We start from the raw sequence: 72,089 nt of genomic DNA, 5'->3' as shown, positions 1-72,089 counted from the left end.
TTGCCCTGGCATAATTGAAGTGTTGGCATGTATGCTTAGCACCTAAGTGTCAGATCATATTGACTATGATATGCACTCTCTCTGCTACAGTGTGGTGATAGTCATTTCTCTCTCCTAATGTCTCTTACAGTTCTCATGACCTTACTTGTTGCAGTCTAGTGATGTGGCAAAGCTAGGAGCTGTGTCCATATTGTAAGTCCAAGTCCAATATTGTAAGTCCAACGTTCCAAAGTTCGTAAAAATATCCAACTCAAATCTCTGAGTTACTATGGCAACAGTACTTTACACCATATAGATTAATTCAGTCATTAGATCTTACCGGATGTTCCAGTTTACACAACTTGTTTGGATTAGGGATAAGTTAATGTACCATACCATTATCTGTGTGTCACCTCTTGATTTGGTCTTCCTCCACCTTCTTTCAGTTTCTAGATGTACTAATTTTTCTCTCCCACATTCTGACCATAATTTTCTTTGTTTTACCAACAGTATTTTCCCCTCTTCACAGAACACACCAACCCATCATACATATAGGAATCTACATCCCATTAGCAGCCAGCACCTTTCAGATACACTACAGTCATCACTGCCCCCATCTCTTCATTCTTCTGTCTCAACCTGGCCACCAGTCACTACAATGAAATGGATGAGGTAGATCCTTCATCCACTAGAACCTTGAGACACAGACAGCAGCAACCCTGAGACACACAGCATACACATTTTATTCACCGGTGCTCTAGGTGTGATGAACGTGGAAAAATCATATACTCCAGCAGACTTCCTCCACTTCAAATTTATGCTTAAAACATATAGTTCTGCTCTTTACCTCGCCAAACAAGCCTATTTCACCACTCTCATTTCTATTCTCTCCAATAACCCTAAATAACTGTTCAACACTTTTCACTAGTAATCTCTCCCCTCTACAATCTATTCTGAATGCAGCAGCCAGGCTCATCTATCAGTCTAGAGCAGTGGTTCTCAACCTTTCTAATGCCCAATAAATAACATTTCACTGTATTATATACTCCTCAGTATCACCCCCCCCCCGCTGTATTATATACTCCTCAGTAACCCCCCCACTGTATTATATGTTCCTCAATACCCCACACACACACTGTATTATATACTCCTTAGTACCACCTCCCTCACAGTATTATATGCTCCTCAGTACAACACACATACTCTATCATACTTACCCATGAAGAGCCACCGCCGCACGTCCTCCTCATTCAGACTGCAGGAGCGATGTCGTCATCACACCTGCGTCGAGGCAGAGGTCACTCTTTGTAGTCAGTGTAGGCCATGGTCGCATGGCCTAAACTAACAGCTTTCAATTGTATGTGCATTTGCACATACAACTGAAAGCAGCGATCCGCTCACTAATAGAGAATCAGATTCCCCGTCAGTGAGCGATCCAGGCGACAGCCTGCGGGCCGCATACAGCGGGCCGGATAAATGTCCTTGGCGGGCCGCATGTGGCCCGCAGGCCATAGTTTGAGGACCCCCAGGTTAAAGCCATCGGAAATATGAATTTTCCGATGGTTTTAGGCGACCCCTGTGTTTTGGTCATTCGACCCCCGCTGGGGTCACGACCCCCAGGTTGAGGACTGCTGGTGTAGACATTACAGCGATGCCTCTGGTCTGTGCCAGTCACTACATTGGCTGTCTATTTATTACAGAATACAATATAAACTTATCACCCTCATCCATAAGGCTCTCCATAATAATTTACCTCCCTACATTTGCTCCTTCGTCTCTGTATACCACCCAACATCAGCTCCCATCGCCAGTGTGTACCTGAACATTGTAGAATATTCAATCATCTGAGTGGCAGGGGTCCTGAGTTTGGAGTTAGTCTTGCAGCCTGTGTTAATCTAAAAAAAAATCCTTTTTTTTTGAGGGGGGGGGGGGGCATACTTCTGCTCTTTCTGCCACATGTACCATCACTGGCAACACTCAGCCAGACATTTGTGCCTTGCTCAAGTTTGACAGAGACGTCAGTAAGGTTATCAATAGGGCATTGTACGATTGGCCACTTTGAGATCGAGTCGAGTGTACAGTGCATGTTCCGTGCGCCATCTTTGCATTCTCTGCATGTAGTTCTATGGACTACTAAACATGAAGAGGATAAAGATGGCGCACGGAGTATGCGCTGTGCGCTTGGCTTGAAGTGGCTGAGCATGAGCAAGATTTGGATTGGGCACGCATCAGGTCAGGAGGAGGCATGGTTTTACAAGAAGGGGCATTGATTTATTAGGCATAGGTGCTCAAATTTGGATGAAGCAGCTGTACTCGGAGCACAGGTATAATTCTGTATAACCCTGTGCTCTGTGCATTTAAATATGGATAAAAACTTCATTTATGAAAAAAATGCTGGGAAGATGAACAAAATACAGATATGTCTGGAATAGACTTTATGAAGGCTTTCTGAACCTACACTTATTTAAAAATGGATTTTACCAATAATAGCTTGAATTTTGGGTAAAGGGAAATAAAGGTAATTATGGACACATCCGTAGTCTACTATACGACTCTGTTGCTGCTGTTATGAAGCCAAAGCTATGCACCAGACCTGAACTCTAATGTTCTTTAGAGACTGATAGATATGTTTCATACATAATGCTAACAGGTCATAAACCTCTTCAAAATGTCCCAGTTAACAGATATCAGCCTTTCATGACTAAAATAGAAATAGCTCTGTCTCTGCCTCTCTGAGGTGATCATTAGTTCCGTTAGTCCCATAGACGTAAATAGGAGTGAGGACTCAGTTACACAATCAGAATTTACATGCACAAAGTCTGCATATATACACGCTGAAATCTACATGGAAAATCCATGCGAGCTGGTATGGATTTTCATCCATGTACATGCAGATTATAGTGCTGATTTTTACATGCAGAATTTTAAGCAATTTTTTTTAAAATCCGTTCTGTAAAAAAGAAATAAATGGACACAATGCAGATTTTAAACATCCAGATCTTAAGTTAATTTCCTCTTGGAAAAAAAATCTGCATCATGTGCACGAGCAATAGAATTTCCTATTGACTTTAATGCCAGCGGTAATGGTGTGGCTCTCCAATCTGTTCACATGTAATCCTGATTGCGTACAGAAACAGTGTGGCACAGCTACACTTTTAGTGTAAATCCTGCCCTTTAAACCTCTTCTGCACTCCGCCGCAGATTCCGTCTAAAATCAGCAGAATGAAATGTCCTGCACGGAAGACTTTTCTCTCTGCCGGTCTCCATATAAAGTCTGCAGAGACCTGATGGACACCCAGCGGACCCGAATCTAGTCAATGGGCTCTGCAGGTGCTCACGGGTAAAAGTTTGTTTTTTTAAGCTTCCTATGCCAGTCCATGCCAGAATGTAAATCTACTCCAGTTAGAAACTGGCAGAAATTTCCTATACAACTCTCAGCAGTTTTCTGGCATGAGTTGTAATACTGTAGACATGTTACACTGAGGTAAAACCATCCCGCCTGCCCAGCGCTCCACACTTCTCCACTCACATTCACAGAAAGGGGGATATGGAGCATCTTTGGTGCCACATTAACAACCATGTATGCCAGGAAACTGCGGGTAATAAGGGCCCCTTCACACGGCGTTAGCCAGCTTTACGAGCGCTCCCATTGAAGTGAATGGGAAGTGTTTAGAAGCACTTGCGTGTACGGTTCGGAATGAGCCGAGCGCTTACGCCGTGTGAAGGGGCCCTAAACATCATCAAATTTTGTTGCACTGCATTCCCACTGCTGTTTCCAATAAATACACGTACATGATTCTCATAAATGTGAATGCAGCTAGTGAGAGTGACTTTCTATGCTATCTGTGAAAACTCACTATCAGCAGACGATCTCCAGCTCTATAGCATCACCAAGAATCCTGCCATGCTCCATTAATCACACTGTTCTCTACATGCTTTCCCTGTAATCCATTTAGGCCACCATTCCAGCTTTGTGACTCATTTCACTAACACAGAAAAGCTTAAATCTTCTCTGTCACCCCTATCAGACTTAGCCGGGAATGTGGAGACGGGGAGGAACTTGCTGCTTTATTACAAGTTCTGAATAAATATAGCTCCTACAATTCCTTCCACTTGGTTTAACACCTCCCTTTTACAGCATACAGTCATCTGTCTCTTTACAGATGTATCATTGATGCGTGTTGTACGTTACTGCACTCCACAAGTACAGGCAAATAGTAATTAGTTTTCTATTACAACAATACATGTATAACTATATACAGTACACGGGCATTTGTGCTTGTGTATACACATATCGCTTGACAGTTACAATAACAGCTAATGTCTTCATTGACACTATGAATGGCTGTATTATAATGTATCCAAAATAGCCCAATACCTGTGAAAAACCTATGTGAGAAGGTGACAGGTAAAGTTCTGGAAGGTCGCTACATCTTCCCCTGATTCCTCACTTATGTATGGTGAGTGAGGTCACAACACAGATCTTTAACAAAACCTCAGCTTTAAGAAGGCCTTTCTGGTAACCGCTTCTTGTCCTACAGCAGGAGGGAGCCTTCAAGCACAGGTGAAACTGAGCCTCATTAAATGGCCTATAAAAGGTTGTCAAGACCTCAGTCCTGGGCAATTCCTCTGGGAGTGAGGAGGGTTTTGTCTCAACACTTTGAAAACTGGTGAGAATCCATTGAGTACAGCTGACATCGTTTTCTCACTGTGTGTTGACCGTGTGGCTGAAGCAAGCCACACAAACAGTTAGGGTATTTGCTGTATAGTTAGTAGCTCAGACGAGCAGGATTTCTGTTATTTTTTGCCTAAAGTTAAGGTTTATTTTGCTTTGCCGTTTTTGCAGAATAAACGTACATAGTAAAACCTATTTGTACTTGACTTTTTGTGTTTTTGTGTGTGTTTTGTGTATCTGACTGTCTGGGTCCACTGCTGCTAACATTTAGCCTATCTTCCCACATTTGGTGGTTCGGATTTGCGCAGACCCAGTTTAAAACAAGTCTTAAAGAGACAGACACCTATTGTTTTCAATTTTTCCTCCACAGCCTTATGTCCTGGCAAGGTTAGGAGCCTCTGTTGCTTCCTTCTCTGTATATTGAAGACAAAAAGAAAAAGAATAGACTAATAATTTAAACTTTTAATATTTAGCTATTAAAAATAAGATAAAAAAGTCCTAGTGAAGTTTATTTGGTAATATTTTTTAAGCTATGGACTACTGTTAATAGGTATATCTGCTAATTGCAGCAGTATTTAGTTACCAGTAATACACTCTAGTTAGTTGCCAATAATGCATTCTAGTGGCCACTTTTCTCAGGTTTATGATATGCCTCTGTGCACATTTGGCAACAATATAATGTTTTTCTCCCCAGTTAACATGCCACAGCTAGCTCCTCTAGATGTGGTTTTATAAGTTGTAGTAGACCATTTGAGTCATATCAAACTAACATATCCCAATCTGAGGAAGATATTCAGGGACACAGGTCATTGGAGTCCAATGAGAACATCACTATCAAACCATCAGATAAAGGGGTAAATGTTGTAGTGTAAGACACGGACTGCTACATTAGGACGTATAAAAACATCCTAGAAGATATCATTAGCTACAAACAACTAACAATAGTCTGACGTGGTAAGGATAATTGGCACCATTGATTCAGCGCATACACAAGTTAGACAAATTTTGCAAACGTACTGGAGGATTCTCCAAGCGGACCCAGATGTAGGTAACATGGTGGGGTGACACCCCCTCAAATACATTTCGAAGGGGATCTAACATGAAAGATCAACTAATGTATAGTCATCTAACTCAAGCCAAAAGTCAACCTATTTGGCTTTATTCCAAAGAATTTGATGGGAACATTCAAATGTGGATCTTGTTGTTCATGATATTTTATTAGCACTAGTAAAACCTATATCAACAGACAAACCCATCGCAGTTATTGTTTACGTTCCAAATCTAACTGTGGGACTAAGGTAGCTGTGTACCTTATATCATGTTAATGTGACACAAAATACATAAGAAAGACAATCAGAGAACTAGAAAGATGGTTATTGGAGCTTGTGGAGGACATGAATAGAGAAGACACACCAGTGGCAAAAACACATTATTGACTGCAACCACGGAGATGTCTCCCGCATTATGTTACAAGTGCTGGAGGTAATGACACCACCCCTCAGAGAAGGAGACTTCGATAACAAGGTCTTCCAAAGAGAGGCAAAGAGGTGAAGAACTTGTCTATGATAAACAGCGTAAATATAAGCGGATAATTCCAAGCCATATAATGAGGCCATAAATATGCAAACTTGTCATTATAGTATTTATTCGTCTACTAATACATTGATGTTTGGTACATTAAAACAAGACTCTGCATTCATGCCAGATGATGTCTGCATCTATATTACAATTTAATATTTATAATGTATATCTACAACATCCTGAATGTATAGGTCAACTGCATGTATTGTAGGCCCCTCGGGTAGATGCATCTTGTATGCACTTGTGGATCATCAATATATTTGCATCCAGAGAAGAACCTGTACAGGATGCTAATATATAAATGCACTGTACACCAATAGGGCAGATCCTTTACGGATGCTTCTGTTTATTATCAATACATCCAGGATGGCATCTACATAAAATGTTAATATATCACAGGTCATAGTATAAAGGCAAATTTGTGTCTATTCTTTTACACAGGTGGAAAGATGGTACATCAGCTTTGAATAATTAGATCGGCGGCGCTAGCCACCCTTTATTATTATTTAGAGATGAGCGAACAGTGTTCTATCGAACTCATGTTCGATCGGATATTAGGCTGTTCGGCATGTTCGAATCGAATCGAACACCGCGTGGTAAAGTGCGCCATTACTCGATTCCCCTCCCACCTTCCCTGGCGCCTTTTTTGCTCCAATAACAGCGCAGGGTAGGTGGGACAGGAACTACGACACCGGTGACGTTGAAAAAAGTAGGCAAAACCCATTGGCTGCCGAAAACATGTGACCTCTAATTTAAAAGAACAGCGACGCCCAGCTTTGCGTCATTCTGAGCTTGCAATTCACCGAGGACGGAGGTTTCCGTCCAGCTAGCTAGGGCTTAGATTCTGGGTAGGCAGGGACAGGCTAGGATAGGAAGGAGAAGACAACCAACAGCTCTTATAAGAGCTAAATTCCAGGGAGAAGCTTGTCAGTGTAACGTGGCACTGACGGGCTCAATCGCCGCAACCCAGCTTTCCCAGGATCCTGAATGGAATACACTGTCAGTGTATTCCCGTATACCCGATATATACCCCGATACCCGTTCCAACGGTGTGCCCCCCCACCTTCACCCCAGAAATACCCTGCAAGTCCCCTAGCAATAGAATTGGGGCTATATACACCCACAATTTTTACTACTGGTATACAGTGCCATTGTCTGACTGGGAATTCAAAGAATATATTGGGAATACAAATACCCTCATTTCTTGCTACTGCCATATAGTGCCAGTGTCTGACTGGGAATTCAAAGAATATATTGGGGTTACGTGCACCCACAATTTTTACTACTGGTATACAGTGCCATTGTCTAACTGGGAATTCAAAGAATATATTGGGAATACAAATACCCTCATTTCTTGCTACTGCCATATAGTGCCAGTGTCTGACTGGGAATTCAAAGAATATATTGGGGTTACGTGCACCCACAATTTTTACTACTGGTATACAGTGCCATTGTCTGACTGGGAATTCAAAGAATATATTGGGGTTATAAATACCCTCATTTCTTGCTACTGCCATATAGTGCCAGTTTCTGACTGGTAATTCAAAGAATATATTGGGGTTACGTGCACCCACAATTTTTACTACTGGTATACAGTGCCATTGTCTGACTGGGAATTCAAAGAATATATTGGGGTTATAAATACCCTCATTTCTTGCTACTGCCATATAGTGCCATTGTCTGACTGGGAATTCAAAGAATATATTGGGGTTACGTGCACCCACAATTTTTACTACTGGTATACAGTGCCATTGTCTGACTGGGAATTCAAAGAATATATTGGGAATACAAATACCCTCATTTCTTGCTACTGCCATATAGTGCCAGTTTCTGACTGGTAATTCAAAGAATATATTGGGGTTACGTGCACCCACAATTTTTACTACTGGTATACAGTGCCAATTTCTAACTAGGAATTCAAAATGCGCAAGGCTCCCGGAAAGGGACGTGGACGAGGCCGTGGGCGAGGTCGGGGGAATGGTTCTGGGGAGCAAGGTAGCAGTGAAGCCACAGGGCGTCCCGTGCCTACTCCTGTGGGGCAGCAAGCATTGCGCCACTCCACAGTGCCAGGGTTGCTTGCCACATTAACTAAACTGCAGGGTACAAACCTTAGTAGGCCCGAGAACCAGGAACAGGTCTTGCAATGGCTGTCAGAGAACGCTTACAGCACATTGTCCAGCAGCCAGTCAGACTCTGCCTCCTCTCCTCCTATTACCCAACAGTCTTGTCTTCCTTCCTCCCAAAATTCCGAAGCTTTACAGAACAATAACCCAAACTGTCCCTGCTCCCCAGAGCTGTTCTCCGCTCCTTTCATTGTCCCTCAACCTGCCTCTCCACGTCACGATTCCACGAACCTAACAGAGGAGCATCTGTGTCCAGATGCTCAAACACTAGAGTCTCCTCCATCTCCGTTCGATTTGGTGGTGGATGACCAGCAACCCACCCTCATCGACGATGATGTGACGCAGTTGCCGTCAGGGCATCCAGTTGACCGGCGCATTGTGCGGGAGGAGGAGATGAGACAGGAGTTGGAAGAGGAAGTGGTGGATGATGAGGACACTGACCCGACCTGGACAGGGGGGATGTCAAGCGGGGAAAGTAGTGTGGATGTTGAGGCAGGTGCAGCACCAAAAAGGGTAGCTAGAGGCAGAGGCAGAGGTCAGCAGCTTAGGCGAAGCCAGGCCACACCCGGAATCTCCCAAGATGTTCCAGTTCGTACCCAGCCCCGAAAAACTCCCACCTCGAGGGTACGTTTCTCGAAGGTGTGGAGTTTTTTCAAGGAATGCGCCGAGGACAGATATAGTGTTGTCTGCACAATTTGCCTCTCGAAATTGATTAGGGGCTCTGAGAAGAGCAACCTGTCCACCACTTCAATGCGCCGTCATTTGGAATCCAAGCACTGGAATCAGTGGCAGGCAGCAACGGCAGGACAAAGGCCGCCTGCCGTTCACGCCACTGCCACTGCCTCTGCCACTGCCTCTGCCACTGCCACTGCTGACTGTGCTGGCGATGCACTCCAGAGGACGAGCCAGGACACCACTTCATCTGCCTCCGCCACTTTGTTGACTTCTACCTCATCCTCCCCTGGTCCTGTCTTATCTCCTTCTCCTGCACCATCAAAGGCACCATCAGGCGTTTCTTTACAACAACCCACCATCTCTCAGACATTGGAGCGGCGGCAGAAATACACTGCTAACCACCCACACGCGCAAGCCTTGAACGCCAACATCGCTAAACTGCTGGCCCAGGAGATGTTGGCGTTCCGGCTTGTTGAAACTCCCGCCTTCCTGGACCTGATGGCAACTGCGGCACCTCGCTATGCCGTCCCTAGCCGTCACTACTTCTCCCGGTGTGCCGTCCCCGCCTTGCACCAGCACGTGTCACTCAACATCAGGCGGGCCCTTAGTTCCGCGCTTTGCACAAAGGTCCACTTGACCACCGACGCGTGGACAAGTGCATGCGGACAGGGACGCTACATTTCACTGACGGCACACTGGGTGAATGTAGTTGAGGCTGGGACTGCTTCCCAAACTGGCCCGGTGTACCTCGTCTCCCCGCCTAACATTCCTGGCAGGGACACGAGAAGAACACCCCCCTCCTCCTCCTCCTCTACCGCCTCCTCCTCCGCCACCGCCTCCTCCTCCGCCACCGCCTCCTCCTCCGCTGTTAGATTGACCCCAGCTACGAGTTGGAAACGTTGCAGCACTGGCGTTGGTAGACGTCAGCAGGCTGTGCTGAAGCTGATCAGCTTGGGGGACAGACAGCACACTGCCTCCGAGGTGAGGGATGCCCTCCTCGATGAGACGGCAATATGGTTTGAGCCGCTGCACCTGGGCCCAGGCATGGTCGTTTGTGATAACGGCCGGAACCTGGTAGCAGCTCTGGAGCTTGCCGGACTCCAACATGTTCCATGCCTGGCCCACGTCTTCAACCTAGTGGTGCAACGTTTCCTAAAGAGCTACCCCAATGTTCCAGAGCTACTGGTGAAAGTGCGGCGCATGTGCGCCCACTTTCGCAAGTCGACAGTAGCCGCTGCTAGCTTAAAATCTCTCCAGCAACGCCTGCATGTGCCACAACACCGGCTTTTGTGCGACGTCCCCACACGCTGGAACTCAACGTTTCAGATGTTGAATAGAGTGGTTGAGCAGCAGAGACCTTTGATGGAATACCAGCTACAAAACCCTAGGGTGCCACAAAGTCAGCTGCCTCAGTTTCACATCCATGAGTGGCCATGGATGAGAGACCTTTGTGACATCCTACGGGTCTTTGAGGAGTCCACAAGGAGGGTGAGCTCTGAGGATGCGATGGTGAGCCTTACAATCCCGCTCTTGTGTGTTCTGAGAGAATCCCTGATTGACATCAGGGATAACTCAGATCACACAGAGGAGTTAGGGATAGCATCCGATCCGTCACAGCTGGAGAGTAGGTCCACACATCTGTCCGCTTCACTGCGTTTAATGGAGGAGGAGGAGGAGGAGGAGGAGGAAGAAGAGTTGTCCGATGATGTGATGGTGATACAGGAGGCTTCCGGGCAACTTCGAATCGTCCCATTGTTGCAGCGCGGATGGGTAGACATGGAGGATGAGGAGGAAATGGAGATTGAACTTTCCGGTGGGGCCAGAGGAGTCATGCCAACTAACACTGTGGCAGACATGGCTGAGTTCATGTTGGGGTGCTTTACAACCGACAAGCGTATTGTCAAAATCATGGAGGACAACCAGTACTGGATCTTTGCTATCCTTGACCCCCGGTATAAAAACAACATCTCGTCTTTTATTCCGGTAGAGGGGAGGGCCAATCGCATCAATGCTTGCCACAGGCAATTGGTGCAGAATATGATGGAGATGTTTCCAGCATGTGACGTTGGCGGCAGGGAGGGCAGTTCCTCCAGTAGGCAACCAAGTTCTCACCGGTCCACACAAACGAGGGGCACACTGTCTAAGGTCTGGGACACCTTGATGGCACCCCCTCGCCAAAGTGCCGCCACGGAGGGTCCTAGTGTCACCAGGCGTGAGAAGTATAGGCGCATGTTGCGGGAATACCTTTCCGACCACAGCCCTGTCCTCTCCGACCCCTCTGCGCCCTACACGTATTGGGTGTCGAAGTTGGACCTGTGGCTTGAACTTGCCCTATATGCCTTGGAGGTGCTGTCCTGTCCTGCCGCCAGCGTCCTATCTGAGAGGGTGTTCAGTGCAGCCGGTGGCATCATCACTGACAAGCGCACCCGTCTGTCAGCTGAGAGTGCCGACCGGCTCACTTTGATAAAAATGAACCACCACTGGGTAGAGCCGTCATTTTTGTGCCCACCTGTGTAAAGCACCCCAACATGAAACTCCATGTCTGTACTCAACCTCTCCAATTCCTCCGCATCCTCATACTCATCCACCATAAGCGTTGCACAATTCTGCTAATACTAGGCTCCCTCCACCCTGATTTCCCCCAACTCTGCTGGTTAGAGGCTCCCTCCACCCTGATTTCCACCAACTCTGCTGGTTAGAGGCTCCCTCCACCATGAATTTGCCCAAACTGGGCTGTTTAGAGGCTCCCTCCACCATGAATTTGCCCAAACTGGGCTGTTTAGAGGCTCCCTCCACCATGAATTGGTCCAAACTGGGTTTTTTAGAGGCTCCCTCCACCATGAATTGGTCCAAACTGGGCTGGTTAGAGGCTCCCTCCACCATGAATTTGCCCAAACTGGGCTGTTTAGAGGCTCCCTCCACCATGAATTGGTCCAAACTGGGCTGGTTAGAGGCTCCCTCCACCATTAATTGGTCCAAACTGGGCTGGTTAGAGGCTCCCTCCACCATTAATTGGTCCAAACTGGGCTGGTTAGAGGCTCCCTCCACCATGAATTGGTCCAAACTGGGTTTTTTAGAGGCTCCCTCCACCATGAATTGGTCCAAACTTGGCTGTTTAGAGGCTCCCTCCACCATGAATTGGTCCAAACTGGGCTGGTTAGAGGCTCCCTCCACCATTAATTGGTCCAAACTGGGCTGGTTAGAGGCTCCCTCCACCATGAATTTGCCCAAACTGGGCTGTTTAGAGGCTCCCTCCACCATGAATTTGCCCAAACTGGGCTGGTTAGAGGCTCCCTCCACCATGAATTGGTCCAAACTGGGTTTTTTAGAGGCTCCCTCCACCATGAATTGGTCCAAACTGGGCTGGTTAGAGGCTCCCTCCACCATTAATTGGTCCAAACTGGGGTGGTTAGAGGCTCCCTCCACCATTAATTGGTCCAAACTGGGCTGGTTAGAGGCTCCCTCCACCATGAATTTGCCCAAACTGGGCTGTTTAGAGGCTCCCTCCACCATGAATTTGCCCAAACTGGGCTGTTTAGAGGCTCCCTCCACCATTAATTGGTCCAAACTGGGCTGGTTAGAGGCTCCCTCCACCATGAATTTGCCCAAACTGGGCTGTTTAGAGGCTCCCTCCACCATGAATTGGTCCAAACTGGGTTTTTTAGAGGCTCCCTCCACCATTAATTGGTCCAAACTGGGCTGGTTAGAGGCTCCCTCCACCATGAATTGGTCCAAACTGGGCTGGTTAGAGGCTCCCTCCACCATGAATTTGCCCAAACTGGGCTGTTTAGAGGCTCCCTCCACCATTAATTGGTCCAAACTGGGCTGGTTAGAGGCTCCCTCCACCATGAATTTGCCCAAACTGGGCTGTTTAGAGGCTCCCTCCACCATGAATTGGTCCAAACTGGGTTTTTTAGAGGCTCCCTCCACCATGAATTGGTCCAAACTGGGCTGGTTAGAGGCTCCCTCCACCATGAATTTCCCAAAACTTGGCTGTTTAGAGGCTCCCTCCACCATGAATTGGTCCAAACTGGGCTGGTTAGAGGCTCCCTCCACCATGAATTTCCCAAAACTTGGCTGTTTAGAGGCTCCCTCCACCATGAATTGGTCCAAACTGGGCTGGTTAGAGGCTCCCTCCACCATTAATTGGTCCAAACTGGGCTGGTTAGAGGCTCCCTCCACCATGAATTGGTCCAAACTGGGTTTTTTAGAGGCTCCCTCCACCATGAATTTGCCCAAACTGGGCTGTTTAGAGGCTCCCTCCACCATGAATTGGTCCAAACTGGGCTGGTTAGAGGCTCCCTCCACCATGAATTGGTCCAAACTGGGCTGGTTAGAGGCTCCCTCCACCATGAATTTGCCCAAACTGGGCTGTTTAGAGGCTCCCTCCACCATTAATTGGTCCAAACTGGGCTGGTTAGAGGCTCCCTCCACCATGAATTTGCCCAAACTGGGCTGTTTAGAGGCTCCCTCCACCATGAATTGGTCCAAACTGGGTTTTTTAGAGGCTCCCTCCACCATTAATTGGTCCAAACTGGGCTGGTTAGAGGCTCCCTCCACCATGAATTGGTCCAAACTGGGCTGGTTAGAGGCTCCCTCCACCATGAATTGGTCCAAACTGGGCTGGTTAGAGGCTCCCTCCACCATGAATTTGCCCAAACTGGGTTTTTTAGAGGCTCCCTCCACCATTAATTGGTCCAAACTGGGCTGGTTAGAGGCTCCCTCCACCATGAATTGGTCCAAACTGGGCTGGTTAGAGGCTCCCTCCACCATGAATTTGCCCAAACTGGGCTGTTTAGAGGCTCCCTCCACCATTAATTGGTCCAAACTGGGCTGGTTAGAGGCTCCCTCCACCATGAATTTGCCCAAACTGGGCTGTTTAGAGGCTCCCTCCACCATTAATTGGTCCAAACTGGGCTGGTTAGAGGCTCCCTCCACCATGAATTTGCCCAAACTGGGCTGGTTAGAGGCTCCCTCCACCATGAATTTCCCAAAACTTGGCTGTTTAGAGGCTCCCTCCACCATGAATTGGTCCAAACTGGGCTGGTTAGAGGCTCCCTCCACCATGAATTTCCCAAAACTTGGCTGTTTAGAGGCTCCCTCCACCATGAATTGGTCCAAACTGGGCTGGTTAGAGGCTCCCTCCACCATTAATTGGTCCAAACTGGGCTGGTTAGAGGCTCCCTCCACCATGAATTGGTCCAAACTGGGTTTTTTAGAGGCTCCCTCCACCATGAATTTGCCCAAACTGGGCTGTTTAGAGGCTCCCTCCACCATGAATTGGTCCAAACTGGGCTGGTTAGAGGCTCCCTCCACCATGAATTGGTCCAAACTGGGTTTTTTAGAGGCTCCCTCCACCATTAATTGGTCCAAACTGGGCTGGTTAGAGGCTCCCTCCACCATGAATTGGTCCAAACTGGGCTGGTTAGAGGCTCCCTCCACCATGAATTTGCCCAAACTGGGCTGTTTAGAGGCTCCCTCCACCATTAATTGGTCCAAACTGGGCTGGTTAGAGGCTCCCTCCACCATGAATTTGCCCAAACTGGGCTGTTTAGAGGCTCCCTCCACCATGAATTGGTCCAAACTGGGTTTTTTAGAGGCTCCCTCCACCATGAATTGGTCCAAACTGGGCTGGTTAGAGGCTCCCTCCACCATGAATTTCCCAAAACTTGGCTGTTTAGAGGCTCCCTCCACCATGAATTGGTCCAAACTGGGCTGGTTAGAGGCTCCCTCCACCATGAATTTCCCAAAACTTGGCTGTTTAGAGGCTCCCTCCACCATGAATTGGTCCAAACTGGGCTGGTTAGAGGCTCCCTCCACCATTAATTGGTCCAAACTGGGCTGGTTAGAGGCTCCCTCCACCATGAATTGGTCCAAACTGGGTTTTTTAGAGGCTCCCTCCACCATGAATTTGCCCAAACTGGGCTGTTTAGAGGCTCCCTCCACCATGAATTGGTCCAAACTGGGCTGGTTAGAGGCTCCCTCCACCATGAATTGGTCCAAACTGGGCTGGTTAGAGGCTCCCTCCACCATGAATTTGCCCAAACTGGGCTGTTTAGAGGCTCCCTCCACCATTAATTGGTCCAAACTGGGCTGGTTAGAGGCTCCCTCCACCATGAATTTGCCCAAACTGGGCTGTTTAGAGGCTCCCTCCACCATGAATTGGTCCAAACTGGGTTTTTTAGAGGCTCCCTCCACCATTAATTGGTCCAAACTGGGCTGGTTAGAGGCTCCCTCCACCATGAATTGGTCCAAACTGGGCTGGTTAGAGGCTCCCTCCACCATGAATTGGTCCAAACTGGGCTGGTTAGAGGCTCCCTCCACCATGAATTTGCCCAAACTGGGTTTTTTAGAGGCTCCCTCCACCATTAATTGGTCCAAACTGGGCTGGTTAGAGGCTCCCTCCACCATGAATTGGTCCAAACTGGGCTGGTTAGAGGCTCCCTCCACCATGAATTTGCCCAAACTGGGCTGTTTAGAGGCTCCCTCCACCATTAATTGGTCCAAACTGGGCTGGTTAGAGGCTCCCTCCACCATGAATTTGCCCAAACTGGGCTGTTTAGAGGCTCCCTCCACCATTAATTGGTCCAAACTGGGCTGGTTAGAGGCTCCCTCCACCATGAATTTGCCCAAACTGGGCTGGTTAGAGGCTCCCTCCACCATGAATTTCCCAAAACTTGGCTGTTTAGAGGCTCCCTCCACCATGAATTGGTCCAAACTGGGCTGGTTAGAGGCTCCCTCCACCATGAATTTCCCAAAACTTGGCTGTTTAGAGGCTCCCTCCACCATGAATTGGTCCAAACTGGGCTGGTTAGAGGCTCCCTCCACCATTAATTGGTCCAAACTGGGCTGGTTAGAGGCTCCCTCCACCATGAATTGCTCCAAACTGGGTTTTTTAGAGGCTCCCTCCACCATGAATTTGCCCAAACTGGGCTGTTTAGAGGCTCCCTCCACCATGAATTGGTCCAAACTGGGCTGGTTAGAGGCTCCCTCCACCATGAATTGGTCCAAACTGGGCTGGTTAGAGGCTCCCTCCACCATGAATTTGCCCAAACTGGGCTGTTTAGAGGCTCCCTCCACCATTAATTGGTCCAAACTGGGCTGGTTAGAGGCTCCCTCCACCATGAATTTGCCCAAACTGGGCTGTTTAGAGGCTCCCTCCACCATGAATTGGTCCAAACTGGGTTTTTTAGAGGCTCCCTCCACCATTAATTGGTCCAAACTGGGCTGGTTAGAGGCTCCCTCCACCATGAATTGGTCCAAACTGGGCTGGTTAGAGGCTCCCTCCACCATGAATTGGTCCAAACTGGGCTGGTTAGAGGCTCCCTCCACCATGAATTTGCCCAAACTGGGCTGTTTAGAGGCTCCCTCCACCATTAATTGGTCCAAACTGGGCTGGTTAGAGGCTCCCTCCACCATGAATTTGCCCAAACTGGGCTGTTTAGAGGCTCCCTCCACCATGAATTGGTCCAAACTGGGTTTTTTAGAGGCTCCCTCCACCATGAATTGGTCCAAACTGGGCTGGTTAGAGGCTCCCTCCACCATGAATTTCCCAAAACTTGGCTGTTTAGAGGCTCCCTCCACCATGAATTGGTCCAAACTGGGCTGGTTAGAGGCTCCCTCCACCATGAATTTCCCAAAACTTGGCTGTTTAGAGGCTCCCTCCACCATGAATTGGTCCAAACTGGGCTGGTTAGAGGCTCCCTCCACCATTAATTGGTCCAAACTGGGCTGGTTAGAGGCTCCCTCCACCATGAATTGGTCCAAACTGGGTTTTTTAGAGGCTCCCTCCACCATGAATTTGCCCAAACTGGGCTGTTTAGAGGCTCCCTCCACCATGAATTGGTCCAAACTGGGCTGGTTAGAGGCTCCCTCCACCATTAATTGGTCCAAACTGGGCTGGTTAGAGGCTCCCTCCACCATTAATTGGTCCAAACTGGGCTGGTTAGAGGCTCCCTCCACCATGAATTTGCCCAAACTGGGCTGGTTAGAGGCTCCCTCCACCATGAATTGGTCCAAACTGGGTTTTTTAGAGGCTCCCTCCACCATGAATTTGCCCAAACTGGGCTGGTTAGAGGCTCCCTCCACCATGAATTGGTCCAAACTGGGGTTTTTAGAGGCTCCCTCCACCATGAATTTGCCCAAACTGGGGTGTTTAGAGGCTCCCTCCACCATGAATTTGCCCAAACTCTGCTGGTTAGAGGCTCAATCCACCCTGATTTTCAAAACAAATGTTGGTGCCAACCTCAACTTACTACAAGGGCCAAATTCACTGCTGGTGACAAGCTCTCCTCACTGCAAGTGCCAAATACACATGTTTCAAGGTGTTTTCCTACTGTCAGAGAGGTGGTATTGAGTGTGTAAAGTGTGTAGTTGTTAGGCTGTGATGTTGGGGTAATAGAGGGTCTTTGGTGTGTTAGATGCCCCCAGACATGCTTCCCCTGCTGTCCCAGTGTCATTCCAGAGGTGTTGGCATCATTTCCTGGGGTGTCATAGTGGACTTGGTGACCCTCCAGACACGGATTTGGGTTTCCCCCTTAACGAGTATCTGTTCCCCATAGACTATAATGGGGTTCGAAACCCGTTCGAACACACGAACATTGAGCGGCTGTTCGAATCGAATTTCGAACCTCGAACATTTTAGTGTTCGCTCATCTCTATTATTATTATGATTGTTATTTATATAGCACCATTAATTCCATGGTGCTTTACATTTAGGGGTTTACGTACAGTACACAAAATATACAAACAAGTATAATACTAAGAATGACCGACTGGCACAGTGGGATAGAGGGCCCTGCCCATGAGGGCTAACAATCTAAGAAGGAGGAGGGATAGAGACAGAAGGTGAGGGGAGATATGTTAGCACTCATGATCCCCTGATGAAACATGGCAATCTATGCTGAAACACATAGATTGAGTTTTGCATATGACGAACAGGCAGTACAGTTATTAGTGAATATGTATCATCACTATCTTCTCTGGTAGAGCGGCAGAGTTGTACCGAGGTGTGGTTTAAACATCCTGGCCAGTGTATACTCATTAGCATAAGACTGGATGGGTTTCGAAATCCACCCACCGAATAACAGAAGAAGGAGGAGAAGGAGAAGAAGAACTTTTAGGGAACCTGTAACGAAATGAGTAAATGGAAATTGGGTGAGTATACCTAGTATGCAGATACTGCGCTGAAAAATTGCATACAATAAATGACCACATACTTTTAATTAATAGCATAGCTGTGGCATGTTAAGTGTCAAAAAACGTTACATTGTTGACAAATGTGCACAGTGGCGTATCATTATCTTGCAAAAAGTGGCCACTAGAGTATATAACTGGGAACAAAATACTGCAACAATCTGCAAATATATGTATTAACAGTAGTTTATATGTTCAAATATAGCTCAAAAGATAGTGGGTACATTACCAAATATACTTCAATGGGATTTTCTTATCCTATTTTATTTATAAGATAAATATCAAAAGTTAAGTATTAGTTGATCTTTTTCTTTTTGTCTATTGTTTTCACACAAGAACGATATATCTTTGTAACCACATATTTATTCTAAGCTTCTCTGTATATCGCATTTGATGTAGGTTCCTCTCCTGTACTCTGAACATTTTAGGAGAGGACTAAATATACAAGTAATTCTAAGACTGCTCTTGTATGTTTTCAGAACTCAACAGGCTCAACTGTTATCTATGAAAGGATTTTTCCAGTTGTATTCTTCTTTACAGACATAATGTAGATATATCTGTACATACCAGTACATTTTCAGTAGAAGAAAAAACTCAAATTTAAAAGTAAGAATTTTTATTTATTTGGTTATTAAAAACTGAAGAAATAGCAGAAAAGGAGGCGTCAATTCTCTTTAGATAAGTTTGCAGGCCTTGAAATAACATACCATAGGCTATTACTTTGCTCCATCTATATACAAAACAATTGGGCCTTAATTCTCCCACTAGTACAGACACAACAATGAGGGAGAGGACTTCTCGTTTTGTAAATCGCAGCATGTCAATTATACCTACGAAAACGCTGGCATTCTCCATATAAATATAATAGAAGAATAAAGTCCGCAGGGAAAAAAGAGTTTTAGGCTGGGCCCATAGAAAAAAAAGCTGAATTTTACAGTCACTGCAAGGTGGATGGGATTATAGTGAATCCAACCCACAACTTGCGAAAAAATATGTGCTGCGGTTTTGGAAATTGCAGCTTGTCAATTATACCTGTAGAAATGTTGGCAGTTTCCCTATAGGTGAAAGTAAGCAGAAAATCCGCAGAGGAAACATCTGTGTAGTTTATGTGAACAAGGCTGTAGGAAAAACCACAATGCATTGGCACCGCAGTTTCTCCTGCAACACTTTTTTGCTACAGACTTTAGCCACAGAGTAGATTCTCCCGCACGTACTGTGAGCAGTGTATGGGCGCTAGTTCCCACCCTGCAGTTTAGGGAAGAATGAAAACAGATACAACATGGAGAGGGTAAAACTGGCAGAATATAATACTTAAAATGAGTAGATATCTGTTACTTCTCATGTACATAACAATGGCTTATTATGAAAATGCAAATGAAATGATAGGAACACTTTCATTTTTATCCATTATATTGTTTTGGTTTAATGTGATGACTATTTATGCAAGTGGAGCCATATTGGTTGTAAATGTAAAATAATCTCCTCAAAAGTGATAGTAATCTCAGATAGAATAGTTCAACAACCAATATGGCTTTATTTTCTGTTGCTTTTTTTGCAAAATGGTCATACCTAGCAAACAGACAACTGTGAGTAATACTGTAAAGTAGTGTTGTAACTCTACAATATATGGTCATTGTAAAGTAGCTTTGGACCTTTGGCTTCTGCTTTAACTTCTGGTTGGCCAATACACAGTTTGGGCATTCTCCATTCTGGATGGAAGCACTCAAACATTTATTACAGGATGATAGGTCATGGCCTTTCGTTGTGCTGATTTCCTTATACACACTTCTGAAGAACCTAATGACCACATAAGTCATCACACACTTCATTTACAGAATATACCAAGAAAGTATTATAATAATACACCTAGTTATGTAGATCATTTCATCCCACACATTAATGTTCTCCAGAGATACCAAACTGTCTTCTTTCCTTGCTTTACAATGTACATTTTCCAGACTTCAGTGGAAAATAAGCCTAAAAATAGTGATTTGTCGAGTATCCCCTGCACTATAATTCATTAAGGTTTTCCGCAGACAAAGTCCCGAAATAGCTAAATGTCTTGTTCATGGGAGTGAAACGTTATCTCATTTCCTGCACGCGCACAAGGACAATGCTCATATTTGACGGGTCAGCTTCCTCAAACCTCTGTACCAACAGGTGGGCATTACGTTACATTGTACTCATTTACAAGCTTCTGTGTAGTCATATTGGGCCTATGAAAGTTAAAAACACCGGAATATTTTTATAAAAGGTGATAAAATGTTCTCTCGAGGAAAAAAATGTCCTTTGACCTATCAAAGCTTCTGTAGTTTGGTTTGGCAGTTTGACCAGACATGATCAACAGGACATGAGAAGTCTTCTAAAAAGGAGGCGCTCCCAATGTTTTCCCAGACAGCTGTATAGATATGGTGTAGGGAACCGCCAGATTTATTACTTCATAACAATAACAAAATATCAAATGTCTACCCTTACTTATTGTGTGTATTCCATGGCAAATTTTGGATAACTTTCATACAATCCAAACCAAACAGATCAAAATCTATTTCTAGATGGACATTTTACTAAATTCACCTGTGCAAAACACAGATTTATTTATTTATTTATTTATTTATTTATTTATTTATTATGCCTACTTGTATAGCGCCATCATATTCAGCAGCACTGTAAAAACTTTCCAGGAGCAGTCATATTGGAGAGACATACCTTCTAAGGCCCCGTTCCCATGGAGTAACTCGCTGCTCATTCTGACACATAAACACGTGTCAGAGTGAGGCGCTTCAAAACAGATCCCATTGACTTCAATGGGTGCTGTCTTATGCACGCTACACATTGAAAGCAATGGGTTACAAAGCCTCCCATTGATTTCAATGTGTAACACGCGTAAGCCGTCACCCATTTGAATCAATGGCATCTGTTTTTAAGCGCCTCACTCTGACATGTGTCTACAAGTCAGAATGAGCGGCGTTTTTCTCCGTGGGAACGGGGCCTTACTGTACTGTCAGTAGATAGTACAATAGGGTGCATGCTTGCTATATGGCTAAATGGATGGGAATTACTGGACAACATTGTCTTGGATTATTACAGCCCCATAAAGTGGAATACAGCCCTTTTGCCCCCTTTGAGTTGCATATACAGTTATGGCCAAAAGTTTTGAGAATGACACAAATCTTATATTTTCACATGATTTGCTGCCCTCTGGTTTTTATGTGTGTTTGTCAGATGTTTTTATCACATGCAGAAATATAATTGCAATCATATTATGAGTAACAAAAGCTTATATTGACAGTTAGAATGAGTTAATGCACCAAGTCAATATTTGCAGTGGTGACCCTTCTTCTTCAGGACCTCTGCAATTCTCCCTGGCATGCTCTCAATCAACTTCTGGACCAAATCCTGACTGATAGCAGTCCATTCTTGCACAATCAATGCTTGCATTTTGTCAGAATTTGTAGGTTTTTGTTTGTCCACCCGTCTCTTGATGATTGACCACAAGTTCTCAATGGGATTAAGATCTGGGGAGTTTCCAGGCCATGGACCCAAAATCTCTATGTTTTGTTCCCTGAGCCATTTAGTTATCACCTTTGCTTTATGGCAAGGTGCTCCATCATGCTGGAAAAGGCATTGTTGATCGCCAAACTGCTCTTGGACGGTTGGGAGAGGTTGATCTTGGAGGACATTCTGGTACCATTCTTTATTCATGGCTGTGTTTTTAGGCAAGACTGTGAGAGAGCAGATTCCCTGTGTGACTCCACACATGAATGGTTTCAGGATGCTTTACAGTTGGCATGAGACAAGACTGGTGGTAGCGCTCACCTCGTCTTCTCCGAATAAGCTGTTTTCCAGATGTCCCAAACAATCGAAAAGGGGATTCATCAGAGAAAATGACTTTACCCCAATCCTCAGCAGTCCACTCCCTGTACCTTTTGCAGAATATCAGTCTGTCCCTGATGTTTTTTCTGGAGAGAAGTGGCTTCTTTGCTGCCCTCCTTGAGACCAGGCCTTGCTGAAAGAGTCTCCGCCTCACAGTGTGTGCAGATGCACTCACACCTGCTTGCTGCCATTCCTGAGCAAGCTCTGCACTGCTGGTAGCCCGATCCCGCAGCTGAAACACTTTTAAGAGACAGTCCTGGCACTTGCTGGTCTTTCTTGGGAGCCCTGGAGCCTTTTTGCCTTGAAGTTCTTGATGATGCGATAGATTGTTGACTGAGGTGCAATCTTTCTAGCTGCAATACTCTTCCCTGTTAGGCCATTTTTTGTGCAGTGCAATGATGACTGCACATGTTTCTTTAGAGATAACCATGGTTAACAGAAGAGAAACAATGATACCAAGCACGAGCCTCCTTTTAAAGTGTCCAGTGGTGTCATTCTTACTTAATCATGACAGATTGATCTCCAGCCCTGTCCTCATTAACACCCACACCTGTGTTAATGGGGCAATCAATGAAACGATGTTAGCTGGTCCTTTTAAGGCAGGGCTGCAATGATGTTGAAATGTGTTTTGGGGGATAAAGTTCATTTTCTAGGCAAATATTTACTTTGCAAGTAATTGCTGTTAAGCTGATCACTCTTTATAACATTCTGGAATATATGCAAATTGCCATTAGAAAAACTGAAGCAGTAGACTTTGTAAAAATTAATATTTGTATCATTCTCAAAACATTTGGCCATGACTGTAGAGCAGGGGTCTCAAACTCAATTTAAATGGGGGCCGATGGATGGTAGAGTCTGGGTGAGGCTGGACCGCATCAAGTTTTCCCAATTTTTCTTGCAATATTTCACTGGGGGACACAGTAACCATGGGTATAGACCTGGTCATTAGGAGGCGGACACTAGGAAACAAAAACGTGGTTGGCTCCGCCTACGCAGGCTATACCCTCTCACTGGTAGAATGCTCAGGCAGTTTTTTTCCTAGAGTCGTAGGAGGCAGTCACAACCTGTGTCAGGTCTTTCTGTCTTACATCGTTTTTATTTTTATTTTCAGGGGCAGGAGGTTGTCAGCGTATATGCTACACTAGTCATATCCCCCTGTGGGCGCAAGCGCTCTGTTCTAGAGCGCCCCGCAGTCACCCAGTCCCCTGTTGCTGCATCAGCGGTTGGAGTTCCAGTGACCCCACTCTCTGGTGTGAGGTATCACAGAGGGGGTGAGTAAGTGTTCCTTTTCCCCAGCCCCCATGCCCTCTTCCCCCCCTTCTCTGGCTAGCTGCTCTTGGGTCGGGCAGGCCTGAAAAATAGGTTTGGGTCCAGGCGGCAATGGGTACCATAGGCGGCCGCGACTTCTAATTGAGACTGCGGCTTCACCGCCGGGTAGGCCGCAATGGACCCTGCTGCTCCTGGCTTCTCTCAGCCGCGCAGCGGCACCACGCGGTGGCCGCGGCTTCAGCAGAAGCCGCGGCCTAGCCTGCATGAAGGGCGCTGGTTTACTCAAACACAGAGTCGGACATGCAGTACTCTGTGTCCGGTTTTAAAAAAAACGGTTTCGCTACGGAGAGCATAAAACGCTCACAGCCGGACTCGGCATGACAGGTTTCCGTCTTCTGCATGCAGAAGATGGAAACCTGATAATGGAGAGCCGAACGCTGGTGTGAACCCAGCATAAGTTCTCTCGTATATTGGCTGACTAGGTTACTGCAGCTGAACTCCCTTTGAAGTAAAGGTGAGTGCTTTTAAGATCACAACACAGAAAACAAAGCTGTGACTCTGGCTCCATTCTCTGTATTAGTTGGAGGAGATGCTGGGCTCCTACTGATTTGATATTGATGATGTATCATAAGGACTTTGCCTAAGGATAGTCCATCAATATTAAAGCTAAGGCCCCAAGTTGTGGAAACAGCATTTTTTGTTGCACATTTTTCTGCGTTGTTTTGAGCCAAATTCAGGAATGGTTACAAAAGGAATGGAAAATCTAGAAAAAGTTCATAGACATTTCCCTTCTGTTAATTCCACTTCTGACTTTGGCTAAAGAAAACCACAGCAAAATCTGCTAAAAGAATCCTGCTGCCTTTATGTAACATCGAGCCTTAGCCTAAAATTGTAATATTACATTTTTTATGAACAGTCAAAATATTAAAATATGTTTGTAACAAAACCTTCATTTAAATATGATTTTCTAATGATACATTACTTCCAACCACAGAGCAGAGATGAGTGAATTTTTAGAGATTCTCTTCCCCACTAATTGTACAGGAGGCGGATAATCTTTATTGACTGCATATTGTATCGCCATTATAGCAAATCTTCCACTTTATATAGATGAGCCAGTACTGAATGTTCTCCGTTAAATTTCCTGATGCCAATGAACTTGATTTGATATGAATCTAAAACCTAGCAAACTGATTATTCCATCCGTACAACACATTTTGTTCATCTCTCTATTGTACAGATGGAAAATAACGCTTATATTGCTTACACACGTCTTACATGGCTTGTTTATATAAAAAAAAATCTGCCTAGTATCTGCACCCAAATTTTCCTGAAAACAAAGAAAACAAATCTCAATTAACGGGGTTCTTCAAGTTTACATACTGTTAGCCTAGCCTTAGTGTAGGTATCAATATGGGATTGGTTGGGTCCGCCAATCAGCTGATATCTGCAGTGTGGGGAGTCGTAAGCAGACAGCTCTGTATGCTGTATAGGGGCTATGCTGCACTATTACGGCTCAGTTCTAGAGATGAGCGAACACTAAAATGTTCGAGGTTCGAAATTCGATTCGAACAGCCGCTCACTGTTCGAGTGTTCGAACGGGTTTCGAACCCCATTATAGTCTATGGGGAACATATACTCGTTAAGGGGGAAACCCAAATCCGTGTCTGGAGGGTCACCAAGTCCACTATGACACCCCAGGAAATGATACCAACACCCTGGAATGACACTGGGACAGCAGGGGAAGCATGTCTGGGGGCATAAAAGTCACTTTATTTCATGGAAATCCCTGTCAGCTTGTGATTTTCGCAAGCTAACTTTTCCCCATAGAAATGCATTGGCCAGCGCTGATTGGCCAGAGTATGGAATTCGACCAATCAGCGCTGGCTCTGCTGGAGGAGGCGGAGTCTAAGATCGCTCCACACCAGTCTCCATTCAGGTCCGACCTTAGACTCCGCCTCCTCCGGCAGAGCCAGCGCTGATTGGCCGAAGGCTGGCCAATGCATTCCTATTGGTAGCAGTGCTGAGCCAGTTCTGCTCAACTACACCGTGTGCCGGTCAGCCCATCTGACATAGAAGAGCCGAGTGTGCACACTCGGCTCTGCTACATCAGATGTAGCAGAGCCGAGTGTGCACACCTGGATCTGCTATATCAGATGGGCTGACCGGCACATCAGATGTAGCAGAGGCGAGTGTGCACACTCGGCTCTGCTATATCAGATGGGCTGACCGGCACACGGTGTAGTTGAGCAGAACTGGCTCAGCACTGCTAAGTCTCTGCATTCGCATAGGAATGCATTGGTCAGCCTTCGGCCAATCAGCGCTGGCTCTGCCGGAGGAGGCGGAGTCTAAAGTCAGACCTGAATGGAGACTGGTGTGGAGCGATCTTAGACTCCGCCTCCTCTAGCAGAGCCAGCGCTGATTGGTCGAGTTCCGTACTCTGGCCAATCAGCGCTGTCCAATGCATTCCTATTGGAAAAAGTTTATGTCACAAAAATCACAATTACACACCCGATAGAGCCCCAAATAGTTATTTTAAATAACATTCCTACCTAAATAAAGGTTATCCCTAGCTATCCCTGCCTGTACAGCTATCCCTGTCTCTTAGTCACAAAGTTCACATTCTCATATGACCTGGATTTGAAATCCACTATTCGTCTAAAATGGAGGTCACCTGATTTCGGCAGACTTTTTCCGATTTTTTTCGATGCCTCCGGTGTCGTAGTTCCTGTCCCACCTCCCCTGCGCTGTTATTGGTGCAAAAAAAGCGCCAGGGAAAGTGGGAGGGGAATCAAATTTTTTTGGAGTTTGCCACGTGATGTTCGATTCGAATCGAACACATCGAACAGCCTGATATCCGATCGAACATGTGTTCGATAGAACACTGTTCGCTCATCTCTACTCAGTTCCCATTCACTTAAATGGCAGTACTATGTGTATTCTGCTTAAAGAGGAAGGACAGAGTTTGATAAACATGGCTGCCTTATTTAAAAACATTGATGAGTCCATGTATTGTGTTTGGAATTTTTCTTATAGCTTTGTTCTATTAAAGTGAAAGGCACAAAGCTGTAATACTGTAGACAACCTGTGGACAGACGTAGCACTGGTTTTGAAGAAAATAGTACCTTAAGGTATTATTTTCTGCAAATAACTCTTATTTATTGATTTGTACCCTAGAAGGTCAGTAAGAATCATAGGCATATTAGACCATTTTGGCTAAGAGTCTGTTCAATTCTCTCCAGAACTTGGTCAAGAAATATAAAAGCTAGATTCTGATTCTGATTATTATTGAATCACAAGACCTCATGATAAAACCAAGCTGTTAGACTATAGACTGTAATACAAGGACAAGGAAATGTTAAAGGGGTTGTCCAGGATAAATGGATAATTAAACCCTAAACTAAACTCCTATCCCTGTACCTAATTTCTAATTTACTTTAATTTTAAAAAAAAATCTATCATTACCCATATCCGTGGAGCGGTCATGTGACACTTTCTGATAATCCGTTGACGTTCCATTTAACCGCTTCCAAAACGGAACATCACCAACACTCTTCCCCCTCTCCTATCCCCATCAATACTTACCAAGCCTTCCTGTGTCCGGGGATGGCTCCTCCCTGTCTTCTAGCAGTGGGCAAAATAGGTTAGCCAGGGAGAGGGGGGGGGGGGTGGAAGGGGCTAGTAATGGGCGGGATCAATAGCCTTAGTGAGATAGTGTGGGTGGGAGGGTCTAGTAATGGGTGGGATCGATAGTCAGTGAGAGTGGGAGGGGCTAGGCTTAGTGAGACGAAGGGTTTTGGTTACGGAGTGAGAAAGGAGGGGGGCTGAATGAGAGGGAGTTAGTGTAGCAGCTACAGGAAGCTGTACAGCAGGAAGCTAACACCATGTAAACAAAGACAGAGGATGCAGAAGCAACCAGAGACACCCAGAAATCACTCCAAACCCTGCTAAAGGTATATGGGTGCACTTATTAACCCATCACTAGCACTAACAGACATATATATATATATATATATATATATATAAACTCCTGCCCTGAAAACGCCTTTAAGTCATTTCCCATAGGTATCCTGCTATAGTACAGTACTTCCAGTACCTTAAAGGAGGAATAAAATATTCACATTCACAAGACACACTATTGGGTTTCTATTATAAATCCTCTTCTTTTTCCCTTTATGTAGGAAGTTCAGCTGAGTAATTTGCGCTTTCTGAAGATGTTAAAGCAGTAATTATTAAGGATTGTTTGGCATCCTGATTAATAAAGCTGAGAAAACTACAAAGAAGTGTTTGACGCAAACATTCTAGAGTATTAATTACAAATAGTCTACTAAATAATATTACAACAAGCAGCAGTAAGCGTATAATAAGGCAAATTAGCGCAGATGTCCCAGGCAGCAGGATTGTGGGCAGTGAAATTTAGGAAATTATTTCTGAATGCAAATCCTTTTCTTGCAACGTTCTAATTAAATAAGAGGAATTGAATCTCTGATAAAAACCTCCTGACATAGTTTTATGTATATTCGAGGTTTATTCAATAGGATTGTATATCTATTTATAACAATTCTTTCATCCATCACAAATTCCTTGCACCCATCATGTACTGTAAATGTATGGTCAGTTCTGGATCTAAATAACGTGTTACCACTGAGAAGTGTTAATGGGTATTAAGATCAGAGATGTTAATGAGAGCAGAGACAGGGTGGATTTAATAGAATTAACTACGCACTGAGCCAACATATTAGCATCCTCATGTTCTAAAGCTTTTCAAGATTAACTGTGACTTGGATAACCGTTGCTGACTCTATCAGCAGACACGCACTATCCCCTAATGTACGGTATATGTTAGATATACTGCATTTTAGCTGTTGTTTATCGTGTTTGGATTATGTTCAGGCATCGCCAAACTGTGGCTCATTGTATAAAACCTAATCTTGCCTGTTCTTCAGTCTCAGTTTATATTAATTCTAATGTGTATTTTGAAAAGGAAAGCTAAATCTATTGTACAGCAATACGCCACTTTTTTTTATAAATATTTTAGCATCTAATGTAAGGATTGGACAAGATGGCATTTCTATTATTTACTGTATAATCAGGGCGGCAATGAAAAATCTGTAACAGTCCCCCACAAACCATGTGCCATCAGTTGGAAGAGCCTGGGTGCTACTGTTACACTGGCACCCTCTATAGCAATGATTCTGTATTTAAAGGGGTATTCCCAACTCCCCTGTTCACCACCATGCAGGCTCTGTCCTCTGTTCACTTCCTGGTTTTCTCGGTAAATTGGTGGGCAGGGCTTCACTTGCTATCTCACAGACAAAGCCAGCTCTGCAATATTGCAATAGTGTAGTCATGTTGTTTTAAAAAGCTAGTCATCTCATGGTGCTTGTTTTAGGACACATCCAGCCGAGAGGAAAAGTATGGAAGAACAAATCTGTACAACTTCCTCACTGGGGAGGGGGGGGGGGGGGGGAGGGTAATTAAATGGACAATCTTGTCACCTCCATCAATGGATACATTTAGCATATATGCTTGGAGCTTTTCATGTAATGTGAACAGGACTAAGCTCATCTTTAACTATTTTGAAATAAAATGATGGTACATAGATAATGAGAAAGGGCATATATGAACAGGGGAGATGTCTTAATGGTCAAAGAAACATCTGCCATGCCTTCCTATCTTATGTTATGATTCTGAAGGGGTTCTCTCAAATATATACATACACATGCACAAGGCGGAACTGTGGTAAAGCAATAGGCTCGTCTTTTCATACCTTTATTTTTCTTCAATGATCCTGTTCCTACAACAGTACTTTGGATTTTATATTCAACCATACAAAATGAGGCCTTCTTCCCTAAGCTATTCAGGCCTCTTGTGCTGACCTCATAGATGTGAGCTGCTGCTGTTCTCAAGCATGCTCTTCAGACTCCTACACCTCTCCAATTGCAGGAATGAGCATTTTAATAGTGTGCCCCTTTGCACCATGGGTAGTCTGGGCAACCCCTGACATGAGTGGGTTGCATCGTGGGAAAGCAACACTCAACTTTTTCTGTGAGGCAGCTCGTAGATGCAACACCATTCCGCTTATCAAGAACCATTGCACAACATAGCTTCCACAAGCCTCCAAAGAAACATCCACATGATAACCTGCATCAAAGCGACATGTATTCATCAATACAACACATTGTGTGGATAACACCCTGTGACATATAGAAACACAGCATAACATGCGATTTAAAGAAGACCTTTCATGTCCTCCAGTACATGTGGTTTTATATACTGCTAGAAATCCAACAGTGCACTGAATTCAATGCACCGTTGACTTTCCCGTTATGTGCCTCGGGAGAAGAGATATTGGTGCAATTACCACCGATGACGCTGAGCGGTGAGGAACGCCCCCCTCCTCCTGAAAGTACTCGTCGATAGACAAGTATTGGGGGGACATTGCTTGCTGCTCAGCATCATGGAACGCCCCCTTTGACAATATAGAGCTAAGGACACACTGACAGAAGGGGCGTTCCCAGCTAGACTGTCAAGAACGCCCTTCTGAGAGTGAAGAGCACTCGGTAATTGCACCAATATCTCTTCTCCCGGGGCACATAAGGGGAAAGACAACAGTGCGCTGAATTCAGCACACTCTCAGCTTTTCTAGGGGTTTATAAAACTGCATGTGCCCCAACTGATGAAAGGTCCTTTTTAACCTTAATATCTAATGACTTAGAAAGCTCGAGTTTGTATCATGCTACACCAAGGTTGCGCCTCTGCCAAACTGCATGTGCATTGTGCATAGCAGAGGGATTCCTCATCTGCCCATCTTTTCAAATCTTCATGTGGACCGTAGGAGAACAGCCAAACTGTTTGGGGTGTGCATCTGCATCACCTTACAAGCCTGAGGATGAGCTGTCATTTCTGGCTTAACTCCTGCCATTTTGTGTGACTGAGTTATAGTAAATCTGGTGGACTGGGGCGTCCTCTCCCTGGCCCACCTAGATTCCCGCTTCATTGCACACACTGTCTATAAAAGTGGCGAATGGGGTGCAGTGGCTAAGTTATATTGCATTTTTGGCCACTTTCCAAGTGCATTTGCATTAGTGAATGCGGGATACTGCGTGAATGGAAATACATTTGTACACTGCGTAGAATTTAAGTTTTTCTTTATTCTTTATGAATAATAACAAGTAAACCCTTGCCCCTCTTTTCTTTACCTGCTTAGACTGTAGAGAAGACTACAAACTACTATATAACTATTTCATAGGTATTCTTACGTATATTAGAAATGACTCAATTTTGCTTTAATCCCAGATAATAATATCACATGTAAGTAGGAGGTGACCATAGAATAATGTGGTGTCAGGAGAAGGCTGTAATGCTAATGAGTTTGGGAATGTGCTTGTCTTGCAGACTTTTTCTGTACAGGATGTATTTTTAGCGGTGAGTTCTTCCAGGAATAGGCTGAAATCATCCATTCAATCTGGACACGTTACAGCAAGCACTAGAAAGCACTGCATACGAGGTGAGGGAAAAGAAAGAGGTTGATCACAAATAAATATATGGCTTGGGGAAACTAATATTGATCGGTCTTGTAAACTGGACGGCTGATCAATAGCAATTTCTGGAAATGCAAGGCATTTATTCTGTACAGCTTGTACAACCAGGGGGGAAATGAATGTGCACATAAAGAATCCACAGACAGTGTTCTTGTAGAATTTGTTTTCTTAACAGCAAATGTGCTATGCTCCAGGAAATGAGAGAGATGAGCCAAGTCATTATCTATCTATCTATCTATCTATCTATCTATCTATCTATCTATCTATCTATCATCCATCCATCCATCCATCCATCCATCTCTTGTTTACATGGCATGAGAGTGTACTTAGACCTCCACAGGACATACCATAATTGTGTGATTGATGTAGGTCCCGCCTCTGGTCCCCCAAATACCATCCTGCTGGGTATTATGGTGGCTGCGGGTGTTTTAAATACAATGTAATACACTTTCTGGGCTGTTTGTTACTCCTGTAAAAGTAAATGGATTAAGATTGGGGCACGAGGCAAGATAGACAAAGGTCTTGGCCCCACAGGTGGGATCCACATCTGTCAGACACTTATGGTATACCCTGTGGATGTGTCATTAAGATGAGAATATTCCTTTAGGCCGGATTCACACGGAGTATTGTGGCTCGTCATTTGGTACGTACACGCTGCGGGATCTTTTGCGGGCCGTATACGCTCCCATTGTTTTCAATGGGGCCGGTACCGTACACGCGGCGCTATTTTGCAGCCGCCGCAAAATCACAGCCGCAAAATAGCGCCGCTGTGAACGGTACCGGCTCCCATTGAAAACAATGGGAGCGTATACGGCCCGCAAAAGATCCCGCGGCGTGTACGTACCAAATGACGAGCCACAATACTCCGTGTGAACCCGGCCTTAAAGGGATTCTATCACCAAGAAAATCAATATCAATCCAATAAGCTTTAGATAGTCCAACGAATGTAACATTTCCTTGAAACACTATTTTTGGAAATATGCAAATAAGACTCAAGGGCAATTGGGTCGACCAGAGTCTCTTTATTTGAAGCATGAATACAAAGCCATTGGAGGCAATGGAAGGCCACATTGTCCTTGCATAGTAATGATGGCAATATCCTAATAATATATTCATTAAGCCTCTGAATGAGATATCTTCTATGCCCTGAGAAGATGGTGCCTCAGTCAGCTTTGACCAAGGCACGTGTGGCACCAATATTACAGCTAAGACCTGTCGGCTGTAGTTATTTAAACCAGATGGTGAATAATTTTTTCTTTTAAATATATTTTTATGTTTTGATTGTAGATTTTTTTTATCTCTTCTTTCTGTATGTGGCTATGGTAGTTGCCATCTTGCCTAAGCTTCTCCTCTGCTCAGTTAATAGCATTTAGTAATATACATTACATCATAGTCAGGGCCATAGGAAGTAATAGACTGGAGCTGACTCAATGAGGTCTATGGGGAGACTTCTAGACACACACTGTGCAGGAATGTAGAGGAGATGGGCTGTGACATCAGCTATTGTCAGTAGTTGATACAATGATGGCCTCCCCCCTATGGGTATCTAGAGGTGTGATCTTCTATTGTTATATTGTCTGTCTTGTCTGTGATGTAAATGAGGTGACAGTAAAGAATTGGTAATTTTCCAGTCTATTATTAGGCTTAGTAGCTAGGGTAAAAACTACAATATATATATATAGTATATATATATATATATATATATATATATATAATATATATATATAGTAAGTAACATGGGAAAATAAAAATAAAATCAATGTTTCTTTATTAAAAATATGTTTAAGATAAAAACTTGGTTTACAAAATAGGCAATTAGTGGTGACATATTCGCTTTAAAGTCCTTGAAAAGTGAATAGCTAGCATTTTATTGTTTTGTTCGTATTAGTGAGTATTATTAGTTTATATTTGTTAGTATTAGTGATCTTGGTTTCCAGATGCTATCAACATACATTAATTGTAACTTCCCTTATCTATTCTGAGGAAGAAACTAAAATACAATGGGGAACTCCAATCAGTCACAGTTGGACGCAATAAACTGGTTATTGTCTAAAATACTAAGATCGTCCATATGTCATCTGTTATTCCGTGTGGCAAGTCTAAAAATAATGTTTGGGTACAGGTGATACTATGCACTTTTCCTGGCCCATTTCTTAGAATGACTGAAGCAGTAGGACATAGGAAAACAATGACACAACTATAGAATACTACATAGAGCAGCTAAGAAACTATTGAATAAAGCGGGATATTGAAAGAATTGAAAAAAAAAATGCCCTGTTTTCCAAATCTTAAATTCTCCACATGGCAGGTTGGCAAAAATCATCAAATAAATCACATTAAAGAATTATTAATTCAGCTTCTTTTCTGTAAAATCTTTAGGCTGGCACTTGTATAGTAATGTGAGGAATGTTTTCTAGGTGCACATTAGAGTCCTACGTACAAAGTATTGTTCAAATGTCATTGCTTATCTATTATTTGGCGGTTGACCACGTGCATCCAATTATTGCCACAGTCTACTCATATTCAAAAGGATGGTTCAGGTCGACTTCGCGACTGATAATGATGATGGCATAACCCACATCATTGATGCCATTGAAGAGGCCCAAAACAACAGAAAATAGTACTGGAGCCCAGGAGAGGAGAGTAGCACTGGTTTTTATGTTTGTTACCTCCGCTGGGCCTCCAATCATTATACTCTAGGATCTGAAAAGACCCCAGAGTATAATAATAGGTTGCAGGTGGCGTACCTTACAAATTTCAGGTTCTGCTGAACCCATAATTTTTGCAGTATTTGCAACAAACACAGTTGGGGCCACAATGTAATAATATGTGGAAGGACCACTATGGGACATAATGCTGTGTGAAGGAGCCAATATGGGATATAATACTATGTGGAGGGGCTGCTATGCAACATTATACTGTGTGAAGGAGCCTCTATGTGACACTATACTGTGTGAAGGAGCTGGTGAGTGACGTTATATTGTGTATAGGGGCTGCTATAGGATATTATACTGTTTGGGGGGCCACTATGTGACATTATAGTGTGTGTGAATGGGGCATTATACTGTGTGTGTGGGCCAGGAAAGGGGCGCTATGCTGTGGGAGGGGGGAAGCCCAAGTGAAAAGTTTGCTATTGGGTCCAGTCTTTGCTAGTTACACTCCAGCTTATCATGCGCCAAAATTAATTATCAGCATTGATTGCTCGGGAACAGTGAAGGCTAGAGAGATTCCAACTATGTCAAGATAAGTGCAGCAGCGCCTACTAAATGAACAACAGGACTTGGAGGTGGTGAAAGATCCTACTGAGGTACAAAAGGGCAAAATAGTCAAAGAACATGTATTTGATAAGTATTTTATAGTATATCTGTACCATACGGTATTGAAGACAAATGTATTTTCTATGTTTCACCCAACATACTCTGGACTTTGTGAGTGACGTGTTGACATCTCTACAAATCAAGATGAAGGTTCTCTATTAGACGATATGCAAAAATATATTATTATTCTTATCTATAATATAGAGGATAAATTGTTGATTGTGGGGGTCTGACTGCTGAGACCCCCACCGATCCTGAAAGTGGGGATGTTTCACCCCCGCTGTGAATGCAGCTGTGGGAGAAGTAATAGAACGCCCTTTGGACACAGACGTACCCCTCCTTCGATTCACTTTAAAGGAAGCAACAGAAATGGGATAGGATGACGATTGGTGGGAGTCTTAGCGGTCAGACCCCATGATTAGCAATGGAATATTATACATATGTTTTGTGGCATAACTACCTTAATTATATGTAAAGTCTCAGTTCAATCATGCATTAAACTATTCGTCTAGACTGTTGTGTTTTATATATAAGACATAGAAAAACAAAAAGCACAAGCTACTTCAATATAAATCGGCCCGCTTTAAAAAAAACTTTTTAAAGATTGACTTCATTGTCTTTGGTGAACAGCTGGTTCACTTATACAAAAGATGCTGTTAAATGTGTTTTTTTTGGGGTCACAGCACAAATAACAAACCTCAAATATACATTAAAAGAAAAAAACTTTCTCTGTGGCTTGCAAATGAAGTCTGATCTCAGAATTATTCTGGTTCAAACGATGAAGGAAGTGAAATCCCTGTTCTAGTTTCATAGCGGATAACTGAGTAGAAGTTTTTCTCCTTTGTGAATGTGCTTTGCAAACTCAGAATTATCACAGGCCTAGCATTCCCAGAAACAGACATCTTATTCAACCACATCACTTATACACAGTATTTTGAAAAGAACATTCTAGTCTAGTTCACATAAACATGTGACGTGTAACATAGGAGTCATTTGTTCATGAAAGTAAAAATGTTCTACAAAGTTTGTTTCCTACCAAATAGAACAACCTTATGTATTGCCGAATATAAAAACTATACACATCCTAAAGAAAACCATACGTCATATACAAGAATAAAAAACTGACAGCAGAAAAGGACCACCTGGTCCCTCTAGTCTGCCCTTATATGATTTCTTTTTTATTTTCATCTTAGTATATTGTAGGTACTTGTATATCCCAACTCCTGAAAGTCCATTGCAAGCAGGTACTACACTTTCATTTTGCTGTGTTTTTGAGCCAAACCCAAGAGTGGTACAAAATGAATGGAAGATATAAAGGAAATTCTTACAATACTCTCATCTGCTCAATCCACTCCTGGCTGTGGCTGAAAAAACAGTGAAATCTGCAATAACAAAAAAGGCTGCTTTCCCACAACTTGAGGCCTTAGCCTTAGTCAAGCAGTACTCTTCCCTTCTTGTTAAATAAGACTTTCCACCACTATATACCTACTTTAATAATAGATGCACATAAACCCATTTTATACCACAAAAAATAGAAAAATGTGTTCACAATGTATTGTAAGCCGATGGCTGGTCAGGTAACGGAGGGGGTGTACATCTCACCCAGACTACTCAGGTGGGTGAGATGAGAAAACTCCAGAAGGAATGTTTGTTCTCAGCAGACAACTTTCGCCTGCTGAGCATTTTGGTAAATGCTCAGTATTGGGCTGGATTTTTAGGAATGGCAGGTAGGTTGGTAGTGGGTCCTGTCATTCCACCCCCCTCCAGTCCACACTTTGGGGATGTTCCGGCAGCGACTCAGCTGCAGAGAGTGTGCTCATCAAGGGAGCTTAAGAAGTCAGCTCCAGCAGCAGACTGTGGCAGAGCTTGGCTGGAGAGCCAACAGAGAGGTCATATTTTCTGGAGCTGTGTCCTGAATGATTCTACAGGCTTTTGGATTTCTGTTATTCTAGGTGAGGTAACCTATTCTGTGTTTAGTTAGAGCCTAGCTGGGCAGGTATTTATTTTTGTATTGTTTCCTTTTGTTGCTGCACTACCTTTTTGAGTGAAAATAAAACTCTACCTCTTCTTCTGGACTAAAGAATCTGGACTTGTGTGTCTATGCCACCCCACCTAGCAACCCCAGACCCTGACAGTATTTACAATGTTAGCATCTCTGACTTACACTATATGGTAATAAAATTTTTTTAAAAAAATATAAAAAATAAACTGTCTTCAGGGGAACACTTACAGTAATGTAAGGCTTGACATAACAACGGCCATGTAACAATATAGAAAAAATACTGGTAAAATAACCTATAAATGTAGTCTTTCACCAGAACCCAGAATATCAACCTATCCCCGAAGATAGATGGGATACGGTCACTTAATGCAGACACCTTTCTATGCCTAGAGTTAGAAGAGTGATCCTCTCATTGACTGACTGGTGGCTGCCAGTCACTCATCGGACCTCCCCTTGACTCAGATACTGTTTCCAAGCATATAAAGAACAGAAATATACATGACAGGTTATACTGATTCTCTTCCCACTAAACTATATATCAATCTGCCCAGCTCCTGCTCTATAATATGCTGCCTGCAGATTACACTGCATTTTCATGGTGACAACCTTATCCTACTCCTAGAACTCCAAGCAAGCAGCTATAATCTGTTAGGGGGCATTCACACTTGTGCCTGTGTCCACCCGCCGAGTATCTGTCCTATGCGCCAGAGAAACTGCATTGGGAACGGCTTCCCGCCAATCAGTTCTAAAACCTCCCCATTAATTTGAATGGGTTTTAAAAGCAAACAGCCAGTGTCCATATGAAGCCTCTCTGCGGGGAAACCTTTTTTTTTTTGGCTGGACATAAAGTGCTGCATGGCTTACTTTTTGTCCGGTCAAAAAAAAAAATGGTTTCCCCATGGAGAGGCGGCATATGGACTCCAGCGGTTTGCTTTAAGAACTCATTCAGATGAGTTTTAAAACTGACCGCTGGGAAGCCGTCCCCAATGCAGTTTTCCTGCGGAATAGGACGGAGACCCGACAGGTGGACACGGGCACAAGTGTAATAAGCGGACAGTAAATGTGTTACATTTTTCAGCAACACCACCACATGGGCAAGAAAGAATTGTAGGGTATCCATGGAAATGATAGGACTGTCAGTGCAATGGCATGACATGATGATTTCTCCAGATAGATACTCTTTGTCTTTACTCTTTCTCATTATTAGAGGTTTTTAATGAGGGATTCACTTCTCTTAAAGGGACATTCCAACCAAAACTAATGTTTTCCATATGCTCTATTATGACTTTCCACATGTCAGTCTCTCATCCATTTTTTTTCTTGCTGCTTTTCTCTCTATATAGGCTCTATATATAGGCTTTTCCAAGCCACTGTTTGGTGCACTAGAAGAACATTGACTTTGCACTCTGACATGCTAGGCAAAATGCATAGCTCGGTGGTTTTCATACAAAGGTAATGGACGACCTCACTATGAAGATAGCAATAGCAAAACTTCACTTTTTTTTTAGTATTGCAAAAAAAAATTTAATTTGAAGACTGCTGTCACAGTTATAATGAAGAAGCTCACATCTCAGTCTCTCTTATTGTATGAAAGATATCACCACGGCTCTCCCAACGGATGCAAAAAGTTAATACATTTTATTAAATGCCAAACATCTTGATGAAAATTAGCAGTGTTTGGTTATTTAGTATGGACACAACAAAGGCAACAAATCCCGGACATTTCCGTCCCACAGGACCTTTATCCGTGGCATAACTAAGACAAACAAAGACATACATATAAATTATCACATAAATCTGCAACATATTATGACTCAAAGGCCATTTTCAATGGAATAAATGTTAGCAATCTCTAGCTTCAAGAAATAAGTGAGAGTACAATAAATCATTCTATTCAATAGCCAAAGCAGAACTTAAAAGCATATAAAGTAGAAAACGCTTCACGGAGTATCAGAACCAAAGAAGAAGTCATGAAAAATGCTTGGGCCAACAAGGGAATGGCCCAAACACTGCCATGTCTTGCCGGCATCCAATTCATGATTTATATGAGCTGCTGGGGTGCAATAAATATAAATCATGCTTGGGACGCCGCTTTGGCTATTGAATAGGATGATTTATTGTACCCACGCCACTGCTAGATCCACATCGGCTCCCCTGCATGATGGGGTAGAGTCCTACATCCTAAGCCAATTTATTCTCTGCAAAATAGTAAGTCAATGTTACTTGAGCGTATTTTATATGGCTTTTTATAGCACTTGGCATATGGTGGTTAATTACAGCATAGTCAGATTAAGTCTGAACATATGGGCTCAACTATATACTGAGCGCGGTTATATTAACTTTAGAGTGAGATGGAGCATTCCCATTTTTTACATTATGCATGTCCATTGAATCCTATAATCTAGTAATGAGCCATACTGCGTTATTCATTTCTTGTAGATTCCCTGATCATCACCGTCAAGTAGGGTCAGAATGCGTTGGTAGAGTAATATAGGGTTTTGGTACTGCCCTTGTTAGGGTGGGAGTTTTGGATACGGGGCTTAAGGCTTGAACTAGGGCTATTGTTGACTCTGCCCTAAGTGTTGGACCCCATGAATCCTTGGTGAGACAATGTTCTCCAGCCTGAACTCCTTGACTGACTATACTTTTTGTGGAATCTGTTAATTGCATTTTAGAGCATATTTATTACAAGTTATATTTTAGATAATTAATAGGATTTTTTTTTAGCAGTTTTAGTTTAGAATTTTTGAGATCTTCTGGGTTGCATTGACTTTCTATCCTGATGTAGCTTTTTTTCTGATGTTGTGTCTGTACTAACTAAACTCTGATCATTTCTATCAAGATGTTTGGCATTTAATAAAATTTACTACCTTTTTTGCATCCATTGGGAGTACAGTGGTGATATTTTTTGTACATTATTGGATTCCTTTCTTTCCACTGACATCTGTCCCATATTTAAGGGGAAGCCTATACAGGGGCGTGCATACCTTTTCTCTATTTTTTCTCTTACTGTATAATCATGATCTCATAGCTTATTTAGTAGCATATAGTGAGAAGTATAATCACAGTATACTTCCAGCAGGTAGAGATTGTACTAGCTTGAATGGCCTATGTGAGGCTTAGCTGAAGCATCATGCGATAGAAGATAAAGGTAAAACAGGAGAAATATGTAGTCTTTGTAGAAGCAGAGGAGAGGCTGCAGTACAAGAAGTGGGCACAATGTGTGTAAAGAAATGCAGAGGATTTTATAGACTCAGGTGGGGTTGCAATGGAACATTTTCTTTCCACTGGAGGTCCAATTTAAAAATATTGTGCTAAGTTTTCAACTCTTCCCCTAATCAGAGAATAAGTTGTAAAATAGCGGGATCCAACCACTGGGACCCTCAGATACAATAAGAATGTGAATCCCATCATCTGAAAGGAATAGGGATCGCAGAGACATGCTTCCACTAATAGCTCTATGGGATAGCTGGAGACTGTTGAAGACTGTACTCGGCTTCTCTTCGGCAGTTCCATAAAGATAAATGGAGCAGCAGTGCATTTACTTGACTGCTGCTTCATTCAGATGGGAAACTTATGCCCTAACCACAAACTTAGGACAATCTCTTTAACTTTTAAAAGACGTTATCAACTTTACAAACCTTTTCAACTGAAGCCTTACAATGCAGAAATGCAGCTTTCTTTGTTGTTGCAGATCTTCCGCTCAAAAAAAGCAGCAAAATCTGCAACAAAAAAGCTGCGTTTCCACAATGGTGAGTCTCAGCCTTAAAGTGTTATTGTAACATCTCTGCCTGTTCGGGTCTCTGCGCCACCCTCTGCTCACATCCTGTGGCGCAGGAGGCGTGTGCAGTTTGGTTCTTGGTTTAAAGTTTTTGGTCGCACAGTGTGAACACAGCTCTAGTTCTAAGATTGTATTTGCACCACACCCGTCTTCTGCCCTTGTTTGCCTCTGTTCTTGAAGTGTTAATTCGTGTGATTGACAGTCTGCCTTCCTGTCAACTCCAGGGGTGGGTGCTTCCTCCCTATTTAGTCTTGACTCTCATTCATACCAGTGCTTGCTATTGCCGTGTGCATACTTGCTCCTTACTGTCACTATTTCTGCTTGCATTCTTATCCTTGACCTTTGGCTTTCCCTACTGACTATTCTCTGGACTCCGATTTGGCACTGCATCGCTCAACTGTTACTGACCCTTGGCTAGCTGACCTCCCTTTGTTGTTGTCCGTCTTGTCTGCGTTTTGTGTCTCACCTATACAGGAAGGGACTGTCTTCGTGGTTGCCGCCTATTACGTAGGATAGGGCCTGGCAATAGGAAGGGTCAGTTGGGGGCTTCAGCTTAGGGCTCACTGTCTCTTGTGTCCTGTCCCAGGGTTCAAAAGCTACTGGGGAATTGCTGTCCTAGCAATTCCCTAACAGTTATCTTGAGTTAAACTTTTCAAGACCTTTCTAAAAAACAAAGTTTTTTTTAAAGTAAAGAAACGGTTTTCCTTTTTTTTTTTTTTTTTTTTTTTTTATTCATGACATTTATGTTGGCCTTACACTGATCAGATATGTATGGACTATCCTAATGATAAACCATAAATTTATAAAAATCATGAACAACCCCATTAAACTTCCAGAAAATGGCAAGAAACACTTTAAAGTTATGGAAACTCACAGGTTCAAAACCTGAAATGTTTTGTTTCCATAAGCTGGATTGTGTTTGCTTAAATAAAATTGTGGAATGGGACTTACATCTATTAAGACGTTTGTGGAAATAGTTAGATCTCCTGAATAAGAATGTATTTATTTGTCTTGTGAAACATTTCACTGCATTGTTATTTCTTGGTGATATTATACAGTTTCTATATAAAGTGTATGACAAGCTATGTTTGTATTCTGTACTCAATACACATAGTATCAGCTTTTGTTTAATGTGAAGATTGCAGTAAATCATTGTTTTGCTGATGTGGTGTAATGTTTGCTTATTATTAATGTTTCTGATAAATGCTTCTCTCTTCTAATTTCTTTCTTTCTGCTTCAAACAAAGGCAAGCTGGCAGCGTGCTCTTTTATGTCGCTATAGATGTTTAGTTTTCTGGAAATGATAACAGTTGGGTTCATGTTTAGAAAAAAAGAAGAGAATGTCTTTAATGTGAGGCTTGTGTTAAATGTTATATTTCCTGTACTGGCACTGCTGAGTCATGAGCTGAAATTGAAGAGGCAATAAGGCCCAAAATACTGTTTCCTAAATGCCAGAAATGGCCAGTAAGCCCAACACAGACAGAGCAGTGTTCCCAGCACCTGGCTCATCTCCACGGCTAGCACAGTCCTGCTTTGCAATAAATAGTGTCCTGTTTCTGTTCCAAAATGCTTTAAAAACAGCTTATGGTCATTTTGAAGAATCCATTTCAATACACATTTGCTTTTCGCTTTTGACTAGTTATCTGTTATATTGCTGGAGCATGGAAGCCAGGATTCATGTATTTCTTTGCACAATTCAAAAAAGGGCAATAAATAAACAAAATAACATGTGTAGCTTTCTAATTCCAGCAGAGAGAGCACCAAAGATATTATATTTAATAGAAAATATTGTCCCTGAATGGCATCCACATTATATGGTTAATAAGGACTCACTTGCTGATCCATAGCCTCCCAGCTTGTAGCCATTACTTCAATATTCATTCAGGTTTTATCACTACGGTAGAATACTGACTCGAGTGGAAATAGGAAAATAGACTTTGCATTACAAAATGGTAAATTGCCCACCTCTAAAAGAGAAAAAAAAGTTTCATCTGTCAAGTTTACATGGCTCCTCTGTAACTGGGGAAGATTTAGTCCAGTTATAAAAAAAAAATCCCAAATCCCATTTTTGTGAGGCTACCCCAGAAAACTTCTAGGAGAGTACCACAAAAAGTCTTTGTAAAGAATATACTCTCCAGTAGACAGATGTGATGTTGGGCCTCATCCACATAGAGGATGGATCTAGGTACTATTGGATCCAAAGATATGGGACTTTTTTAAAATTTAAAATTGGCAAACTGTTTTCCACAATAGCTAAATTTAGTGCCGGTTTTTCCTCTCTTTTTTTGCTGTTTTTTGTGTTTAACCCTGAAGCCACATTGCAGGAAAGCAGTGCTTTTTGTTGAAGATTTTGCTGCAATTTTTGAGCTAAGACTCACTAGTGGCTTCAAAAGGAATTTAAAAGACAAAGGAAAGAGTAACACTTTTCCTTTCTACTAAAATTCACCACTAGCCTTGGCTCAAAAAATATGCAGGAAAATGTGCAGCAAAAACTGGCAGCTTTTCCACCACATGGGGCTTTAGCCCAGGGCCGGCTCCAGGTTTGTGTGGACCCTTGAGCGACAGAGCCCCAGTGGGCCCCTTTTGGAGTAACTCATGTGCACTTCAGCAAGACACAATCGAAAGTGGTGATTTTTTGCTGAGGGAGACCTAATGGAGGGGACTGTAGTACAGTCCACTCCATACAAGTAGCTACTACCTGTTCAGACATCAGAAAGTAAAGAGGAATTTGAGGCAGACATCTTCCCCGGAATCTTCTTTATTTTCTCACGGTGCAGAACATCATCATTCTGTTGCAGTTTTCTACCCCTGATTAGGTCCAAATGAATGAGTCTAATCAGTGGGGAGTCTCAAGCCACAGCCTCTGAATCAGCTGCAGAATTAAGGCAAGATCCAGCAATCCTCCAATTAGTTTCAATAGGCGGCAGAATGAGAGAGGAATCGGTGCCAGATTCCACTGTGTGAACAGGGCCTGATACTGTTAATAGTGTCATACCTCAGTGGCCCCCACAAAGTATCATATGCTCTACAGTGGCCCCCACATAGCATTACATGCTCTGCAATAGCCCACACACAGCATTATGGGCTTCGCAGTGGCCCCTAAACAGTATTATGTGCTCTACAGTGGCCCCCACACAGCATTGTATGCTGCGCGGTGGCCTCCACACAGCGTTATAGGCTCCACAGGGGCGCCACCACAGTATTATAGGCTTCCTAGTGGCCCCCACACAGTATTATAGGCAACACAGAGGCTCCCACACACTATTATAGGCTCCACAGTGGCCCACACACAGCATTATAGGCTCCGCAGGGGCACCCACACAGTATTATAGGCTTCCTAGTGGCCCCCACACAGTATTATAGGCAACACAGAGGCTCCCACACACTATTATAGGCTCCACAGTGGTCCCACACAGTATTATAGGCTCAACAGTGTCCCCCACAAAGTATTATATACTGGAGAGTACAAAAATAATACAATACAAAAAATGGTGAGAGCCGGCGGACATCTGTGCATCCCCTGATCCTACACTCACACTGACTCCATTATGGGTAAGCGTTCCAAAGCTTTTTGGTATACATGCTGCAGCATTTCACTTGTCTTGATCGCATAGTTATATGCACACCTCTACTCCTTATTGAAATTAGCTGCCCCAGTGGATAGTTACACTCACAGGGTATTTACTCTCCTACTGGTTATGATATATATATATATATATATATATATATATATATATATATATATATATATATTGCATTTACATTGTATATTTGAGGATTTTGTAATCGGGGCTGCAATGTGCTGTCCCGCCGCCCTCTAAATGTATATCTACAGCATCATTTGCATCCTTTCTGTATATGATTTTAATTGTGCTAATAAAATTTATACATTTTGATAAATTATGTGTCATGGTTTTTTCATGACAATTACTTTGAATGCCTTTATACCCATTTTTTCGCTTGTGATTGTATACTGGACAGTAGCCTGAACACAGTATTATATGCTCCGCAGTGGCCCCTACACAGTATTATCTATTCCGCAGTGGTGGACCTGCAGTATTATATGCTCCCAAGAACCCTCCCCCTTAGAGCTGCTGTTATTATTATACTCTGGGGTTACCTCAGACCCCAGAGTATCATAATCAGAGGCCCAGGGGAAATGATTAAAAATAACAAACACTTATACTCACTTTACCTCACCTCTCCTGGGTATCCTCGCTCCTCTTCTTCCTTGCGACTGAAGTCCTGCTACCAAGACATTACTGCTGGGGCCTGTGTTTGGGCTTCAGCGGCTGCAATGATGTCATTACACTGGCGCGCCCCATATGACAGCTGGGGCCCAATCACAGGTCCCAGCAGTGAAACCTGGGGAACAGGACCTCAGTCACCAGTCACCAGACCTCAGTCACCTCCCCTAGGCTGGCATCTATTGGAAAGGGGCCTGGCAATCGCTCGGCCCGTTTCCGTTACCAGTATGTATAGCGGTTGGGAAACCATGTTTCCCCAACCACTGTCTTACTGGTTCGGGGCCTTGGTCATTTCCAACTGGTAATGAGATCCGTACCTGACGTCACTGCCAAGTGGGGCCCCCGGCATTTGTCCGAGTAAGTCGTGTGCTGATGCCGGCCCTGCTTAGCCTATAAGGGTTTTCCACCACTTTCATACTGATTACCAATCCCTAGAATCGATAATAAATAACAGATTGCTGGGGGTCCCCGATAGCCACAATTCAGGCCTGAAGTGGCAATGATCTGTCCACTAGCCATGTCTGAAATAGTAATGTCATTCATTCCCATTCCACTTTATTCCTAATTATCCATTTTACATTATTGCTTGTTTATTTATTTCATTATTATTTATTATATTTTTAAAATATACTCCATTTTTTAATACTTAGATGTGTTCATTGTCTGCATTTTGTAGAATGTTTGTGTAGAAAGGAAGGAACAATAGAAATGTTCTACATTTTATAAAAGTTAAAAAAAATAATTTCCTTGTGTCTGCAATGTAGAGTTGCATAGCTATTTGGAAAGAGAACACTTTCCACTAATTACATTGTGCTATATGGTATCTAAGGAGTCATTACTTTAAGTACTCCCCTTTTACATAAAAAAAGGTTCCAAAAATAAGCTGCTACTGTCCTTCCTCCTTGTCCAGTGATCAGCTGTAAATTGTTGGGAAAACTGGAAGTATGTATTTGACTGATGTGGACATATCTCCTCGAGGGCTATAGACGGTGCAGTCACACCTTGGCAAAGGAGCCTTATGCCTGGTTCACATCTGTGTTTGGTAATCCGTCCGAGGAGTCTGCATGGGGATCCCCCTGAATGGAACACCGAACACATTGGCAACTGGAGAGCTTATGAGAGCACACCGATTCCATAGACTATAATGGGGTCCGTGTGCTTTCTGCGTGGTGTCCGCACAAAACATGTGGACAGAAAATTATGGTCCGTGTGTTTTCACTGCACACCGCTTGCCAATGTGTTCGGTAGTGCGTTCACGGGGTCCCCATGCAGACTCGAACGGATTACCAAACGCAGATGTCAACCAGGCATTAGGAAGCCTATGAACACTGACAATACTATAGAATTTTAGTGATTGCAGAGATCACGGCTGTGACTGAGCCCATAAGCTAAGAGGCCCACAGGTCACTCTCATCACACTAAGGCTGACTAAGACTGAACTCTTTCATCAAGATTCTGACCCCCTGCCCTCTGGTACACTGGAGTAATACTGGTGAAGATTCATAGTACACAGCTTCCACTGTAAAATAACAGAAAATTACCTTTGAATGCCAAAAATAGCAGTTGGTCAGCATACAGTTGAGGAGGGATTATGTGGAGGGAGGCTGTGGTACAAAAAAGGGGGCACAATTACTGTGTGGGGGCAGGGGTGAACCTACTCCTTTTACCGCCCGAAGCGAACTACAGAAAGCCCCCTCCCCCAGGAGGGGGCATAGCGAAGGGGCGTGACCGAGTGAAGGGGCGTGGTGGAGTGAAGGGGCGGGGCTTAGCGCCGTTTGCAGGCAGTGAGCAGGTACAGAGATGACCTGCTCTCTGCCTGAGCATGAGGGGAGGCTGCTGGAGCAGCGCTGCTCCAGTGGCCTCCCCAAACCACCGCTTGGTGCTAAACCAGTCCAGGACAGCTTGTCCTGGACTGGCTTAGGTAATCAAAAATGCTGCCCTCCCTGGGGTCCTGACATAGAGCCGCCTGAAGCGCTCGCTTCAGGTTGCCTCATGGGAGGTGCGGCGCTCTGTGGGGGGCAATGGCAGGGGATGGGAATGCTGGGAAGCTTATGTACACTGACATGCTGTGAAAAAGTCTTCATAGTAGTCTGGGGTCAGATAAACAAGAAAAGGGAAACGTGCAGATTGGAGCTGCTGGCAGTTATGTGGAGAAGTTACACTGGGGCCCAAACTAGGTTTTTGGAAGTAAACCTTTAGCTATAACCCTATCTCCAGTGAAGGTTGACTAAAGCTTTAATGAGTTCTATTGAAATCCAATGAGCTGTCCATGTCATACATGATCATGTTAGGTCCTCTAGAAAAAGAGTCACTTTTTGCAGCTGAACTTTGCTCTGGCTAACAGATAAGGGTCCTAAATGTAGGGCCTCATCTAATAACATAGAAAAAAAAAGCATTTGAAAATTAGTTTCATAAACCAGACAATGCCTTCAAGTTTTACTACTGAGAAAAGCAATTTAAGTTTTTTTTTACATAATGAAAAATTAACACAAAGTTTACAAGATCATCCCATTGGTGATGCTGGACATAGAAACTAAATAAGCATTTTGTCTGTTTTAACCCATTTGACCTCAGGCCAGGTTCACCTATTCTGAATACAAACACATGGAAGCATTTCATAAAAACAAGTAAAGTTGGCAGAAAAGTGCCTTGTTTCGATTTTGGAGTTCCTTTTAACTCATGAGTCATTATACAACGTCTCAGTACAAAGAGGCAAATAGTACAAATAATAGTTTACTGGTGCTCAGAAATGTACCCATGGGAGTCACTATGAGAAAAAAATTGTATACTGAGAGAAAAACATCCATTAAACATATTTTGGAAATGTGGAGTATTCCAAGAATCCAAGTACTAGAAGCAAAAGTAAATAATCTACAAATAAGGCAAAAGAAAATCCTGATTCCCGACATAACAGAAGAAATGGAAGCTGTATATAAAGAAACTATTAAGACTATATATCACTGAGTACTAGGTTTTAGTATTATGTTGTGCATTTTAGAAAATACACAATTATGTTTCGTTACTAATGGGCTACATTGTCACTTTTATTGAGACACCATAAAGATCTGATTGTTGCCCCATACCACTACTTCCCAAACTTTTTCTTTTATTAGAAAGTAGACACAGGCAAACAGATTAATTCCAAGTGGGATTAACCCAAATATCCCAAATTGTTAGTTTTTTTTAACCCAAACCAAACAATTGAGGATTCATCTTGGACTATCTAAAATGGCGGCTGCAACATGCTTTGCGGTAAATTGTTATACTTTGGAGTCTCTTCACTAGGTGGAGGCCCAGGGGAGGTGAACAAAATAAAAATCATTTATATTCACCTTCCTTCACCTCTTTTGGGCCTCCTGTCAGTGTCCAGCAATCTCCTTATGACTTCAGGTGCCTGGGGTTGCTGTTGCAGGCTGTGATTGGGCTCATTGGTCACATGGGCACAGCAAGTGTCATGACCACTGAGGCCAAATCACAGGCCAAATCACAGGCCAAATCACAGGCCAAATCACAGGCCTCTGTAGTGACACCGGGTGCATGACATCACTGAGGAGAAAACGAGAGTGCACCAGATATCACAAGGAGACTCAAAAAAAGTTAAGGTAAGGTGAGTATAAATGTTTTTTTTGATTTTTCACACCTCCCCGGACCTCCACCTATTATACTCTGGGACCTGAAGACATAAAAATATCACTGAATAAGCAATCTTTAAGTCAGTATAAATGTCATGTTGTGACTGTTGTGACTGAGTAATAATGGGTTCATGTGGTATGCCCAAAAAAAAAATAAATATATACAGAACAAACTGAGGTTAGTGCAAACTGTTGCATCTGCTCCAAGACCCCAGTGCTGCATTAAGCTGGCCATAGTTATTATATGCGTTTTAGCTCATCCTGCCCATTTTAAAGGGATAGACCAACCATCTAATGTGTGTGGGAGCCTCACAACACTCTATTAACAACACATATTGGGTTAACAGTTGGATTTCTACTGTTCAATCCTATTGCTCTTGAGGGACATACACACCATGACAAAATTGTCAGTACCCCTCGTTTAATGAAGGAAAAACCCACAATGGTCACAGAAATAACTTGAATCTGACAAAAGTAATGGTAGATAAAAAATGTTGATAAGCCACAAAGTTTGTGGGAGAATGTGCTATGGACAGATGAGACAAAAATCGTACTTTTTGGCAAGGCACATAAACTCTATGTTCACAGATGGAAAAAAGAAGCATATCTTGAATAGAACACTGTCCCTACTGTGAAACATGGAGGAGGCTCTCTTATGTTCTGGGGCTGCTTTGCTGCATCTGGCACAGGGTGTCTTGAATTTGTGCAGAGTACAGTGAAATCTCAAGACTATCAAGGGCTTCTAGAGAGAAATGTGCTGCCCAGTGTCAGAAAGTTTGGTCTCAGTTGCAGGTCATGGGTCTTGCAACAGGTCAAACACCCAAAACACACAGCGAAAAACACCCAAGAGTGGCTAAGAGGTAAATATTGGACTATTCTGAAGTGGCCTTCTATGAGCCCTGACCTAAATCCTATTGAGTATCTTTGGAAGGAGCTGGAACATGCCGTCTGGAAAAGGCACCCTTCAAACCCAAGACAACTGGAGCAGTTTGCTCATGAGGAGTGGGCCAAAATACCTGTTGAGAGGTGCAGAAGTCTCATTGACAGTTACAGGAATCATGTGATTGCAGAGATTGCCTCAGAAGGTTGTGCAACAAAATATTAAGTTAAAGGAACCCTCATTTCTGTCCAGGCCTGTTTCATGAATTTTATTTTTAAAAACATTCTATTGAAGCGAAAATCAATGTCTGACTTTTATTTGTTCATTTTCATAGAATTTTTATTTATTATTACTTTTGTCAGATTTGAGTTATTTCTGTGACCATTGTGGGTTCTTCTTTCATTAAACGAGGGGTACCAACAATTTTGTCCACGTGTGTAAATTACTGCCAAAAGTATGGGTCAGCTTTCTCTAATTTCATACACACATGCTTCTTATTTGAGACAAGTTTACAAGTGTATGGAGTAGTCGGGCCAAGACAGCCAATGACTGAACACCCAACCTTAAAGTGTATTCTCAGCTTTAGAGAACAATAACACTATAAATTACATGTGACTGTGATAGGGACTAGACAAATATTTGGTATCATGGCCGGATTTGCTGAAAAGTTGGATATTGTAGACTCTATACTCTCAAAGGATTTACATTATGTTCCATCATCAAAGTAACTAAAACCTTTTTGTATTTATATTAAAGGAAATAGCATCTGGTCAAGTAATTATTTCGTAACAGGAACTGATTGGAGATGTATATAAGATTTGTCATCCCTGGAAAGAGGAACAAAAAAGTATTCAAACAAGTAACATTAAAGGAATAAATCTGTTTTTGACCAACTTGGAGCATTCCACAGTTAAAGTGTAGATCCAATAAAATAAAAATAGCTAGAATTTATGGTAACACTTTGTTATGTAGAAGGCCACATTTTACTGTTTGAGGTTACTGCAGTAGCGCTGGAGACAGCCGAGACTCCCATATGAGTGCAAGACTTCTCAGGACTTATTTTCTAGATAGGTGTTGATCTTGTCTAGCTCTTCATTACACCCACAAGATGAAAACACCAAAGGAATTAAGACATGTTGAATTAAAAACTCACATGTGTAAGTTCCCAACAAACAACTGAAACATTTTGTTATATTTTCTAAATCTGCCAAGTAATTTTGTTCTATTGTAAGAAACAAAGATGTATCCTTCTAGAGCTGATGTTCATGCAAACATTGTCTTGTAAGTGACAATATCTTTGTCTTTGTAGATTGACTTACTAAATAGGAAACCAATGCAAGACGTGGCCTGTGCCCATGGCAAACAATTGGCTTTATAGATGGGGTTGAGCCGATCTTGAAATTTCAGGATTGTTTTTAAAATCTGATTTCCAATCATTTTCCATTCGAACCCGATCCCGATCCCAATTCCGATCCCAATGCAAGTCAATGGGATTTTTTTTCAAAACGATCCTATTCACTATACAGCGTGGAGTCCAAAAATTGTTTCAATTTGTGGACTCCACGCTGTGTAGTGATTAAAAAAATCCCCTGGCTACTTAGCCACATGGTGTCCACTTACCTGTACAGATCTGCTGCTGCTGCTGCTCCCCGTTCTCGCTACTCTTCTCTCTTTGACATGCCTTCAGAGCACCGTGTGTGCCCCCAGCTGCCTAGGATAGTGTTAGAGATGATGGGAGTGGGGGGGGGGCTTGTTGTGGCTTAGGAGAGTGTGGGCGGGTACAGGATGGGGAGATGTGAGTGCACTACTCACATTTCCCCTCTCAGTACCTGCCCACACTCTCCTAAGCCACAAACCCCGCCTTCTCCCACCATCTCTAACAGAAAGAGGAGCGAGAAGAACGGAACCGGCAGCGACAGCACTTTTGTGCAGGTAAGTTGAGCGAAGTTCGCGAGTAGATAGATACTATCTACTCTTCTGCTTCATCCCTGCTTTACTGTATACTCAGTCTGCTACATCTCAGATGTAGCAGAGTTGAGTATACAGCTCTGCTACATCTCAGATGTTTGACTTTCATGCTCCGTATCTCACCATCCACCACAGCAGCGTTGATCCATGGCCTGGTACTGGACCGCAGCCCAGTGTTTGAGGACCTCTGCACTACAACTTTGAACCTAAGACTACCATCATTATATAGACAATCATACATAAATTTGACTTGCAACTATTTAACATATGCTTAGTTATGCAGATTTTTGTCATGTAACTATATTGCTACTGATTTACACCTAAAATCTAAATTTAAAATCTTTAATTTTATTAATCCACCTTTGGCTTTTCAACACTGCCTGAATCCTCTTGGGCATGCTCTCGATCACATACAAGTATGTGTCGACTGAAATCTGATCCCAGGTCCTTTCTACAGTGTTGGCCAAAAGTATTGGCACCCCTGCAATTTTGTCAGATAATACTCGTTTTCTTCCAGAAAATGATTGCAATCACAAACTCTTTGGTATTAATATCTTCATTTATTTTGCTTGCAATGAAAAAACACAAAAGAGAATGAAAAAAAGTCAAATCATTGATCATTTTACACAAAACTCCAAAAATGGCTCGGACAAAAATATTGGCATCCTCAGCCTAATACTTGGTAGCACAACTTTTAGACAAAATAACTGCGAACAACCGCTTCCAATAACCATCAATGAGTTTCTTACAATGCTCTGCTGGAATTTTAGACCATTCTTCTTTGGCAAACTGCTCCAGGTCCCTGAGATGTGAAGGGGGCCTTCTCCAAACTGCCATTTTGAGATCTCTCCACAGGTGTTCTATGGGATTCAGGCCTGGACTCATTGCTGACCACTTTAGAAGTCTCCAGTGCTTTCTCTCAAACCATTTTCTAGTGCTTTTTGAAGTGTGTTTTGGGTCATTGTCCTGCTGGAAGACCCATGTCGTCTGAGGGAGACCCAACTTTCTCACACTGGGCCCTACATTATGCTGCAAAATTTGTTGGTAGTCTTCAGACTTCATAATGCCATGCACACGGTCAAGCAGTCCATCCGCCATGTTTGACTGTAGGGACCGTGTTCTTTTCTTTGAAGGTCTCTTTTTTTTCCCTGTAAACTCTATGTTGATGCCTTTCCCCAAAAAGCTCTACTTTTGTCTCATCTGACCAGAGAACATTCTTCCAAAATGTTTTTGGCTTTCTCAGGTAAGTTTTGGCAAACTCTAGCCTGTCTTTTTTATGTCTTTGAGTAAGAAGTGGGGTCTTCCTGGGTATCCTACCATACAGTCCCTTTTCATTCAGACACCGACGGATAATACGGGTTGACACTGTAGTACCCTTGGACTGCAGGGCAGCTTGAACTTGTTTGGATGTTAATCGAGGTTCTTTATCCACCATCCGCACAATCTTGCGTTGAAATCTCTCGTCAATTTTTCTTTTCCATCCACATCTAGGGAGGTTAGCCATAGTGCCATGGGCTTTATAATTCTTGATGACATTGTGCACGGTAGACACAGTAACATTCAAGTCTTTGGAGATGGATTTGTAGCCTTGAGATTGCTCATGCTTCCTCACAATTTTGCTTCTCAAGTCCTCAGACAGTTCTTTGGTCTTCTTTCTTTTCTCCATGCTCAATGTGGTACACACAAGGACACAGGAGAGAGGTTGAGTCAACTTTAATTCATTTCAACTGGCTGCAAGTGTGATTTAGTTATTGCCAGCACCTGTTAGGTGTCTCAGGTAAGTAACAGGTGCTGTCAATTACACAAATTAGAGAAGAATCACATGATTTTTCAAACAGTGCCAATACTTTTGTCCACCCCCTTTTTTATGTTTTTGTGTTGAATTATATCCAATTTGGCTTTGTGACAATTCTTTTTGTGGTTTTCCATTGAAGACAAATTAAATGAAGATAATGATAGCAAAGAATTTGTGATTGCAATCATTTTCTGGAAGAAAATGAGTATTATCTGACAGAATTGCAGAGGTGCCAATACTTTTGGCCAACACTGTATATGTTAAACTATGCAAATATGCCCCAGATATCAGAATTATTGTGTAGTCTAATTGCAGGGGTCCTAACCGAAAAATCCAAACTTTTACTTATGTAGGCCCGTGAGTCAGCATGTAATACTTGGAAGCAAAAAAAATGGGGGTTATCCCCACCGTTATAGTACTGAAAATCGATAACTAAATGCTTTATTAATAACTAAATATTTTCTATACTCGTGGATATCAGATATAGTGAGGGACAATTTCTTATTATAGATGTGACCCACATCTATTCGGTGGAATACAAATTTAACGATCAATCGAGGTGCTTCCTTTGAATGTTTATTATGGTCACACTATTTGATTCAAGTTTTATACTAATTATATCATTTAGAGCTGAGTAACTTTTAAAAAAAATTGATTTGGCCGATTCGCCGAATTTTACATAACGATTCGATCCAAATGAATTTTTGGCAAATCGTGTTAACCCCTTCCCGACCTCTGCCCTAATAGTATAAGATAAGATAATCCTTTAATAGTCACACAGTGGGGAAATTTCAGTATGTTACAGCAGCATAGTAATACAGATACAGTATAATACACAGTAATATATTACAGACGTAGGTAATAGAGCTCCACATGTAGATTGTGTTCAAGGATAATTTATTGTAGCGAATGAGTGAGTACTTTCGGTCTTTTTTCGACCTTCCTCAGACTCTACATAGAACATAAAGAGACATTCTGTCATAAAAAATTGCAACATGTTGTGGCAGCACATGCTGTAAAATCAACAAAAAGACAAAAAAAACCAAAAAAAAAACAAAACACACATTTATGACACAAACAAATCATGAATACTAAAGCCATGTGTCAGCCAAAGTGGGTATCCATCAGCAGTGTTGTTAGAGCCTGGATAGTAATTGTAGTATATCGTGGTCAAGGAGAAATTGTCAAACAACAACAGAAAGTGTAACATTCAAATAAAACAGACTATGAATAGAGATAATACTGATGTATATTATATTAGTGTGGGGCTGCATGTAGTGTCCCATAAACAAAACATAACAGAAAAGAGGTAGTCACCTGTTGATGCAGTAGTCCAGTGTATATGGGGAGTTAACTTAGTTCAGCCTAATAAGTTGAAAAGTACATAACATCAATACTAATGCCCCCATAAGCAGAAGGTATATATGTCATGGCAATGCTCGTTGTCAGGGGTCCTTACCTCCCGCCCGTCCGGGCCCGCATAGGGTTAATCCAAATAAGAGGAGATGCAAAAACGTTGCAGAGATGCGCAGCAGGGAATTGCCTTTGGCGAAATGAGAGATGCGCGCCATGTCAGCGTCCCTGCCCGCCTTTAAAAAGAAATGTCGGCCTCTTCCGATTGGGCCGACGCGCGCATGCGTTCAGACGCACGGAGCATAGTAGTCACCGCGCATGCGCGCGCGCCCGATGTACGGAGAGAATGCCGGTCAAAGCAGGAAGTGTCGGCCCGAAGAGCGCATGCGTACTAGAGTCATGCGATGTGTTAGAGGATCGCGTATATGTGCGCTGGGCAAAATAAAGCAGAGATAGAGGTATAAGGAGAAGAAGCAGAGATGGCATTGAGAGCTATGGGACAGGGATGAGAGATGGCAAGCAGAAAAATAATGCTGTTAAGTATTAAGAGAATAATAGGAGGAAAAGAACTTAAAAGAATAAGGAGAAGAAAGAAAAATAAAAAGCAAGCAGTAAGTGATAGAAAAAATGAAACTAAGTAAAATGAAAGAATGAAAAAAATGATAAAAAAGGGTAAAAAATAAAAAATAAAAAATAAAAAAATATAAAAAATAAAAATCAGAAAAACAAAAAAGAAAGATAAAAAAAATAAAAAAATAATAAAAAATAAAAAATAAAAAAAGTGAAAAATGAAAAAATGTTAAAGGATATATTTTCTCTCATGCGGGCCCAGGCGGCAGTCGGGGAGCAGTCCTAACGAGCCTGTGAAGAAAGAAAATTGGATTATCAAAATAATGGGAACAACATGCAGCAAAATCCAATAAAATGTGTTACGAAAACAAGTAGAGACACCTTAAATGAATGCCTGTACTTCGTATTCTTGATTTAGACCCCTAGGCTCCGTTGTCTGGAGCCTATGAATCCAGTACGCTTCTTTTTTCTTTAGCGTCAAGATTCTATTACCACCCCTTCGAGGGATGCTCACCTGCTCGAGTACCTGATATTTCAATTGCGAAATGTTGTGTCCCATTTTGTCAAAGTGTGCCGGTAAGGGAAGTAGTAAGTTACGGCAACGAATGTTAGACTTATGTTGCTTGATGCGGTCCCGCACACGTTGGGTGGTCTCCCCAACGTATGCGAGACCGCATGGACATTTTATCAGGTAAACGACAAAGCTCGAATTGCATGTGAAGTAATCCCTGGACAATATTGTTTCCTCTGTTTGTGGATGGTAAATCTTTTCCCCTTTTAATACGTTGGAGCACTGATGGCAGCATAAACACGGAAAGGTACCTTTCCGTGGGGTACTGAGGAAAGATTGGCGTGATACCTTAACCTCAGAGCCTAGATCGGCTCAAACTAATTTATCTTTGAGGTTCTGTGGGCGTCTATAACAAGGGCGGAAGTTTTTGCGAAAAGATGGTATCTCAGGGTGAGCTTTGGCCAAGAGTGGCCAATGTTTTCTAATGATGCCATGAATTTTATAGACAAAAGGGTGGTAGGTATGTACTAATGTGATTCTACTGTCATCCTCATCACGGTTACGGGTTTGTTCTTGTGGACGATCCTGTCTGGTTTGTTGTAGTGAATCGGAAAGTAATTCCTGTGGATAACCTCTGGCTCTGAATTTATTCTCCATCTCCCTGAATCTTTTTTCCCTAATCTCGGGGTCCTGAACTATCCGTTTCACTCTACAAAACTGTGATTTAGGAAGGGATTTTTTCGTTGATGTTGGGTGGCAACTCTGATAATGTAGAAGACTGTTTCTGTCCGTCTTTTTTGTAAAAAGATCCGGACAGAGTGTGCCATCCTCTTTTTTAGAGACCATGGTGTCCAGGAAACTGATCTTTTCTGTGCTGTAATGGAGCGTGAATTTGAGTTCAGGCCAGATGTTATTGATGTATTGGGTAAAGTCATCGAGACTCGAGGCTGATCCTTTCCAGATACAGAATATGTCATCTATGTATCTCTTCCAGGTCACAGCGTGATCCTGGAAGAGACAGTTAGTGTAGATATAGCACTCCTCGAAAAATGCCATATAGGCATTTGCATATGGAGGCGCGACATTGGAACCCATCGCGGTTCCACGTTTCTGCAAGAAGAAGTCATCTTGGAACAGAAAGTAATTCTCCTCCAAAATTATTTGGAGAAGATCCAATGCTAAGCTAATAATTGATTGGTCCACCCCATTGTGTTCTAATAGAGTCTTGGTTGCCAACAACCCCTTGGAGTGCTCGATACAGGTGTATAAACTTACAACGTCTAGAGTGACGAGGAGTGTATCTGGAGGTAGTCTCGTGGTCTCATGTATCAATTTCAAAAAGGCTGAAGTGTCCAATAAAAAGGATCGTGTGCTTTTGATGTGGGGGGTCAGAAGTTTTTCTACGAAAATGGATAATGGTGACAAAATAGAATCACAGGAAGCCACTATGGGACGGCCAGGTGGATCCACTAGACTTTTATGGATCTTGGGTAACACGTAAATTACGGGTGTAATGGGGTCTTGTTTGGTTAGAAAGTTAACTGTGTAGGTGTCAATAGTTTTGGATTCCAGGTGTTTACGGAGAACTGTTTGGATCCTGTCTGTTGGGGCCCTATAAGATCTGTCGCTAGTAGCGCTTGAATCAGATGATTCTGGTGATGTCTGCCGTAAGCGAAAGGTAGGTCTATTACTCGGGTACCCATCCTTCCATCTATACACCCTATCATTTTTATAGTCCTCCTGATCACGCAGGAACTTTTTCCTCTTTTGGGCCTGTAAATCTTTCTTGAATTGTGCCAGGTTAGTATCCATTTTCCCTTTTAGGGCCCCAACCTCTTTTCAATTTCAGAGGGGAAGCAACAGGAGACGTGGGAGACAAAACCCGGTTCCAACATCATCCGTATCAACCAGATCACAGGTAGGGAACGAATCCCTTGTTGTAAACATCTCCTCCAAAATTTTAAGCCCTGCCCAAATCGAGCTTCTACAGCGAGGCCTATCCTTCTGCCCTACATATGGTTATAACTTGTTTCAACTTGATTTAGACATGCAACGATTTTATCGTTTACTTAGACTTAAAGCTCATTTTTCTAAGACACTTCCACCCACTGAGGTCATCGATAGACCAAGCCTTGTATCATGTAAAGATCTAGGCTTGAAGATTAAAAGCACTTTTTGTGCGCCCAAGAATTCACCAGGTATTGAAACGGTTATCTCACTAATCCAGAATGAAGTTAATGACTTCAGAAAGACGGTGGAAAAAAATTCTTATACATGTAGATCCAATCTCTCTAATAGCGATAGAATGGCCCTAGAACAACTTGTCAAAGATAACACTCTGGTTATTAAACCAGCAGACAAGGGTGGGGCCATAGTTGTTATGGACAAGTCTAAGTACACCAAAGAAATCAAAAGGCAACTCGCAGACCCTGAGGTATACACCCCACTTCCCAGGAATCCTGTCCATAGAATTACAGACAGGATCCAAACGGTTCTCCGTAAACACCTGGAATCCAAAACTATTGACACCTACACAGTTAACTTTCTAACCAAACAAGACCCCATTACACCCGTAATTTACGTGTTACCCAAGATCCATAAAAGTCTAGTGGATCCACCTGGCCGTCCCATAGTGGCTTCCTGTGATTCTATTTTGTCACCATTATCCATTTTCGTAGAAAAACTTCTGACCCCCCACATCAAAAGCACACGATCCTTTTTATTGGACACTTCAGCCTTTTTGAAATTGATACATGAGACCACGAGACTACCTCCAGATACACTCCTCGTCACTCTAGACGTTGTAAGTTTATACACCTGTATCGAGCACTCCAAAGGGTTGTTGGCAACCAAGACTCTATTAGAACACAATGGGGTGGACCAATCAATTATTAGCTTAGCATTGGATCTTCTCCAAATAATTTTGGAGGAGAATTACTTTCTGTTCCAAGATGACTTCTTCTTGCAGAAACGTGGAACCGCGATGGGTTCCAACGTCGCGCCTCCATATGCAAATGCCTATATGGCATTTTTCGAGGAGTGCTATATCTACACTAACTGTCTCTTCCAGGATCACGCTGTGACCTGGAAGAGATACATAGATGACATATTCTGTATCTGGAAAGGATCAGCCTCGAGTCTCGATGACTTTACCCAATACATCAATAACATCTGGCCTGAACTCAAATTCACGCTCCATTACAGCACAGAAAAGATCAGTTTCCTGGACACCATGGTCTCTAAAAAAGAGGATGGCACACTCTGTCCGGATCTTTTTACAAAAAAGACGGACAGAAACAGTCTTCTACATTATCAGAGTTGCCACCCAACATCAACGAAAAAATCCCTTCCTAAATCACAGTTTTGTAGAGTGAAACGGATAGTTCAGGACCCCGAGATTAGGGAAAAAAGATTCAGGGAGATGGAGAATAAATTCAGAGCCAGAGGTTATCCACAGGAATTACTTTCCGATTCACTACAACAAACCAGACAGGATCGTCCACAAGAACAAACCCGTAACCGTGATGAGGATGACAGTAGAATCACATTAGTACATACCTACCACCCTTTTGTCTATAAAATTCATGGCATCATTAGAAAACATTGGCCACTCTTGGCCAAAGCTCACCCTGAGATACCATCTTTTCGCAAAAACTTCCGCCCTTGTTATAGACGCCCACAGAACCTCAAAGATAGATTAGTTCGAGCCGATCTAGGCTCTGAGGTTAAGGTATCATGCCAATCTTTCCTCAGTACCCCACGGAAAGGTACCTTTCCGTGTTTATGCTGCCATCAGTGCTCCAACGTATTAAAAGGGGAAAAGATTTACCATCCACAAACAGGGGAAACAATATTGTCCAGGGATTACTTCAGATGCAATTCGAGCTTTGTCGTTTACCTGATAAAATGTCCATGCGGTCTCGCATACGTTGGGGAGACCACCCAACGTGTGCGGGACCGCATCAAGCAACATAAGTCTAACATTCGTTGCCGTAACTTACTACTTCCCTTACCGGCACACTTTGACAAAATGGGACACAACATTTCGCAATTGAAATATCAGGTACTCGAGCAGGTGAGCATCCCTCGAAGGGGTGGTAATAGAATCTTGACGCTAAAGAAAAAAGAAGCGTACTGGATTCATAGGCTCCAGACAACGGAGCCTAGGGGTCTAAATCAAGAATACGAAGTACAGGCATTCATTTAAGGTGTCTCTACTTGTTTTCGTAACACATTTTATTGGATTTTGCTGCATGTTGTTCCCATTATTTTGATAATCCAATTTTCTTTCTTCACAGGCTCGTTAGGACTGCTCCCCGACTGCCGCCTGGGCCCGCATGAGAGAAAATATATCCTTTAACATTTTTTCATTTTTCACTTTTTTTATTTTTTATTTTTTATTATTTTTTTATTTTTTTTATCTTTCTTTTTTGTTTTTCTGATTTTTATTTTTTATATTTTTTTATTTTTTATTTTTTATTTTTTACCCTTTTTTATCATTTTTTTCATTCTTTCATTTTACTTAGTTTCATTTTTTCTATCACTTACTGCTTGCTTTTTATTTTTCTTTCTTCTCCTTATTCTTTTAAGTTCTTTTCCTCCTATTATTCTCTTAATACTTAACAGCATTATTTTTCTGCTTGCCATCTCTCATCCCTGTCCCATAGCTCTCAATGCCATCTCTGCTTCTTCTCCTTATACCTCTATCTCTGCTTTATTTTGCCCAGCGCACATATGCGCGATCCTCTAACACATCGCATGACTCTAGTACGCATGCGCTCTTCGGGCCGACACTTCCTGCTTTGACCGGCATTCTCTCCGTACATCGGGCGCGCGCGCATGCGCGGTGACTACTATGCTCCGTGCGTCTGAACGCATGCGCACGTCGGCCCAATCGGAAGAGGCCGACATTTCTTTTTAAAGGCGGGCAGGGACGCTGACATGGCGCGCATCTCTCATTTCGCCAAAGGCAATTCCCTGCTGCGCATCTCTGCAACGTTTTTGCATCTCCTCTTATTTGGATTAACCCTATGCGGGCCCGGACGGGCGGGAGGTAAGGACCCCTGACAACGAGCATTGCCATGACATATATACCTTCTGCTTATGGGGGCATTAGTATTGATGTTATGTACTTTTCAACTTATTAGGCTGAACTAAGTTAACTCCCCATATACACTGGACTACTGCATCAACAGGTGACTACCTCTTTTCTGTTATGTTTTGTTTATGGGACACTACATGCAGCCCCACACTAATATAATATACATCAGTATTATCTCTATTCATAGTCTGTTTTATTTGAATGTTACACTTTCTGTTGTTGTTTGACAATTTCTCCTTGACCACGATATACTACAATTACTATCCAGGCTCTAACAACACTGCTGATGGATACCCACTTTGGCTGACACATGGCTTTAGTATTCATGATTTGTTTGTGTCATAAATGTGTTTTTTTTTTTTTTTTTTTTTGTCTTTTTGTTGATTTTACAGCATGTGCTGCCACAACATGTTGCAATTTTTTATGACAGAATGTCTCTTTATGTTCTATGTAGAGTCTGAGGAAGGTCGAAAAAAGACCGGAAGTACTCACTCATTCGCTACAATAAATTATCCTTGAACACAATCTACGTGTGGAGCTCTATTACTTACCAGTTTTGACGGGGCGGGACCCTACCTCCACCAACGGGACAGCAACTGTATCCCTAATTCAACATATTACAGACGTAGACACACATATGCTGAGAAGAGAAGATATACTAGGAGTCCATAGCAGCTAAGGAACGGAAGAGAAAGAAGAAAGACTTCATAGTCATAATCATTAGTTCTCTGCGCGGAGTGATCTACGCTTGGTTTGATGTAGATTATACAGCCTGGTCGCGGTTGGAAGGAAGGACTTGCGATAGTGCTCCTTCTCACACTTGGGGTGAAGCAGACGGTCACTTACAGTGCTGCCAAGTTCCATCAAGGTCCCATACATGGGATGGGATTTGTTCTCCCACATGGAGGTCACCACAGACAGTATCCTTCTGTCACCCACCACCTGTACTGGGTCCAAGGGGCTCCCCAGGACAGAGCTGGCCCTTCTGATCAGCCTGTCAAGTCTATTTCTGTCCCTGGTTGATATACTGCTCCCCCAGCAGGCCACACCAAAAAAGATGACTGAAGCAACCACAGTGTTGAAGAAGGCCTTAAGAAGTGGCCCCTGGACTCCAAAGGCCCTCAGCCTCCTGAGCAGGTAGAGTCTGCTGTGGCCCTTTCTGTGCAGCGCCTCCAGGTGATCAGCCCAGTCTAGTTTATTGTTGAGGATCACGCCCAGATACTTATAGGTCCTGACTATCTCAATACATGTTCCTTGGATCTCCACCGGGGTCGGGGCACTTCTCCGTTTACTAAAGTCCACCACCATCTCCTTGGTCTTCCCAGCATTAATCCTGAGGTGGTTCTGCTGGCACCATTCAACAAAATCCCGGTTTAAGTACCTGTATTCCCTATCGTCGCCATCAGTGATAAGGCCTACTATAGCAGAGTCATCGGAGTACTTCTGTATGGCGCTGCCAGTAAGAATTTCCTGCAAACCACAGCAGGAGTATGGTGCACACACACAAACTGTGTGCGCACCCTGTTTTGCAGGTGTCAGCCATATGTAAGGAGGAGAAGGTAATGAGGATGAGTGAAATGGCCAGCACTGATAGATATAGATATATCTCCTTCAGTTATTGACTTCCCGTTATAAGAATATATTGACAGTGCAAAATCTGAGACATTCTCTGTGAGCTATACACAAAATTAGCAGCTGCACCAATCTCCGTGCCAGTCTGCCAGGGAAGACTATGAAGACTATGAAGCTTATGATGGGACTACCCCTTTAATGGCTGATAAATTGCTAAATAATGACACAATAATGAAACGGTGAAAATGAAACATGGTTATAAAACTCTAAAGGGGGCAGATTTCTTTTGATTTCCTGATCCTTAAGGTAGATGATTCTGTTTCCTCCTTCTAATAATTCCGCATTGAAATCAGAGGTACAATTCATTCAGTAATATTTCTTCTGCGCCTCTTAAAACTTCAAACAAGTCAAGTATGGTAATTTCCCTTAAGAAATTTGGCACAATAATTCTGTGGAAACAAACATGTAGAGTGTAAGTGATGCAAGCATAGGAGAAATGTTTCCGTATCTCAGCAAGATCAAACCTCCAATGTAAATCTGCAGGGACAGCTAAGGTTAATCTAACCTGCTTCACTTGTTGTTGCTCATATGATTTCCTCCGCTGGAAACTTTTCCACACTGAATTGTCCTCTACTGCACTTTCATGGCAATTCCCTAAGGACTTGTTTTTGTCATTGAGAAGAGTAGAGTGAATGCATTCATTTAATGGCAATGTCATAGGCAAGAGATAAATATGACCAAATCATCAGATCTATAAATGGCTTGGAATATAAAAAAAGAATGATCCAAATGAGCAGAGAAATGATGAGTGTGCCTTTCCTAACATATTTAGGAACAGAATTATGTAACATAAGTGCTGAGGTCTTCCAAAACAGGTCTTGGCACAATCAGGTATTATTTTAGAGATAATGAGTAAATGAAGGATCTGTTGTGTTTATTAATTGCCTGCTCATTTCTCTAGACAATCCTTGTTGCTTTGTAACAAAGTGTCAGCAAGATACTGTACATCAGAGTTTTAATAAGGTCAAATACACTTCCCGAAATAGCTCCCTGTATGTTTCATATTATACGCTTGAAACTTGTATTAAAATAAAAGGAACAACATACTCGGGTTACATCTATCGCATAAAGGTATACTGAATCATATCATGACCGATAAAATATGGTAATGACTGTCTCTCTGTGTACAGACATAGCCAACATTAACTTGCTGCAGTGTGCAGCACTGCACAGAAGACAATGAAACATTAAGTAAAAGTTTCTTGAACCAGTTTATTTAGCTTCTTAAATGGTTTCTAACTTTTCACCAAGCTTTGTAAATGACAAGTATAAGAGCCTATGTAATATTTTTTGGTCAAATGGAAATGCATCTTTCTGTTTTCAGGCTATATCCCTTCTCCTGCTCCTTCTTAAATGACTTTTAGACTGAAAGTGTCTTATATTCATCTCAAGAAGGACTGTAGGTCATATGACTTAGATTACACAAGTTCATAAAAGTCTATGAAGAGAAGAGGAGTTTGGAGTGAATAGGAAATACAGGAGCTAAGAGAAGAAAGGCAGGCGATGTCTGATACTAGAAATGAATATGATCTATCTATCTATCTATCTATCTATCTATCTATCTATCTATCTATCTATCTATCCATCATCTGTCTATCTCTCATCGATCTATCATATCTCAGCAGTCTATGTTTCTGCATAAGCCCTGCATGTTTCTGCCCTGCATGTGAGAAAGACAGTTCTGGAGCGGACTGTCCTGCAATCCTCCCAACAGAAAGACAGACAAAAACTGTGGCACACACTGCTGCAAATTCATTTATGATAAGCCATGTTTCTGAACCTGCCCATGTCCCTTGCTTCAAACTGATCCCACATAGCCCCTTCTGTGGCTCCCACATAGTATAATGTCCCCTTAGTACCCCACATAATTTCATGCCTTCTTGTGGCCTCCACACAGTCTATTTCTCATCAGTGCCCCCCCCATATAGTATAGTGTTCCATTGTGGCCACAAACAAAATATTGTCCCCCCTTGGTAGTCACAAATATTATAATACCCCACTAGCGGCCACACACAGTCTAAATATCCTTTATGTATTCCTCACACAGTAACAATATAGCTCCTGTGGATCCTAAGGTAGGCCTTTTGGTCCCTAAGATAGACCAATGGACTAGCTGTTTGGGGATTTGTCACTTTCATGTACTATACAATGCAGAGAGCTTGAAGCAGACAACTCAGTGCTATGCATAGTGGCCATGCGATACTCTAGCCTTGTTCCCATTGACTTTGACTCGGCCACTATAATGGGCAAGAAGTTATCTGCTTCTAACTCTGTGCACTATATAGACATTACCTCAAACAACTGATCCCTGCAGGGGCCAACTGTTGGACTTCTACAATCAGATATTTATGGCTTATAAAGATTCCTGGACAACCCCTTTAAGTCAATGAGGTTTTCTTAATATTATGTACACCATGCATCATTAAAATACTGCTACTATTGCAACTTTTCTGTATTAAAGTCTGCAAGAAAAATCTGCTCATAATAATCCCCAATGTGTGCATGTATCAATCACAGGCCCCAGCAGTGAGGCCTGGGGAGCAGGACCTCAGTCACCAGCCGGAAGAGCTACGGAGTGGATGCTGAGCCCAGGACAAGTAAGTAGCAGTACTTTTTTATTTTTAACCACTTTCCCTGGCCTGGCATCTAATGAAAAGCGGCCTGGCGATCGCTAGGCCCCTCTCCATTAGCAGTATGTATAGTGGTTGGGGAACCAGGCTTTCATTGACCGCTATCATGGTGGTCCCGGGGCCGCGGACATTTCCAGCTGACTGTGGGCTCCGTACCCTATGCCACTTCCGGTGTAGGCCCCTTCAGGAGCTTGGAGTCTGGCACTTGCCCGGGTATGCCAGGTGCTGATGCCAACCCTTGCCCTTGAGGGGGAAATGTAGCATGGTGGAACCTCTTGGATGCCACGGTCATGTTTGACCATGGCATCCAAGAGGTTAATACCCCCGATTGGAGCTGTATGATTTGTTACCACGAAGTGCTAATCGAATATTTCCTGAAATTCGAATCAAATTCCACTTGTATCCTTGTATTCAATCAAATGGTCTGAGAACATACGAGAACAAACCATGAATGAGAGTTGTGCTGTTTCTAGAAAAAACAGACCTCTTTTTCTAAACCCTCTAACGCTAAGGCCCCACGTAACAAGCTGCAGCCAAAAAATGCTGCGGAAATGCATCACAGACTTTTCCACATTGTTTTTTCACTGAAGTTTCACAGAGTTTTTTCCTGCAGACTTTCTGTTTCTATTATACTTATGCCAGCGTTTCCATAGATATAATTGACATGCTGTGATTTGTAAAAGCGTTTGTGCTTTTGAAATTGCAGCATTTCTGCCGTGGATTTTTTTCTGCAATGAGTGGGTGGGATTTACCAGAATGCCATTCGCTTTACAGGTAGTATAAAACGCTGCATTTTTGCGACGTGGGCCCCAGCCTTAAGCACCAGATATTTTATGCATATTTTGGCTAAGGTCCAAATTTTCTCAGGACCTCAAATGTTAAATGAAATTTTCAATATAACTTTAATATTACTGTATTTTAATTGTCGAAATTGTACGAAACATTTAAAATATAAAATATCAGCAATAAACATAACTGTAGGGATCACAGTTACAACTAAGCCAATAACTTGGCTGCTTGATCTGTACTTAAGAGATCCAGTGATGGTACTAAAAGGTACGGAAGGGCTGTAGCTGTCGGGCCATAGAGAATTTGCACCCAAACTATAGTTATGTTTCGGGTTCCTGACTACAGCAGCATTCTTACACTTATATTGGAGGCACTAAATGATAAAGTCTTTGTAGATTAGATTAATGCATGAACACACATAGGACTTAAAGGCTGCAAGAATACTAGAATTCATAAGTATTGTGCACTCCTATTAAGCAAGTAGATGCCATGAGAATTGTCAGGCGGCCCGTTTATGACCTCTTTTTTAACTCATAAATCTAGAGTCTCTAATCTTGTCTCACTTTATAACAAGACAGGACTTTGACATTATAATTAGAGATGAGCGAACACTAAAATGTTCGAGGTTCGAAATTCGATTCGAACAGCCGCTCAATGTTCGTGTGTTCGAACGGGTTTCGAACCCCATTATAGTCTATGGGGAACAGATACTCGTTAAGGGGGAAACCCAAATCCGTGTCTGGAGGGTCACCAAGTCCACTATGACACCCCAGGAAATGATGCCAACACCTCTGGAATGACACTGGGACAGCAGGGGAAGCATGTCTGGGGGCATCTAACACACCAAAGACCCTCTATTACCCCAACATCACAGCCTAACAACTACACACTTTACACACTCAATACCACCTCTCTGACAGTAGGAAAAAGTGTATTTGGCACTTGCAGTGAGGAGAGCTTGTCACCAGCAGTGAATTTGGCCCTTGTAGTAAGTTGAGGTTGGCACCAACATTTGTTTTGAAAATCAGGGTGGATTGAGCCTCTAACCAGCAGAGTTTGGGCAAATTCATGGTGGAGGGAGCCTCTAAACAGCCCAGTTTGGGCAAATTCATGGTGGAGGGAGCCTCTAAAAACCCCAGTTTGGACCAATTCATGGTGGAGGGAGCCTCTAACCAGCCCAGTTTGGGCAAATTCATGGTGGAGGGAGCCTCTAACCAGCCCAGTTTGGGCAAATTCATGGTGGAGGGAGCCTCTAACCAGCCCAGTTTGGACCAATTAATGGTGGAGGGAGCCTCTAACCAGCCCAGTTTGGACCAATTAATGGTGGAGGGAGCCTCTAACCACCCCAGTTTGGACCAATTCATGGTGGAGGGAGCCTCTAAACAGCCAAGTTTGGACCAATTCATGGTGGAGGGAGCCTCTAAAAACCCCAGTTTGGACCAATTCATGGTGGAGGGAGCCTCTAACCAGCCCAGTTTGGGCAAATTCATGGTGGAGGGAGCCTCTAAACAGCCCAGTTTGGACCAATTCATGGTGGAGGGAGCCTCTAACCAGCCCAGTTTGGACCAATTAATGGTGGAGGGAGCCTCTAACCAGCCCAGTTTGGACCAATTAATGGTGGAGGGAGCCTCTAACCAGCCCAGTTTGGACCAATTAATGGTGGAGGGAGCCTCTAACCAGCCCAGTTTGGACCAATTAATGGTGGAGGGAGCCTCTAACCACCCCAGTTTGGACCAATTCATGGTGGAGGGAGCCTCTAAACAGCCAAGTTTGGACCAATTCATGGTGGAGGGAGCCTCTAAAAACCCCAGTTTGGACCAATTCATGGTGGAGGGAGCCTCTAACCAGCCCAGTTTGGGCAAATTCATGGTGGAGGGAGCCTCTAACCAGCCCAGTTTGGACCAATTAATGGTGGAGGGAGCCGCTAAACAGCCCAGTTTGGGCAAATTCATGGTGGAGGGAGCCTCTAAACAGCCCAGTATGGACCAATTCATGGTGGAGGGAGCCTCTAAAAAACCCAGTTTGGACCAATTCATGGTGGAGGGAGCCTCTAAACAGCCCAGTTTGGGCAAATTCATGGTGGAGGGAGCCTCTAAACAGCCCAGTTTGGGCAAATTCATGGTGGAGGGAGCCTCTAACCAGCCCAGTTTGGACCAATTAATGGTGGAGGGAGCCTCTAAACAGCCAAGTTTTGGGAAATTCATGGTGGAGGGAGCCTCTAACCAGCCCAGTTTGGACCAATTAATGGTGGAGGGAGCCTCTAACCAGCCCAGTTTGGACCAATTAATGGTGGAGGGAGCCTCTAACCAGCCCAGTTTGGACCAATTAATGGTGGAGGGAGCCTCTAACCAGCCCAGTTTGGACCAATTAATGGTGGAGGGAGCCTCTAACCACCCCAGTTTGGACCAATTCATGGTGGAGGGAGCCTCTAAACAGCCAAGTTTGGACCAATTCATGGTGGAGGGAGCCTCTAAAAACCCCAGTTTGGACCAATTCATGGTGGAGGGAGCCTCTAACCAGCCCAGTTTGGGCAAATTCATGGTGGAGGGAGCCTCTAACCAGCCCAGTTTGGACCAATTAATGGTGGAGGGAGCCGCTAAACAGCCCAGTTTGGGCAAATTCATGGTGGAGGGAGCCTCTAAACAGCCCAGTATGGACCAATTCATGGTGGAGGGAGCCTCTAAAAAACCCAGTTTGGACCAATTCATGGTGGAGGGAGCCTCTAAACAGCCCAGTTTGGGCAAATTCATGGTGGAGGGAGCCTCTAAACAGCCCAGTTTGGGCAAATTCATGGTGGAGGGAGCCTCTAACCAGCCCAGTTTGGACCAATTAATGGTGGAGGGAGCCTCTAAACAGCCAAGTTTTGGGAAATTCATGGTGGAGGGAGCCTCTAACCAGCCCAGTTTGGACCAATTCATGGTGGAGGGAGCCTCTAAACAGCCCAGTTTGGGCAAATTCATGGTGGAGGGAGCCTCTAAAAAACCCAGTTTGGACCAATTCATGGTGGAGGGAGCCTCTAACCAGCCCAGTTTGGACCAATTAATGGTGGAGGGAGCCTCTAAACAGCCAAGTTTGGACCAATTCATGGTGGAGGGAGCCTCTAAAACCCCCAGTTTGGACCAATTCATGGTGGAGGGAGCCTCTAACCAGCCCAGTTTGGGCAAATTCATGGTGGAGGGAGCCTCTAAACAGCCCAGTTTGGGCAAATTCATGGTGGAGGGAGCCTCTAACCAGCCCAGTTTGGACCAATTAATGGTGGAGGGAGCCTCTAACCAGCCCAGTTTGGACCAATTAATGGTGGAGGGAGCCGCTAAACAGCCCAGTTTGGGCAAATTCATGGTGGAGGGAGCCTCTAAACAGCCCAGTTTGGACCAATTCATGGTGGAGGGAGCCTCTAAAAAACCCAGTTTGGACCAATTCATGGTGAAGGGAGCCTCTAAACAGCCCAGTTTGGGCAAATTCATGGTGGAGGGAGCCTCTAAACAGCCCAGTTTGGGCAAATTCATGGTGGAGGGAGCCTCTAACCAGCCCAGTTTGGACCAATTAATGGTGGAGGGAGCCTCTAAACAGCCAAGTTTTGGGAAATTCATGGTGGAGGGAGCCTCTAACCAGCCCAGTTTGGACCAATTCATGGTGGAGGGAGCCTCTAAACAGCCCAGTTTGGGCAAATTCATGGTGGAGGGAGCCTCTAAAAAACCCAGTTTGGACCAATTCATGGTGGAGGGAGCCTCTAACCAGCCCAGTTTGGACCAATTAATGGTGGAGGGAGCCTCTAAACAGCCAAGTTTGGACCAATTCATGGTGGAGGGAGCCTCTAAAAACCCCAGTTTGGACCAATTCATGGTGGAGGGAGCCTCTAACCAGCCCAGTTTGGGCAAATTCATGGTGGAGGGAGCCTCTAAACAGCCCAGTTTGGGCAAATTCATGGTGGAGGGAGCCTCTAACCAGCCCAGTTTGGACCAATTAATGGTGGAGGGAGCCTCTAACCAGCCCAGTTTGGACCAATTAATGGTGGAGGGAGCCTCTAACCACCCCAGTTTGGACCAATTCATGGTGGAGGGAGCCTCTAAACAGCCAAGTTTGGACCAATTCATGGTGGAGGGAGCCTCTAAACAGCCAAGTTTGGACCAATTCATGGTGGAGGGAGCCTCTAAAAACCCCAGTTTGGACCAATTCATGGTGGAGGGAGCCTCTAACCAGCCCAGTTTGGGCAAATTCATGGTGGAGGGAGCCTCTAAACAGCCCAGTTTGGACCAATTCATGGTGGAGGGAGCCTCTAACCAGCCCAGTTTGGACCAATTAATGGTGGAGGGAGCCTCTAACCAGCCCAGTTTGGACCAATTAATGGTGGAGGGAGCCTCTAACCAGCCCAGTTTGGACCAATTAATGGTGGAGGGAGCCTCTAACCAGCCCAGTTTGGACCAATTAATGGTGGAGGGAGCCTCTAACCACCCCAGTTTGGACCAATTCATGGTGGAGGGAGCCTCTAAACAGCCAAGTTTGGACCAATTCATGGTGGAGGGAGCCTCTAAAAACCCCAGTTTGGACCAATTCATGGTGGAGGGAGCCTCTAACCAGCCCAGTTTGGGCAAATTCATGGTGGAGGGAGCCTCTAACCAGCCCAGTTTGGACCAATTAATGGTGGAGGGAGCCGCTAAACAGCCCAGTTTGGGCAAATTCATGGTGGAGGGAGCCTCTAAACAGCCCAGTATGGACCAATTCATGGTGGAGGGAGCCTCTAAAAAACCCAGTTTGGACCAATTCATGGTGGAGGGAGCCTCTAAACAGCCCAGTTTGGGCAAATTCATGGTGGAGGGAGCCTCTAAACAGCCCAGTTTGGGCAAATTCATGGTGGAGGGAGCCTCTAACCAGCCCAGTTTGGACCAATTAATGGTGGAGGGAGCCTCTAAACAGCCAAGTTTTGGGAAATTCATGGTGGAGGGAGCCTCTAACCAGCCCAGTTTGGACCAATTAATGGTGGAGGGAGCCTCTAACCAGCCCAGTTTGGACCAATTAATGGTGGAGGGAGCCTCTAACCAGCCCAGTTTGGACCAATTAATGGTGGAGGGAGCCTCTAACCAGCCCAGTTTGGACCAATTAATGGTGGAGGGAGCCTCTAACCACCCCAGTTTGGACCAATTCATGGTGGAGGGAGCCTCTAAACAGCCAAGTTTGGACCAATTCATGGTGGAGGGAGCCTCTAAAAACCCCAGTTTGGACCAATTCATGGTGGAGGGAGCCTCTAACCAGCCCAGTTTGGGCAAATTCATGGTGGAGGGAGCCTCTAACCAGCCCAGTTTGGACCAATTAATGGTGGAGGGAGCCGCTAAACAGCCCAGTTTGGGCAAATTCATGGTGGAGGGAGCCTCTAAACAGCCCAGTATGGACCAATTCATGGTGGAGGGAGCCTCTAAAAAACCCAGTTTGGACCAATTCATGGTGGAGGGAGCCTCTAAACAGCCCAGTTTGGGCAAATTCATGGTGGAGGGAGCCTCTAAACAGCCCAGTTTGGGCAAATTCATGGTGGAGGGAGCCTCTAACCAGCCCAGTTTGGACCAATTAATGGTGGAGGGAGCCTCTAAACAGCCAAGTTTTGGGAAATTCATGGTGGAGGGAGCCTCTAACCAGCCCAGTTTGGACCAATTCATGGTGGAGGGAGCCTCTAAACAGCCCAGTTTGGGCAAATTCATGGTGGAGGGAGCCTCTAAAAAACCCAGTTTGGACCAATTCATGGTGGAGGGAGCCTCTAACCAGCCCAGTTTGGACCAATTAATGGTGGAGGGAGCCTCTAAACAGCCAAGTTTGGACCAATTCATGGTGGAGGGAGCCTCTAAAACCCCCAGTTTGGACCAATTCATGGTGGAGGGAGCCTCTAACCAGCCCAGTTTGGGCAAATTCATGGTGGAGGGAGCCTCTAAACAGCCCAGTTTGGGCAAATTCATGGTGGAGGGAGCCTCTAACCAGCCCAGTTTGGACCAATTAATGGTGGAGGGAGCCTCTAACCAGCCCAGTTTGGACCAATTAATGGTGGAGGGAGCCGCTAAACAGCCCAGTTTGGGCAAATTCATGGTGGAGGGAGCCTCTAAACAGCCCAGTTTGGACCAATTCATGGTGGAGGGAGCCTCTAAAAAACCCAGTTTGGACCAATTCATGGTGAAGGGAGCCTCTAAACAGCCCAGTTTGGGCAAATTCATGGTGGAGGGAGCCTCTAAACAGCCCAGTTTGGGCAAATTCATGGTGGAGGGAGCCTCTAACCAGCCCAGTTTGGACCAATTAATGGTGGAGGGAGCCTCTAAACAGCCAAGTTTTGGGAAATTCATGGTGGAGGGAGCCTCTAACCAGCCCAGTTTGGACCAATTCATGGTGGAGGGAGCCTCTAAACAGCCCAGTTTGGGCAAATTCATGGTGGAGGGAGCCTCTAAAAAACCCAGTTTGGACCAATTCATGGTGGAGGGAGCCTCTAACCAGCCCAGTTTGGACCAATTAATGGTGGAGGGAGCCTCTAAACAGCCAAGTTTGGACCAATTCATGGTGGAGGGAGCCTCTAAAAACCCCAGTTTGGACCAATTCATGGTGGAGGGAGCCTCTAACCAGCCCAGTTTGGGCAAATTCATGGTGGAGGGAGCCTCTAAACAGCCCAGTTTGGGCAAATTCATGGTGGAGGGAGCCTCTAACCAGCCCAGTTTGGACCAATTAATGGTGGAGGGAGCCTCTAACCAGCCCAGTTTGGACCAATTAATGGTGGAGGGAGCCTCTAACCACCCCAGTTTGGACCAATTCATGGTGGAGGGAGCCTCTAAACAGCCAAGTTTGGACCAATTCATGGTGGAGGGAGCCTCTAAAAACCCCAGTTTGGACCAATTCATGGTGGAGGGAGCCTCTAACCAGCCCAGTTTGGGCAAATTCATGGTGGAGGGAGCCTCTAAACAGCCCAGTTTGGGCAAATTCATGGTGGAGGGAGCCTCTAA

The sequence above is a fragment of the Leptodactylus fuscus genome, chromosome 3 (assembly GCF_031893055.1).
Source record: "Leptodactylus fuscus isolate aLepFus1 chromosome 3, aLepFus1.hap2, whole genome shotgun sequence".
NCBI classification, from domain to species: Eukaryota; Metazoa; Chordata; class Amphibia; order Anura; family Leptodactylidae; genus Leptodactylus; species Leptodactylus fuscus.
This window is presented reverse-complemented; position numbering follows the sequence as displayed.